Genomic DNA, 59,280 nt, shown 5'->3' with positions numbered 1-59,280 from the left:
GAACAAGACAGAGGTGGTGGCCTAAGACAGTGTGGAGGCAGGGTGTAAGTGGTCCATCAGTGTGACTTCATCTACCATTGCTGGTAACCTGACTGCAATCTCCCTAGTTTTTTTTTCATTTTTCTCCCTCTCTTCCTGTTCTCCTTCATTTTGTTCTTCTCTCTTCTAGTTGCTGTTATCTAGGAAGAGAACCTAAAGCCCATCTAAATCCTTTTTAAATGGCTGTAATATGTCTGCAGAAGGATTTGTACATAGGATATGAAACACCGTTAGGAGAAAAAGCCCCCTAGGACACATGACATATTTGTGTGTTGGTTCCTCAACATGCAAATTCAGAGTTTCCAGTCTCATCGTGTATTTCACTTGGGTTTTACCTATCTGAAAAGTTAACATAGCCTATTCTGTTCCAGTTTTTGGAACAGAATAAGAAATTTTCAAAGTTGGATGGATTTTGACAGCTGTTCAAAACTAGAACTATACCAAGAGTTTCTTCAGTCTGATCTCTGAGGGTTTAACGAGGCTTAGGTTCAGGCAGTCATCTGTGAAGCCTGAAAATTTTGTAATCTAATGCTCAACTGCATTCAAAGAAAGTTGTGTAAGAAGATGAAAATCACTTTCCAGTGGGTTAAAGGAGCAATATAATTGGGAAACTATATAGAAGCCTGATCAGAGCTTAGGGTGATCCCAACATAAGTCAATGTAACCCTGTGTCAATCCAAAGATTTATTCCATCTTTCAGCAGCTGTGAGAAGGAAGCCAGAGCAGCAAAGCAGTAGTACTACCGGTGTGTAGTACTGCAAGGGAGAGGGAAGCAAAGAAAAATAAAAACCCTGAAAGCATGGATGGAAAAGTAAGGATTTGTCTATCAAGAAATCACTCAGAAATCTCTTTATTATTTCTTTCATTCATAGCATCAAGTTCAGGTTTGGAAATCTCTTGATACTTAGAATAAATATTTGAAGGGTAAGGAACACAGAACTATTTAAAAAAGAAGAAAAAAAAAAAAGTAAGGATTGACTTGTGGCAACTCTTCCATTAAAAATGAGTATTTGATTAAACACCTAATTAATGCCAGATACATATGCGACACCTATTTCTGTAGTTCTTCACCTCAGAAGGTCACTGTAGAAACAGTGTAAATGGTGTTTCTGGAGACAGAAATCAAAATTATCTTGAAATTAAACATTTACACTAGAAATTCTCTCATTTACTCACTTTGACTTCTACCAAACAGAGTCAAAGGTAAAATGTACAAAATCCCAAAGAGACAACACTGATAATTAATTTTTCTCCCTTGCTAGCATTTCTCTTTCATTTCTGCCTTTCTCATAGGAATGTGGATCACCCTCAGGGTTGTGAGGGCTGAAGCAGGGCCTGGGGCAGGTGCTGACTTTTGCATCCGAACTTAAATCTGTTGCACATTTTGCAACTTTAGAGAACAGCGTGCCTACCAGCATTACTGAGGAGAGCACTGTAATGATTTCCCTCTAGTGATGAAATACGTCAACTACAGATTATTCTGCACATCTAAAGTGCTGGCACAGTACAAGTAGCTGTTTCTTCCGTCTTTTGAACAGACACTTTGGGAGGGGAAGAAAAGAGAATCAGAAGCTTATTGTTGTCTGGAACACTATGAAGTCAAAGTGAAAATAACAGCACTCTCTACCGTGAAAAAAAAAAAAAAAATCCCAGCAATCACTCAAGCCAACCAATCAATCAAGCAAAAAAACCCAAACCAAACCAAACCAAAAAAAACCAAAAAACAAAAAAAACCCACAACACCAACCAACCAACCAACCAAACAAACAAAAAAACCCAACCCACAAACAAACAAAACCAAAAAACAGAACCCACAAAACAAACAAACAACCCACAAAAACAAACAAACAAACAAAAAAACCCCAACCAAACAAAAAAACCTACCCAAACAAGAAAAACCAACCAAAATAAATCCACACAACAACCATAAAAAAAAAAACAAAAAACCTACTCTTGAAGTAACTCTTTAAAATTAGAAACAAAGTTTTGCACTACATACGCTTCTACATTTAGTTTGGTATTCTGGATAGAAAATGGTTACCTCTTAAACTGGTTATCATAGTGTATTTTTGGATGGAACAAGTAACGCTTTCATCAGTTGTTTTCTTAATGCTTGGAAAGTATCTCGTCTTCTCCAAGCCTGAGACACTACTTTAACGGTTAACATTCTATGACAGGGCTTGAAAATTATAACAGAAATAGGAGTGGATTAATCTAATTCTGCTAAGCCAATGAAGAAATTATATAACTAACATGGGCACAAAATGCCTTAACCAACCTTTTATTATTTTCTAAAGAATTGTCAGTTTTGGCATCTGTGTTATTCCCCCTGAATAATTATGGAAATATTGGCTATTGTCAAATGAATTTGGCAGTGGGAAAAAGGTTTTGGAGATACTAAGCTTGACACTATTTGTAAAAATAACTAGATAGCTACAAAGGATAATAAATGAAAGAGTGCCCTGAAGGGCATCAGAGCACTAGTGGAGTCTGTGGGACACAGAATGCCTGTGAGAGGCTGACATTGAGAGAACCCAGCCACACCTTCACTGGTGTCTCACAGCAGATTAGAGAGCAGGTAATTTACACCTAGCTCGAGGTGCCTCTTACCCAGATTTTCTTGGCCACAAGAAGGTGTGAGCAGAGGGGAACAAGGTGAGAGTTAAAAAACTGTTGAGAAATTTGAGACAGGGATGACTTTTATCACAGTGATAAAAGAAAGGTCGTACAGCTGGGCAGGAGTCACTGAGTACTTCACTGCACAGGGAAGATCAGAGGACCTTTAGGGACTGCAAGACCGACTGTGCTGCAGTAACATCCCAAGGATATGAAGTGGTGGAAGAGCCTGCATGGGTGATTGTGGAACTAAAAAAGCCGAAGAGCTTCAGGTTAGGCCATTTATTTTTATGTGTAGTTTTCCCTGGCCTTGATGCAGCACCTAGACTTGCTGAACTCTTTAGGTCTTTCACTGCCTTATGGCTGCTTAAATTACATTTTCTGTGGTTAAATCACAAACTTTGCTGCCTGAGGATGAGGTGGTGGCATTGAGATCACAAAATTTTACATGAAAAACAGTCAATCAAAAATGAAACATAAGGAAATGGCGCCTCTCTAGTCCTGGTTAATTTGACAAATGCAGAGAACTGAGTGATTACATGATTAGGTACTAAAATTTTTAGAGTTAAGTCATTAATTGGTCATGACTTATTGAAGCTGAAACACTGGATTGGCAACCTGGTTTGCATAAATGGCTTGTATACTGGTTAAAACCACTTTCTTATATGCTATCCTTAGTTTTGCAGGAAAGGCTTGATGCAAAGTGCTAAAGTGAGGTGGGCAGTGGCAAATTTTTTGTTCATCCTGACTTGTACAGTCAATCACCTCTGACAAACCCTGCCCTATACTGTGCCCATAAGATGACCTAAGATATGGGGACAAGAAGGGGCAGAAAGGATAAGATGCTTCCAAATAGTCACTGGGGACATGCAAAACACAGCTTTGGAGGTTGCATTGCCATGATGTGCAGCTTTGCTAAGGGAGGTCCAAGCCCACTTGTGTCCAGCTTCTTGGAGGGGGGTAGCACCCCGCTACCTCCAGCCATCTGGGCTGTGGATGCACCAATGAAATTTGGTGTGTGTGAGACAACCGATCATAGTTTAGGCATCCTGGCATTGATGATCCCCAGTTTTTCGAGATTCAACTGGGCAAAGCCAGCAGCAACTAAGCCTGATCTCAAGGCTGTGAGCAGGAGGTTGGGCTGAGACCTCCTGAATGGTGCTGAGGACCTGTGGCCAAGCACTGGGCTGCTCTGCAAGTACCTCCAGATAACATTGTTTTTGCATCTTTCTCTCTCTTATCCATTCCTTTTTGCTTTCTTGATCACCTTTTTAATTTCCCTCTTACAACCCTTTCCCCACTTCCCCTATCTCCAATCAGATAAACAGCCTGCCCCAAATCACTTTTTCCTCACTGCTCCCAGTTTTGCTTCATCCCACCTCAGCTTTGCTATTGGTGACCTCCTCAGCCCTGGAAGGCATTACCAAAGTGGATCCCCAGGTCTTGGGAGGTACAGTGTGCCCAAAAGTCCCCAGCACAACCTTTAGCTGTTGGGTCTGCCCCTTGCTCACACACCTTCCCCTCAGTCTGCTGTGCAACTCAGTTTCTCCTGCTGTCATCTATCACCACCAGCAATTTCTCCATGTCGTGCTGAAAGAGGTGGCATCAGCTCAGACCAGGGACCAGCTGTCCACCTGCAGCCATTAGAAATCATCTCATTTCTTCCCTCCAGCTTGCTCCTTAAGTCATCTGCCTCTCCCTCTGCCCCCATCTTCTTCCCCACACATTATACTCTTATTATTTAATGTGTTTTTCTTCACAGAATATTCAGCATATGCAGAGAGACAGTGTTAACAAATATTTAAAGAGGTGCAGGAAGGAAGGACATTATAGTTGCCAGGCACTCTGCATATCCTGTGTATTGTGGTCAACACAATTGGAAAAAAACCACCATCCTGTTAAATTTAAATTTCAGTCTCAGTGGTCATGACATATCTATGTGAACATGCAACACCCACAGCAAAAATGTCTCCCAAAACTGGAAGGCTGCAGAATCTGAAAAATAAGCAGCATCACTTGAGCGAGACCTGAAAATTACTAAATATTTGAACAAGTTTCTGTGAGGATTTTTTAACAATTCTTCTTTTGCACAGGACAACAAAATTGTGTCTTCTGTCTCAGTAAATTTGCATCCAGGCTATGTTTGCACTCAGTGCCATGGTTTAATTGAGGGGTTAGGGCATGGGTTGGACTCAATGATACTGAAAGTCTCTTCCAACCTAGTAATTCTGTGATTCTGTGATGCTGTGATTCTGTGAATATATTTGAAAACAATTATGCATACTTTAGAAATGAAAATAAATTATTTCTGTGTTTTAGAGTTGTTAGCATCACAATACTGATGTAAAAAAAAAAAATCTATAATTAGATCTTTTACCTTCCCTCTAATGAGATCACATCTCCAAATGTTAATTTTGGATATATTACCCATACAAAACTTAAGGGCACCTCACGTTTTTCAACAGCACATTAACTCTGTTTCGTCTCAGTTTTACTTGCAGTGACTGGGGATTTTTGTCTTAAAAAATTTCTACTGAAGGCAAGACCCATAAACTAAGGTGCTCACAACAAATTATTTTTCTACTGCAAGTGCACTTGGGATGAGAATTGATGTTATTTGTAATTAGGATGCCAGTCAAAAACCCTCAAGCCACTTCACAGTCTTCAGTATAGTTTAAATGGCTTAATAAAGAGTAGGATACAATTGTTGGTGCTGAAAAAGGGAAACCTTTGCTCCTGTGGGAACTTAATTAATGAAGATTAAAAAAAAATAAAACAAAACAACAAACCCCTTCTAATTTGACAGTTCTCTGGCTGGCTTTGCAGGGCTGACTATGTAGGAACTGTTTGACCTTGTGTACTCACCGGATTCAAAATGCATCTGAGAGACAGGGTAGGTACTAAGCTTCATTCTCACACTTTTTAAAAACCTATCTGTTCAAACTTGCATCTTCAAGTACATATAAACCCTCAATTAAAAAAAAAAAAAGAAAAAAAGAAAAAAAAAAGTATATTTTGGCCAATTTTTTTTTTTTTTTTCCACTGAATGGTACCCAAAATACCTATTTTGTGTCAGTACCTTTCTGTAACTACATCTATGCAGTGCTGCATGATTTCAGTCCCTTTAAGGCAAGAATTGTTCTCCTGTAGACATTTTGACTGAAGGCATCCAGTAGCCTTCCTTAAACCAGGAAAGTCGGATCAGCTCCTAAGTACTTTACAGCTTTACATTTCAGCAGCAAAATGTCAAAGCAGCTTTGCTTGGCACATCGATTAACTCCTGTGTCAGGGAACAACAAGAACAGACCACAAAAGCTTCAGAAAAATACAAGAAGAAAGCTGTTAAATGTGTTCAGTGGATATTTATTTACCTGTGTCAGGGTACTACAAGGCAAGGCATGCACAGCTGTAAAAATCAGCAGCTCCAATAGCTGAGTAGCATGTCACTGCATGTCACAGAATCAGAGATGTTTCAGAAAGGGTGAACACATCTCATGTACTTTGGAGGAGAGACTAAAACACTACCATGCTGAAATGCCCCAAAAGAATTAATCATCAGCTAAGGTTTAGGATCCAAAGTGCTTCTCATCTAAACTAATTCCTGCTAATTAAGCTGAGAAAGGGGGCAGAATCCATGAGGCAAGCACCTAATGCTCTTGTGGCAAAAGAAAGGGGTTATTAATTTTCTGCTAGTACTACACAAAGGAATATGTTTCTGTGCTCCAAACTATCAAATCAATCATGTACAAAAAGAGGCCAGCAATTCTTTTTCTTTGGGATTTATTCTCATCTGAGACTGTCATCCCAGGCCTTGGCAGGAGCTCAGAGTGAACTAGGACAACCCATCACCTCCCAGGGACATGGTTGAGAAAAATGCCATCAAATTTTCTTTCCAGTATGGCAGCAGATACTGCAGCATTTCAGTCACACAAGTGGCCCATTTATAAGCTGCTGATCAATATGAGCTAATGGCAATTCTGGGACAGTGTTTCCTCCAAAACCCAGGGGGAAAATGTCTGTACCTGCAGATTAAAAAATATTTAAAGTAACTAATAAAAATACACGGTTTTTGTAGGAAGAATGAGTTGCCCTTATACTGGTACCCAATTTTCATATACATAAAGCATTTTTGTAAACATTATTTACCATATCAGAAGTTGATATCCTACATGAAACTAAGGCAAGCAGTGAGGCTGCTGACATTTGCAGAAGACAGATTCTGACGTCTGTTCTACATTGTGTATGTCCTAGAGAAGGTACGGAACAGCACCATTGTTGTGCAGTTCCCTTCAGGTTTCTGCAGGAAATCTCTCTTGCAGCCTTGGAAAGTACTTACTTTACAACATTGTTGTGGCCTTTGTTAGGGTTTTATTTTTTCTTTACACTAATTAAATAATTTCCAGTGGCTTGCTACTATATTTTGTGTATAAGAATCCTCCAGTGTTTCTCTGCCCCTGTTTATTAGTTTCTTCACAAAAAAGATGATCCTGTTTTACATAGCTGGAAAATCTCTAACTGCTGTTTATAAACAATCTGCAAATATTTCACTTACAACACACTTCAATTTCATTTATTGCCATATACCATTTGTTTGGTATTGGCAGTGCTGGCTGTGGGTGTGGGATGTGTTAGATTCAGATTACTTTCACAAGTGTAGTCTGTCTCTCTCATGACTTCTCAGGTCCAAAAGCAGTTTGCTATATCAGGGTACAGTGGAAGCTGAAAGGGTGGGTGTGCATGCCGTGGCTTCCCATAACAAACATTCTGTTGTGCAAGTATAGCAAAAGGTCTCTGGGTTTAAAATTCTTGGCAACCTGTGCAGCTAAATACACACTGAGAACAGCTGCTCAGGAGAGACTGAGTAATTGCTGTGGCTGGTGCCTGCAAAGCAGAGGAGAAATGGGGTATGGGGATGGGTATGATAACCTGATATGCTCGTGGGCAAGTCCCACACATTTCCAGATTTTGTTGTGGGGCTACGTATCCCGGTGGGCGCAAAGGTGTGTTGGGTAGTTTTGCATATGTTTCTCTGACACAGATCTGTTGCACTGACCTTGTGCTGTCCTGTGGGCAATTTACCTATAAATATGAGTTTAACAATTGGAGATCTAGGCACTGAGGTCAAAGGCAGAATGAACATGAGCGCAAAAGCCAGCAATGAAACTATGACAGGTTGTAGCAGTGGCAATTTGAATCACAGACATTCAGGTTGTCTGGCCTGATCTAGGACACATTGCAGAGTGTCCTCCCTGCACTGTGCAAAAGTGACAGGTCCCACAGAGGGTCAGCATGGGCTTTTGGGCAGAGCTGGAGCAAAGCCGATGAGCACAATTTCTGTGGGTGCTGATGACTTCTTAAACTGAAGTCACTTCTTTTTTTATACAGAGCTTTTGTCTACACAGTACAAAGTGTTTGTGGGCTGAGGGAGCATGATACCTGGCCTGAGCCACAGTGTGGATCAACATGATCCTAACATGCTGCTTCAAATGTCTCAGCAATTGCACATACCTCCCCAGTGCCATGGTGTACATTAAAGATATATCCTTAAGTTTTCCATGCTGCCACAATAATCCTGGAGGTATATGCTTTCAGCATGTATGTGTCTTGTGGTCTTTCTAACCCCCAGGTGAGTGTACAGAAGTGGGGCTGGCTAGTTTCAGTACCTGCTCACTGCAACTTTCTGCATGAACATGTTTCAGTGAAACACCAATTTGCATTTGCCAAACACTCTGCTCCTGTGCTCTGGTAGCAAAGCTAAGCAACTCTTACAAGTGTTTAATTATAAAGGGGTAGGGTATCCCCAAGTACTACCTTGGAAAATAGACATAATACACCAGCCAAAATTGTAAATAAAATATTGAAATATATGGTATAAAACTAATCAGATGCCTGTTCAGTAATTGGTAGCATAGAGTTTTCACTTATTACAACAGCCAGGCAGAAGCTGAGGTGAAAAAGTTAATCTGAGTGAGCCCTTTAGTAATGAACTCCATTCCAACACTCTTTTTTATAATGCTGTCACCTAATAAGTTTCGATCTCTGTGTATTTATACAATGCCTATCTAGATACACAGAGGGTGAGAGGAAACTGAATTTAATCTTTTTCCTTTGCTCTTCTTTGTGAAAGAAGTAAGAGTATAGAGCTGTACACCCAGACTGGTGGACTCCAAGGATCCTGGAGCCAGGGGCAGTATGAACAGCAGCAGGAGACCAAACACTTCACTTTCCTGCACACTTCCTTTTCCCTCTGCCTTGCAGAGGTATGCAGCATCACAGACAAGGGCAAGTTGACTGCTGGCTGAGTGGTTTCAGTGTGGAAACCAATAGCAGTAAAAGTTGTGGGTGAAAAAAAGAATTGTGTTGGTGAAAATACTTTAGTATTTACTAAAGAGCTTTAGTAAAGTATTTACTAGTTGAAAAGATGGATAATTGTATTTCAGGAAGTTAGCAGGGGACTATACAAGAGCTAAAAGCTACAGTGATTTCCTTTAATAGTCTTAACATTTTCTCCTTGCTGGCTAAGAATCGCATTAAGGACTATTGCATAGCTTGCATATTCGGTATATGGTCACTTCAACAAATATACACTTCCTCTTGAATTTTGTGAGTATACACTAAAATATTTTGCAGCTACACTAGAAAAAAGGTGCATTTTTTGAAACTAATAGGCTACTTCCGCTGTACTGGCCTAATGGAGAAAGATTAAAAGATGTTAACTCTCAGTAGTTACTATGGTTTCTCTTTATGGTTATTGTGCAATGTAACACAATTTCATTATTATGCTTGCAGTACACAACACGTGCTGCCTAGCAGATATAGCTACTGCAAATTCTTCTGTGTTATTCAGGATCAGCGCCTGCAGGCTGACCTGTCAGGATGAATTCCAGGCAAGTCAGCAGTTAAATATCTGGGAACATCCATCCAGTCAGCACTAGCTCAGTTAAGTCAGTAGGACTTTTGCCACGACCTACTGATTCTGTGGTAATACCCATAGGCTCTGAAAGACATTTTGTCAGTTCTGAGAAACCATGAGTCATATCCAACAACTCATTCCTCTGCCTGCTGTAGTCCCTTCATTGCTATGTAAATCTAACAAAAAAATTGTGTTTGATCTGTTTCCTGCTCACACACAAAGGCTTTGAGTTATTTGGCTTCAGTCAGAGTTAATATTATCCTCTTTGGGGCTATGTGAATTTGGTATGAGTCATAGCTGACATATGGCATTGGAAAGAAAATCACTAAATGTCTAGCCAAATTTGCTGGCTATCAGGGAAAGTTTGTAAACTTGTGAACATTGTTTGGAAGTTGTCTTCCCATTTTATAGTATGTCACTGTAGCTACGTAAAAAGTGATGCATGATGTACACAAAAGCACTATGAAATCCTATACCTGCTCTTTGTAAAGAGCAACTGAACAAGTTAGGTTATGAATAGAGAAAAAAAATTCGATATTGTTCAGGAAAAAACCAAAGAAACTGCATTTCCAGCTACCTTTCATCTATTTTTCATTCAGGGTAAAATGCCTGTCATTGCAACACTGCAATGTAGTGGGAAGCACAAAACATTTTTGAAGCAAAGACATATTTCACAGGGCTGATTTTTATGTGGTGATCAATCCCCCTCAAAATGGAGCATCAGCAGGATCTAAGGCAGCAGACATCACTGGGTAGGGTTGATGTGATCCCTTCTGCTGTCATTAAACTCAAACCCTCTTCTGAATGTCATAAATTCTAAAGAAGCAACCAAAGGGAAGAGGTTTTTCCATTTCCAGAGAAGTGAGCTTAGGCTTTCTGTACTCCTGTATGAAGTAATATGCTTTGCTTTACTGTTTTAGGAATTGCCATTTGTTTTGCCAAATTTCCATTGTCCATGTGTCCTCCAAGACACCCATGTTCCATGGCCAACACATGTGACTAGGAACTCTCAGTGGAACCACAACAGTGAAGATTAGACTATTAAATTATACTTTCAATTATAAATAATCCTCATCTTGTCTACCAAGAGTTCTTATGTAAAAAATAAATATTTAAATTATCTAATCTAGTTTTCCTACTTTATTTTCTTGTCCTTGAATTTGATTAGAAATAGGTTATAAAGTTCTCTTTCCCTTTAGTTTATAGGCTTTTATTTGCAGCACTGTTTTTTTTTAAACAGATCCACATAAATCTTCCATTTCCAGAGTCAAGTGATTTATCCAAGATTCTCAGTTTTTGAGCTTGTAGGCTTTGTGACTGTGATGAAAATCAGAGCATATTGACGTGTAATTCAAAGTTTAAAGAGATAAATAAGGAAAATAAAAGGATTAGAAATGTTTTTCAAGAGCCTTAATCCACGATTAGTGAAGAGGCAGTGTTTGGTTGTGATACAACAAAACAATCACATCATAAAAGCTGTGGTTGATAAAGCTCCATTTTCCTAAAAGTGTAATGTTTTTTCAAAGTCTTAAATTCTAGAGTTGTTAGATCTAGAAATGTCCTTTGAAATGTAATATTTATTCCTTATGAAGAATCTTCTTTTTTGGAGTTTTCATTGAAACAACTGAAGACAAGAAGAGTTCTTATATGCATCATGTCTCGAAGAGTCATCAGAGACCCAAGGAAGATAGAAAACATATAGGGACACAAGGATTTTTGGAATAGGTAAGGTTGGACCTAAGAATTCTACTAACACTTTCAAAGTCTCAGGAGAGCAGATAATGACAGATCCATTTACATTTATTTAAAAGATTACTGAGTCTTCTAGAGTAGATAGAAAATAGAAACATTTAGCTTTATATTTTACAGTTCTTCACTAAATTCTGAAGTGCTAATCAGAGGTAATCACTTTAAAAGTAATAATTTTAATTATTAATATTAATATTAATATTAATATTAATATTAATATTAATTAATATTAATAATATTAATAATTTTAATAGCTACCAAAAATGTTATTTACAGAGCCTGAAAATAAGTTGTCACAGGCCACAGAAGTTCAGGTAGTAGCAGAAAGACAAATAATTGTATCACTGAAATAATTAATAAATGTATATTGTTTTATATGATGCTGAGTATTGCCACTGGTTACCCAGACAGGGAAGACTGGCTCTTAGTTCTGCGTGGAAGTAGTAATGGGGCAAGTCAGAGCAGAAGACAGAGAAAACTGGGAAAACCAGTTACCCAGGGTGTGTGTTACTCTATTTCAAATTTCCACTGCAAATGTTTACAGCCTTCAGCATTGGTGGATGAAGAATTCATTAACACATACATACAGCATACAACTGCTGCTGCTCGTGAAGGATAAATGCTGTATATGGCAGGACACATTTCCAGTAAAGTAATTAATTGTGATTTTTGTTGATCGCTCTACTGCAGACTGGCACCAGGAGGAACAAAAAGACAGAACCTGGCAGAATATGATAAAGATTCTATGAAATAAAGTCTCTAAATCTTTACTCTCAAGTAAAATCTCTCTAACACCCATATTTGTACATCTTGATCTAGTTTGAGTGAGGACTTCAGACGTGGTGACCACCAGAGGTTCCTTCCAACCTCAACTGTCATCTCAGAGCCTTTTCCTTCAGTGATGAGGGTCAGGAACTTCTAGCCTCAGTGAAGCCCTTGGAAGAGCTGAGCTGAGGGGTGCTCCCTCCACTGGCACTCAGGAGCTCACCAGGGCTCCACTTTGGTGTGGGGTGCCTATTTTCCAGGTCTCCATCTTTAGTACACTGGCCCCATATCACACATTGACCCTGAGGTTCAAACCCACTTCCAGCACTTCTTGCTCCTCTACTCAGCTGTGCAAGGCTGTGTAGAATCCTCGCTGCCTGCCCTGGGACCAGACATACCACGGGAGCACCAGGGATTTCAGCTGCGCCAAACATTGCCCAGATTTTCTGACCACCACCTGAAGACAAGTGCCCTGTGCTAATCCAGCTGGTGTCTGGTGAAGAGCACGGTGCTTTGGGGGCTTGGAGGCTCCAGCTCTCCTCTCATGTCCCCCGACAGCTCACCACAGTTTGCCCCAGGCATCTCGCCCCAGGAGGCTTGAAAGCTGAGGAATTGCTGATGAGATCCGTGTGGGCTTCTCCCACAGCTCTCTGGGCTTTTCTCTGCTCCTCTTTTCTCAGCACCAGAAAAACTCCAGCACTTTGCATGTCTCTCTCGGCAGGACACGGCTTTGGGCACCATTGATCCAGACCTGCAGGAGCCAGCTGCCAAAAGCAGGCCTGGAGGAGCCCATCAATGCCTCCTCTCCCTGGAAGATGTGGAGGACTCAGCCTATGAGTCCTTCTGCCTCCACGCCTCTGCTCCGCCTGCATCCAGCACTGGGCCAGACAGAGTGCAGGCAGCCGTTCCAGCTGCTCCTGTGCTCGGTGCCAGCAGACAGCCATTATAAAGAGTACACGGTCCCCTCACACGACCATCGCCACAGCACCAGGCCCGGGGGGAGCCCCAGTGCCCAGCCGGAAGCTGCACTGGCAGAGCTGGGCGATTTGCTGGCTCTTGCCCCCAGTAAACATTCAGATGCTTTCCAAGAGTTCGTTGTGGGTTGGTGTTTTTTTTTTTTTTTTTTGTGGTGTGTGGTTGGTGGTTTTTTTTGTTTGTTTTTTTTTTTTTTAATTTATTTTTTGTTTCAACACCGGAGACCCAGGCACTCTAGGCAATGGTTTCCAACGCTGTGTGGCAGCGAGCTGCCCCAGGCTGTGTGTTTTGCAAATGGGGAAGGAGCGTCAGGAGCAGGGAGGTTGCACTTCTCCCCGACACCAGTAGGCACCTACTGGCGGAGAGCACAGTGGATCGGTCTGCCTGAACTCATCTAGCCCCTTGAATTCCTTAAAGGTGTCATCCCCATAGCTGTGGGTGCTCTGGGACCCTCTGCATCCAAAAAGATATAGCATTCCATCGGGTTCTTCACTTCTCTGCTCAGCTCCACTTTGGGGAACGGGCTATTTTGTATCTTATGATATTTTTATGTTGCATCTAATAGCTGTGAACACAGAATGCCATGGAGTTAAAACTGCCACTAAGACAAGAATTAGGTTTATTCAGATATTATAGAAATACTATGGCATTTTAATTCTATCTCTAGAATCACTCTGAAATGAATGTGTATTCCAAAGTGGTCACAGGTCAACCCCTCCTCCTGCCAGCACTCACCATAAGTCAGAGGATGACTATAATGCTTTTTACAGCTTGAAGGAATGACCCAAAACCACATTTAGATTTTGATGTGACAGACCAGGAGAGACAAAGATAATGTCTCCAGCATCTTACTGCAACTGGCTCTCCTCTGATGTCATTTTCTGACACTTGCTTTATAGCTGTTCAGCACTTTTGTTGCCCTCCAATTCACAGAAAAGCTATTCCCTGTTGCTTGCTATAAATGCTGTAGGAAAGGGTGAGATGCTGGAGAAAGACTATTCACAAAGCTCCAGGGGATATCCTGCTGCCCAGCAGGACATCTACATGGATATGACATGGTCACTCTGAGGTGCTTGGGCTTGAGCGTCCCAAGGCATCGGTGGCTGCCCTGTCCTGGTTTCTGGGGAATAAGCACAGGCAAGGGGCTTTGGCTTCGGTCTGTGCAAAGCAGACAAGTGCAATCATCACTTTTTTATCTATTGGAAAAATTTGCCTGGATTTTCATGGGAGTAAAAGTACAGATTTCTGCTGCACAGACTGCAGGCCAGTCCAAATCCCTACTTCAAATCTGAGGTTGCTGGAGCTGGTAGAAGGTCTTGGTACTTTACATCAGGCAGAGGAAAAGCAGTGACACATTTTTTCCTCAGCCTTGGCCCCAGAAATGGGCAAACTATCTTGACTGAAGCTTTTGGAGTGTGGGGGAAAATAAACTGATAACAGATGCTCATTGTGTAAAATTTAATTCCAAGTTGTTAAAGAACTGTAAGCACAACTTTTTCAGCTTTTATAGCTGGCACAATCACTTTGTATTCATCAAACAATAATTGCTAATTCTGTGTGCCTTCTGTTCTCTCTGTGTGCTTTTTGTTCTGTTTCAATTTCTAACAACACACAATGCCATCAAATTTGAAGTGCAGCAGCTGGAGACAGAGAGAGCGTCATTAATGGAACGATTTTCATTCAAATACCATTCTCAGGAGTTAATTGGGAAGTTCACTTACCTGAAAGATAGAAAGCTGCTTGGCAAACAAATGCCTTCATCAGGCCAGTACACTTGAGGTAGACATATCTCACTGCTCACAATAGTTTGACTTCCTCATCTGTCATTTATGAGAAGAGATAGACTACAATGAAGAGAAGCATTAAATCAAAGTGACTGAAGTCCATAACTCCTGCTCATGGGCAGGCCACAGATCCTTCTCCAGGCCCCTCTTTCACAGTACCTCAGAGTCCCCAGGTGTTGCTGTTGTGTGGCCTCTGGCACTGCCAGCAATGCTATGTGTGAAGGAAGATGGGGAGGAAGAAGTACTACCAGCCCAAGGGCGGTGGCCTTCTTGGCTGGCTGTGCTTGCCAGGACTGTGACTTTTGTTGGACCACAGTTGTGAAGGGCTTTTTATCCAGTGCTAACACCTCTGAGATACCTGCTGACTCACTTTCAGAGCTAATGTTCTACAAAGAGAAGCCAGAGCCTACCAAAATCAGCTTCATGAACAGGGGATATAAATATTATGACTGAAAAATGCCATGATTCTAAGACCTGTCCTACACTGTGGCTGGTCTGGATCTGATACTGGGAAATCTCAGAGGGGTTTTAGAGATAATGATTGATGTCCAAGAAGGTCTGGACAGCCTGTGAATTACAGACAACTAAAGCCAGTTTCCCTGCTGAATAGGAGCTAATCTGTTTACACTTGGCAAGTTTGCATAAAAACGAGTAGTTCCTGCAAAGGTAAATATCATATACAGGTGAAAGAATACTCTATATAACACATTTTCTATGCAAACTCCAGGTGCAATCATAGTAAAATTCAAATTTTAACAGAAGCATCAAAAATATGTGCCATATGACCACACAGTTGCATGTGTTCATGCAGTTGCCTATATTGAGTAGTAATGTCTGTGGAAATACTTGTAGAATCCATTAAACGGGACAAAAATTAATATATATTTCTTTAGCATTGCATACTATCATGATATTCTTCTCAGTAATGCATTTGGGCATTACTGCACTGGAAATGCAGCCCAAACAAATTAAAGATGTGAATTGAAAAGTCAAGAATTTAACCGCATTAAAAAGTATTACATGGACACTCCTAGTCAGAATTTCAGTTTCCTTGATTCAATCTTCTTTACTTCTCCTTGGAAATTAAATAAATTAAATTAAGGCCACTTTAGGATCTTTTTTTTTTTTTTTTAATTCTGAATGAGAATATCCAGATAACAGTGTAACGGAATTAAACTAATACACCTTAAAAGACTCATTCACATGCATTTTCTTGAGGTTGCCTCCAGAAACCTTACCTGATTCACATGTGGAGTTCAACGAAGATTTTCAAGGCTGAAGCTCCGTTCTTATAATTTACTTTTCTTTCTGTATTCTTGCCCACAGCCAGCAGATGTTAAATGAGTGTCCATTTCTCAACTCACTGCCTCAATCAAAACTGCCATCATTTGCCACTGAGTTACCGATTTTGGGAAAGTAAGTGTGTGATAGAAGGGTGGATACCTAGCAGGGAAAATGTTGCTTAATATGCAATATCATGTTTTTTTTTCTTCCCTCAAAGACACAAAAAGAGGGGTTGTTTTTTATTCACAGCCCAATTACACTTGAGCAATTGCACAGGCAAAGAAATGAAGGAAGAAAATGCCAGAGGTCTCCCCAACAACAGAATTGTTTTCTACTTGGTAAATAAAGTAGAGAGGGAAGTAAAGGCTTAAATGGGGACGGAGCTTCAGTATCCAATATGGCAGTGAGCAGCTTAGCCCCCTGACTGTCCCGAGAAACATAGGGAGGATGGTGACATGTCACCCAGAGTTTTGTGACCATGTCTTAGGGTGCTCCTCCCGGGACTTCCTCACACAGTGCTGATGGGAAGCACCAAGCCAATCACCAAGCACACAGACCTCTAGATTGTTCTCAGGGATCAGTATGTGAGAATTTTGCAAAACAGGTCATGTCATGGTGGGTATTTGCATCTTCTGGGTCACAAGATAAGGAGCTCAGCCTAGAAGGAGGTTTTGCAAGGGGTGACTGTAAGGTAATTTTGTGATTAAGCTTATTCTTGGGTAGCTGATCCTGCTCATACCCCATGCAAGTGAGGGCAGGCTGGGGAAACACACAGAAAGGGAAAACTGAATAATTAATAATAATAATTTTAAAAAATCTACATGCTTTACATGAATTTTCTTTGAGGTATGGGTTTGTCTTCGACACCACTGCATGTCAGTTACCCACGCATCTGTCACCTTTACAATTTTTCTTACCTACTCCTTGGATTATGGAAGAAAATATTCACATTTTGTACTATGAGGCTACAGACTACCATCGTCAATCCTGTTTGTTTTTCAATGAAACATCAAAACTCTCTCCTTAACAGGTATTTATCATGAAGTGCAGAAAAGAGGTTGAAATTTGTTGCCTATGAATGTCGAGAGAAAGTACCATGTTCATACCAAGTCTCCACAAGCACATTTTTAAACATTAAAATACACTATATTCAGCATAGAATACAGTTTACATTAGAAACTTCAGCTTTCAACTTGGAAACAAAAGCGATGGGCCCTGAAATTGTGGCAGCACAGAGCCACAGCTATAGAGCCATAAATGAAATGCTACAGGGAGCACTAGTCTGTGGGATCTTTTCTGAAAACTGATGGGCTGCAAAAATTGCTGAGGACAGAGAATGCTATCTTGTTAAAAAGGTCTAGTAATTAAAACAGATAGGGGAAAAAAACCACCTTTCTTTGCGCTTTCCTTTTTGTTCTAAGGCTTTCAATCCAAATGTTCGTGCAGTGCAAAGCTGCCATTCTTTGGTGCCCAGGAAGGTGGTGCTAAACTACAAACTATGGAAAAAGCTGCAGGAGCTGCACTCCTTGCAGCCAAAGGACTTACGGATGGTTTTTGCCGTTTCTTAAAATCAATAAAGACTGTAGAAGGAATGCTGTAGGACGTTTAAAAAAAAAAAAAAAAAAAAAAAAAAAGTGGAATATGCTTAGGATACTACTATTTGTTATCTCCTGATGAAGTTCCTAGTTCAGTGTTAGGAAAGTTCAATCCTTTCTGCAGCATCTCTTACTTTTATCATGTGAGAATCAAGATCTGCTTTCAACTTTGTGGCTTTTAGGCTGTTTATATTGTAGAGCGATGTATGTGCTCCCACTCACAGCACACAGTGCTGTGGCTGCTGTTTGCATGATAAGAAAGCTGCATCCAGCTCAGAGAACTATATTCTTCATATGCATAAAGAATTTCATTCTGTTCTCAAGTGATGGGTTTTGTTCTGCATAAAATTCTTTGATTTGCTCTTTTTTAACCTGAGTTTAAAAGTAAGCTTCTGCTTCTGGTCACATTCTTTTTCAAGTCAAAAAATATTTTCACTAAAACCAGAGATTAGCTGCAGTGCAGGCATGTGGGATGTCCGGGAATACCAGGCTTGGGCTACTGGACACTTCCACACTTCATCATAAGTGCTAATATTCTCAGTTTCCTATGAAACTTCGTATACAATAACGGATTTTTTTGAGGAATGGCCTGAGAGAAAAGTTAATAGTGTTTGTTTCCTTTAATCTCGTGACATGTTATCAAGCAATTTCTTTACTCATCACTTTAACAGACAAAAGTGATGAGATATTCTTCCTGGAAAAACGGTTTCAAGTACTGACTTGAAATGAGTTTAGAAATAAAGGATTGCCAAAAATGGATCTTTCTGGGCTATTCAGACTCATTGTTTTGTTCTGAGGGCTCCTGCTCACCTGCCCAGGCTGTCTGCAGCTTCAGTTCCTTACCTGATTCTCACAACATTTGGGACAGGTGATTATTATAGCAGAGAGAAAGACAAAAATAGTCACTCCTGGTCCACAGGAGAGAAGGGTGATAGAATCTATCACAGAATCAGTATTTTCTGAGTGCCATCTTTGTGCTCATTACCCATTTGTATGATGAAAAAAATATTTGTATCATTACTAACATATCCTTATTTCTACTAAGTAAATTATTTCAGTGCAAAAGTGTGATTTGCACATAACCCTGTATGAAGCAGTGGTTCAATGTACAGGCTGTTCCAAAAATACCCGTGTTATTTCTGGTCTCTAAAATCCCAGTGAGATCTGCACGGAGTTGCTGCAAGAAAGCATGGCCTGAAGGACATGTGTGGTATGAAGAGGTCTGAAAAAACAGCCTGCAGTTGGTCTCTTAATAAGAGGCCAACCAGCAAATGGCCTCTCATTCCTTGAGAAGAGATGAATTAAAGACAAGAACCATCCCCGGGGCTCCAAGAGTGGGAAGAATGTATTTTTAGAAAGCCATCAGATATCTGCCATTTGAAAGCTGAAGACTCCCACGAGCAGGACACCAGCTGGCACAGCCGCAGAACCCTTTATAAAAATCATCACAATGACCTCAACAGGGATAGGTACGTGCTGGCTGCTCCTGAACTCTGTAACCACGTGTAAATGGGCACATGGCAGGGTATTTAATGCTCTCACACAGCAAGATTGCTCACCGGTTACAGCATTACCTGGTAATGTTCACAGAAGTGTGCTAAATGTAAAAACATTGATTTCAGCCCATGGAATACATATTGTTTTCTTGATGCTTCCTTTTTTTAGAGCATTAGTTTTCCCTTAATTTTGTGTATGCATTGATATTTATGTTGTGGTGGATAGTTATTTTGGAGACATCCTGCAGGAACACTTTTTTTTAGGAAGAACAGAGCTTGTCCCCTGGGAAAAGGAGGTCCCTATGTCACATCCCTTATGTGAGAAGTAGAGCATGATGGCTGCGGGTAAATGGGGCTGACTGTTACATTGATGGTTGCTTTAGGATTAATATTTCCCACATGAAAAATGCACATTTTTACAAAAGCAAAAAAACCATGTTCACATACTTCTAATTCCATTCCAAATGTTGACAACCACCAGCAAAGCAGGACTGCTTTACTGGCCTTTACCATTATAATGCAGGATGGCTTATCAAGAAGGAACTGCCATCATGATTCACGCAGTACAGAAGAGATTAGAATTGACTGGCTCTAATCAGCACAAGCCGCATCCTTTTGCTTATCTGACTTCTTCCTAATTCACCTTGAAGTATTTGCCACTGAGACATATCTGGAGCTTTTGTACCTGTCAGTCATCGAAGATTTGGATGGGGTGCTGGATATCAGTTAAAAATGAAGTTGTCAATCGGACCCACCACCCAGAATTCAAGATTTGTTTGTTCCATGTGGCTTACGAGGATCACAGTGCTCTCAGGAACATCCCTGGAGACCAGCTCTGCAACATGACTTGGTCAGTAATGGGAGGTGTCTGGTTTGGAATGGCCCTAGCAGCTGGTTTATTTTGATGTTACTTGAAACGCTTTCAAGATGAAGTCAAGAACATAAATATATACATTTATGTGGATACGTATTATTTTGTCTACATAATATGTATTCTATAAAATATATGCTCCACATTATATATTTATAGTGGTTTTATGCATAGGTTTATATATGTATAAGGGCAATGAAGGTGGTGAAGGGTCCAAAAAATATCTTACAATGAGAAGTTGAGGGAGATTAGCTTTCTGCTAAAGTAAATATAGATAAAGAAGAGACATGCAGACACCGAAGTTAAGCACAGTATTTTGAAGGAAAAGAAAAATATATGCAGAGGCTGGCAGGACTCCCCACAAACAAAGGTGCTAAAAGAGAAATACAAGGAAAATAAGTGTGAAAAATACAAAAAAGTTCGCACAGCAGGACATTTTTCATGGATGTTTTCAGGGAAAAATAGTTGCGGCTTATTATGAGGCTTTTATGTTCAAGGTAGTTGATAGAAAGCTGCTTGAGATGTCTCAGTTATTTCTCTCCACCACTGTTATCCCTACACCAGTGTCAGACCCCTGCATGCGGTGGCTTTGCAGCCACACAGAGGGGAGGACATCTGTATCTCACCAATATCACACCAAAAAGCAACTTGGTGGCATTTTGCAAATCTGCACTGCAACACTGGGATTTCTCTCCATTTTATTAAAACACAGACTAATACATGGCCCCAGACAACATACAAGATAGTAATTCACTTCCAGCTCCTCTACAGATGTTGTAGCACTAATGAAGCAAATCACATCTCAGGGAATACAGCCATGATTTAGTACATGTATAACTGTAATAAAATGCTGTTATGGCTGAGATTGTTATGTTTTTAATGGAAAAAAGAAGAATTAGGATTGAAATTGAAAAACAACCTTGTTCCTATAAAACGTAAAAATGTGCTTGCTTAAAAGGTTAATAGAGTTAATTGTGGGGAGTAATACAAGACAGCAACTCATGCTAGAGAAGATAATTGTGATTCTGATAAAGGGGAATTGTAATTAAATAGAGGTTGGATAAACACAATTATCCTGAAAAGGTTTCCCAGCACAGTACTGGGAGGTTTTAAGATGTGGAGGCAGACACCTCTACGTGATCTGGAAGCAGAGCTGCCAGCCCTGCTAGGTGCTCACAGCTGCAGCACACTGCCCACGCTGCTGCTCTGGCCAGCAAAAGGCAATAAATTGAGCTCATTTTGAAGTTTAGTTCACCTGCAACACTAACTGGCAAGTGATCTCCCTGACTTGCTCACAACTCCCAATATTTCTCATTTCTGCTGGTCCCCATTTCCACCCCCATCCTGTTGTGGGGGGAGCAGCTCTGTGTGCTAGCTGAGGTTGATCTGCTGCAGGAAGGCTGTGGGCTGGAGCAGGTGAGGGCATCCCTCCCATACTATGCTTTTTCTAGAAGTAATAGAATTTTTTTACATGGATAATAAAATTAAATGCAGTAGTTTGATATTGAACCCTGAGAGGCAAACAGAGGCTTTTCACACTGATCTATTTTACTAAAATGGGTATTTGTGTTAAATATTTTTTATTTGGTGAGTTATAAATGTTCCACAATAATGTATATCAGATGAAGGGAATCCAAAACAGCATATTCCTCTCAGGACAACTAGAAGAATTCCAAAAAGCTTTTTTGATTTTGTTTCTTTTGTTTCCTTTAAATTGCAAAACATTTTTGCTTTATTTTCAACTTTTAACTATATATCATTAAAAAATACAGTGAATTTGAATACAGGATGTCATTAATTCACATTTTTCTAAAATTCCTATATATTATTTTACATAACACAAACAGAACAAAAAAATCCTGAGAATTTACTAAGAAAAACTATCAAATACTTCTGCTGCTCAATTATTTATAGGACTGTTCGGAATCACTGTATACTATTGTTGCTAGAGGACACAAAAAGAATTATACTCATACAGCCAAGTTCAGCAAAAAGAAGGGAAGTTTATTTACTTGACCTTGCTTATATAGACTCTGGACAATGACCAGGGATTGGAGAATAAGGTTGACACCTCTCCACCTCACTGGCCAGACTAGAAGTCCATCAATTGTCCCTGCTCAGAGAGGAATGCGAAAACAATTACTCTGTTTATGCTACAATCTGTGAGAAGATTCTACTACAAAAATGTAAACAATTCAGAAGGCTAAAACTTAGAGCAACATACCATAACAACATACATTCCCAGATGCCTAAGAAAAAATTCTGCTGGAGTTCTATTATTCCGTATTTGGAGCAAGTGAATGTCTCTTTAGAGACTAATCATTTTCCCCCCTCCCAAAAAAAGAGGGGGAAGATCTTTTTGTTTTCAGATTTTTGGTTTTGCTTTCAAATTTTTATTTTTCTAGCGCCAACTGTATTCCAGATCTTCAAGCAGACTTCACAACCCCACATAAAGAGACCAGTTATGAGCCCTTACTGTCATCTTTAAGCTTGCCCCTTCAAAACTTTTTCCTTTAAATTTTATCCCCAGTCTCTGTGCTTGCCTTATGTACTTCTGTCAGTTTACAAGCTGCAGTGAATCATAAAAAGTGGGCTTGGGCTCAAAATGTGTCCTCAATGTTTTTTGGGCATAATCTGCAACATGCTAGGTTGCTGACAATATACGTACTGGAATAATCCCCTATGTATTAGGGTGGATAGCAACCATTGTGATAATGAATGAGACTGAGAGCAAGTGAATTAAAACTACTTGTGGAAACTCCCAGCACATTTTCTTCGGCTTTTTATCTCTGCAGCTGGCACGTGATACAGTAATTGTCTTACTCACATTCCTGTCTTGTTTGTTTCTTCTCTGATTGTAAAGTGAGTTTGTTGAAGTTTCTTGTATCAGACACCCATTTATTCACAACCATTTCTAAAGTCATGACTCTGTTGCCTAAAACAGTTGTTGAAACTGAATTTCATGCAGGAAATATTTCAGTGACACGGTTATTTTTAAACTCAGTCAAGCACAACACCACCTTTGCTTCCCCATCTAAAACTACATATTCTTTGCAAGAGCTTCTGTTTATTGAAGCTTATTGAAAGAGTTGGGGTTTTGGTGGTGATTTTTTTTTGGTGGTTTTTTTTTTTTTTTTTTTTTTTTTTTTTAATATATATTTTAAAGTTTCCGAGGAGCTCATTTCCTGGAGGGATATTTCTTCTTGTTGCTATACAGCAAGCATACACAGGACCTACAATCAAATACAGGTCACAGAGATGACACAGTAACATTATTCTCATAAAACACCTCTAAGGATGCCTATGACGCATACACAGGTTTTGGCATCCACAAAAATTAATGTAGAGATGGGAAAGTTAAGACCAAGCTGTACACCTACCTAAAACACATTTTGATTAATCTGCCAGACAATGTTTCAGGAAAAAACACCTTTCACTGGTGAGTGACATATTTTCATTTCCTAAAGGAGAGAGGGGTTTCAAGAATATGTATTTTTATTAATGCTCCAACAATCAAACCTGAATTCTGGAAAATGTGTTTAATTTGTATGAAAATGTCATTTCTTTGGCTCTTGACTTGCTAGCAGTGATTTTTTTCTCCAATACTTGAGTAACAATAACATGACACTTTTAATTCAGAAAGTAACTGGCAAATGCTGTAATTTTGTGTTTTCCCAAGAGAAAAATAAGCAAGGGCTTTAACAAGGAAATAGTGAAATTGTTACTGCTTGTGTTTACCGACAGCTGAAGGTGAACCTTTCAGTTATTTTGCTGTCTCCCCAGCCTAACACTCTCCAGTGAGAGGATGCTCATCCAGTGGCAGGATGAGCTCCCTGCCATGGAGAAGGATCCCTGCATGACTTACAGGTAGTGCAATGATCCAGTGAAGGAGGTGCAGCTTCATAAGGAAGACTGAGGCTAACACTCTTCACAATTACAAAAAGGGTGTTCTAAAACATTGTTCAAACTCAGTGAATGCAGCTAGTCCCCTTCAGTGCAAACTACCACCAGGAAAGGAGATACTGCACAAGTGATCAATGTTCACTATTCCAGACATCTTGTTCAAATAATCTTCACCTCACTTTGAATAAAGTGTTTCTATATATGCATTTGCATGAAACAGGATTTGAGAAAATGTTGTAAGCATGGGTGTCAGCCAGGTCCATAAAGAGAATTTCCTCAGGAGGAATATGGAAAGAAGTAATCAGTTCCCATAAGACTTCTGTTAGCAAAATATGTGTAACTTTCTTTTTCTGCAGACAACCTACATTCCTATAAAGCTTTAATACTCCTGAAGTTTCAAGTGGCTTAAATAATTTTACTGGTGATAGGTATCTAGCTAGTACAAAGTTGATAAACCAAGCTATGAAGTTCTTCTTTTTTTTTTCCTTCACCGATGAGATGTTCCTAGAAAAAGGATTCCAAAAAGCTTTCCTCAGGTGAGATTGGAAAGCCTTTGAGCCTTGTATTTGTCATTTGTTCAAATTAAGAATACTAATATATCTACAGTCAGATAAAGTTGGATTTCTTCTCCTACTTTTTTGTCTTCATTTTATCAAGCATATTGTCAGCTTTTTCACAACACAGGAGAAGTGCTGTCCTTCGCAGCTGTGTCCCCCATTCACGAAATATACAGAAGCATCCTGGTAAATCTGCTTAGCTAGCAAGGTGATGCAGGCAGTAAAATAATGTGGAACACTTTATGGACTAAAGATGCCCTGATAAACACCACGTGTGTTTATCATGTGTAGATGCAGATGAGGTGGGAAAGAGAAGTTTAAATAGAATATTGTGGTTTTCAAAACATTTTTAAGGTAATGTCCAACTGAAATCGCCCCTGACACAGCTTGAGGCCATGTCCTCTTGTCCTGTCACTAGCTGTCTGGGAGAAAAGGCCAACCCCCACCTTGCTACAACCATGCAGAGCAGCATGGCAAACACCAGAAAAAGCATATGGTAGTGATGTTCTGTTTACTGGTAATTCATTTACAAGAGACCAGCACTGAAGTCTTTATCTTCAGTTGTTTGTCATGGGTGTGTGCCTCCACCATTCCTACCCTTACATGTCTAGATCTCTTTGGCATCACTAACATTCTTATTTTACCTTCTTACCTACAAAGGTATCCAAAATGAAAACAGTAGAGTTCTGTCTACAGTTAAACTACCTCTTTCTTTATTGCAGTGGTAGTGGGAAATCCAAACCAAGGAAGACAAAAAACTCCCCATCCAAACCTAAAATCTTGGAAAACTCAGGTTTTGAGTGTGCAGAAGTATTATCCAGCATTAAATTGATTATTAGGAGGCATTATTTTCCTATGTCAAGAATATCTGCCATGATAGTTCTGCTATATTTCATTGGTTTGACTTTAAATCCCGTATCTGTTATTATCAAAAGTCCTTGGTGGAGGCCCTGAGAGGCTGTTTCCCTTAACACAGCCCTGAAGCTGTGAGACACAATTGGCAACACCACACAATTCACGTGTAGACTGGCTACAACAACATTATCCAATGTGACATAAGGCAGCAGCTTTGATCGTTGGCTATCTGTTGTCCTCTATGACAATGGTTCTTCTTGGATAGGTCTCAACATCAACAAATATGTAGCGAACCTCGAATCTTCCTGTTTCAAGATTCTGGAAAGAAAAGAAATTCAGAGTGTTTTTTTCTCTTTGGTAGTTTAAATTCACGACTAAGCTTGTCAGGTGTATCAAGCAATTGTACATACCTCTTTGACTTCCACATGGACTGTTCCCTGCTTCCCTGATTCAGTGCCCTCAATATAGAACTTCAAACGCATATGTTTCAGTCCGTCCTTTACGTATTCAATGTGACTAAAAACAGTAACACAAAACAAAAACCCAACCACCCAGCAAAAATACAGATTATATGCTAGTTAAGACTTCAAACAAACTTACTTAGACGAGTTGCTTACTTATGTTGTAAGAAAGAGTATTCCGGTGGTGTCCTTACGCTACCTTGGGTTCCTTCTCTACTGCTCCTCTCATGCTTTACTGTGAGTGCCTAAGGACTAGTGGAGTTAGAAGAGCTAATTAGCTGCTGAGGATTAAGAGATGAGATGCTTAAATGTTCTCACCCCAGTCCTCCCCTCAAAACGGAAAAGCAATCCAGTGCTGAAGTCTATGGAAATTCCTTGTATTTATCCTAAAAAACCAAGCCAAAACACACACAGCATGTTTTTTCAAATTAATTATCAGGTTGGTTAAACCACATCAAAACAAACAATTTACTGTGTGCTTTACTTACTTTGGCAATAATTTTGTTCTGCTGAAATTGCGTACCTTTGGCACTGATATGAGATCTCCAACCTAAATGCTGGTATTTAGACTGGAGTTGGGTAATGCTCAAGTATTAAATAAATAGCACATCACTTTCAAAGTGAACACTTTGGGAAACTAATGATCCCACGAGAGTTCTGGTGCCGGTTTATGTTTCCTACTGAAATTATTAACTGCTGCTTAGCACCAATCTCTTATTTCCATCAGTCATGCCCAGGTACACACTGTGAAATAAACTTCCAACACAGTTTAAAGTGACACGATGGTAGAGAGAACAAATATGAATGAAGAGCCTTACTGTAGTAAATTTACATTCAAGGTGTTCATACACAAAATACCCTGTAGATTTTTGAGATATTTAAGATCATTCTTACACTGCAGATGCAAACTCTACAATGCTACAGTTCTCAGCTCAAAAATTTATTTAAGATACTAGGCATTCAAAATAATGGAAATTAAATGCTAGGAAAGCTAATTCATAGTACATTTACTTATTTACACACAGGTGCTCAAAGTGTTTTTGCACATTGATTTCATTTAGCAGCTTCACTTTAAACATCTTTTCACCAGCAGAAATCACTTCACTCAGATAAAATAAAAAAATCTCAATTTCATGGTTCAACCTGTGTCTGGGCTTACGTGTCTCATCCTATATGAAACCTCATTTAATATATTCCTGCCAAATAACCCAATAAAGGCAAAGCAGGGAGGACCTGTGTTTTGTAAGAAACAGCTCTGTTGCTTCTTTCAAAAGGAAAGTAATAAATAGACACACTCTTGAAAGATTTAGGTAATAGCTGTTCTGTTAAATACAAGTACAGATGCTGCCTCGAGTTCCAAAAAGCATTGCGTATCATCTCAGTATAGTTTCAGACCGTAAACTTCTGTCAAACTACTGCTTCCCCCATGCAAGCCTACTCTTTTCAGACTCATCCTATTTTTTGGAGAGCTCTATGTCTACCATTATGACCATTACTTGTTTTGAGGAATTCAGAATGGGCATTTTATATTGTATGTACACTATACTTAGTGGTATATGGCACACAAGAGGTACTGCAAAAAACTTCTATGTTCAATCAAAGGTGACAGGATATGTCACATATAGCTCATCACTCCAGAACTAACTTGTGACCTAACTTTGCTGTGCAAAACTGATGTCTTTATGGGGCAAACACCAAGGGGTACCTGACATGCTGTCGTCTTCCTCTTCTTGTTGCCTCTCCATAACCTTTGATAGAGTCACCAAAAACAGCAATTATCTACAAGAGCAAAGAGGTTTGAGCTGTCAGAAAGGATCACATACAAACAGGTATTCCAGTATCATCTCATGGCTCTGCTGCGAGCACATCTTTTAACAAAATGCCCCTGGAGAATCTAACATGTCAAGGGCAGAAGTGTTCATGAAAGAAAATAGTTTAAGGAAAATTCCTCTGTATTCCAGTCCTTTTTTTTTTACAGTCCTGTATTAAATGCCTAAAATAAATCCTATTGATATCTTCTACTTGTACAGCTCTTTGAGATGAAGACGTGGAAACTGATATTTTGTGCAAAAAGAAAAAAAGCCCACAAAGTATTTGCTCATGTTTACTCCAAGAGAATACATTTCAAAGTTTAAAATGCAAATGCATTCCCCTTCATATTATCTAAAAAATACTGCTGAATAAGAAATTCAATAATTTTTTTTCACATCTATAAAGTCAGAGTAGAACAACTTAAGTCTTTAACTTACTTTAAATTTGGTTAGAAGGGGAGGTTAAGTTTTACTGTGCAAGTACTGGAAATAAGTTTTAATTCTACAAACTTGTTCTAAAGCAGTCTTTTTATTTTCATTCAAGCAGCAAATTGTCACTTCGTTTCTAAGTTATCCTCAAAGGCATCTGCCTCAACCTTGTTCAAAGGATGTTTTGTCTGAAGTAATGTTTTTTAAAATCTAGTTTCACACTGATTTTTGTTTACACCTAGCTATGACGACTGTGTGATCCCATGACTGTTCTCTGCCTGTTTTCCTGTTAGACAAAGGAATGCTATTTGTGCTTCAAATGAAGAATTGCAATTCTTGGGTATCAGTGCAGTGCTTCACAGAATGTCAGAACCATAGTGATGTGTCACAATAGAGTAAGGGCGCTGAGAAAAGGCAGCAGGTTAGATCTACAGAACTTAGTGGGACCAGTGGCCTCTCTGAGCGCAGAACTCAAGTGCTACAGTTAGCAGGCACTCAGGTAATTCCCTAAGAGTTGCTGTATGGTGACACAAGCACATGCTCTGAAGGGCAGACTGCATTTCCATCAGTTTTTGTGCTGAGGCACACTCACTTGGCTTCTAGCACACAAGCTTACTGCTCACACTGGCTTGTCCCAATGGAGGCTCTGCTCTGGAGCTGACCCACCCCATGCCAGCTAAAAGCACAGGGAGAACTGCTGAAGCACCACATGGGACTTCACGTAACTTGTGAGATTCCTTGTGCAAAGTTTTGACTTGAAGAAAGACAGTAACTACTGAGAAACACAAACTTATGACTGAAGTTCAAAAACCAACCTCAGGGTGAGATCTGCATTTCTCCAAGGCATCTCCATAGATCTTATTTGGACTAGAAGAAGAGAACAGCTCTTTAAAAATCACATAGAACAAACCACCTGTAACAGAAACAACAGCAAATGAAATGAAAACTTATCAAATCAGATGGAATTAATGAAAAGTGTGTTCTGATAAAGAATGTAATTTAAAAAAATAACCTGTAACACCAATTCCAACAAGCACCACAATAAAATAGGTAAAGTCTCTTCCAGCTTCTTTCACTGAAATTAAACAGAAAACAACACATAAGTTGCAACTTTGGATAATAACACTTGTATGCCTTTCTTACATAAATACTCTTCTGTTAGTCTGTAGCTCAAATAACATTTTAGCAGAAATAAAAAAATCCAGTAAGTTTCTATAATGCCTCATTGCTGTAAAAGAGACCATGGAACATCTCTAACATTGCACAGGGCATGTTTACACTATTGTGTTAAGCCTTATTACTTTCTGTTTGCCAGATGTTTTCGAGATCCAAAGTAGCAATTACTGCTACTTTTTAGGTACATGAGAGCTAGATTTTTTAGGAACTAATGATATATTTACACCTGCAGCACTCACACTACCACCTAAACTCACAATCACTGCAATATTTATGCAAAGAAAAGAAGTAAAAATAAAAAAGGTGAAAGCTTAAAAGTCGCACACACTGAAAATAACTGGTTTTAGGAATTAGCAATCAATAGAACAATAAAATGGGGAATATTAGCCCATATACATAAAATACATATTTTATTTATTAACATAATTAACTGCTGTTTGTCTGATTCATTTTTATCTTTTAATTTTGATGTAAAGTACCAGTGTCAGTATACACTGCAAAATAAGTCATACGAAATTCTCTCTTTCAAATATTGGAGTACTTGGAAAGAGACTCCTAACTTTTAGTGATAAAGTATGCATTTCAGTGGAATACAAGTTAAGGAGGAAACATTAATAACTATTTCTTCTGCAGTCTTCTAATCAGTTGAAGGTGGTTTTTATAAGTAATTTCAAAGTACTTAAATTTTCTGAGGCTAATTATGTAGTAATCGCTTTTCACTGAAGTGAATGAGACCAGCTAAAGTGAAGGCAATCCATAAAGAAACTACCACCACATGTAGAGCTTTGACAATTTTGTTGGAGGTGAACTTATAGCAGTAGCCCTACAGACACGCTGAACGTGATAGGTTTTCTTTCTGAAAAGGAAAATGAGAGGCTATTACGTCTTGGGCCTGATAATTACTTAAATCAACATGCTGTTTAGAAGAAGTCACAGAATTTGTTCTGATTGTGCAATGCATACAATGTAACAGAAATGTAACAGCTGCTCCAAACAGTACGATGTGAAAAGACACCGGTTTGGTGTGCTGAGATTTTATTTTTTTCCTAGATACTTGATGTTTAGAACTACAACGCTTTCGCTGCAGAAGGAAACGTCTCCAGCCCTTCTGAGCAGCACACGGCATCCCGTGCCTTACCTTTCTGAGCCGCCGACACCAGCGTTTCCTCGTTCAACGCCCTTTGCACGGACACATCTTTGCTATCACCGCCAGGTTTTGCAGCTTGCAGCCCTCCCGCCTGCGTCCCGAAGCTCTGACGGGCGGCCCTGAGCAGCAGCGGGGGCTGGTGCCGCCACCTCAGGCAGGAGCAGGAGGAGGAGGAGGAGGAGGAGGAGGAGGAGCAGGACCCGGTGCCGGTTCCCAGGAGCGCCCACCCGCGAGTGGCGAGCAGCCAGCGGCCCAGGCAGCCCCGCCCGAGGGCGGCGGGCAGTGCCCGGGGCAGCATCCCGGGCATGGCTCCCGCTGCCCTCACAGGGGCACGGCCGGAGCAGGCGAGCCGAACGGAGAGTTTGTGCCGCTCGCCACCGCTCTCCCGGGAAGCCTCGGGCAACCTCCCGCCCCGAGCGGCCGCTGCCCCAGCTCAGGAGCCCACCGAACCTTTACCTACGGCGGCTGCCGCCGGCCGCTGCCCCGGCGGAAACGTTTGGGACGGAGGAGCAGCGAGCGGCGGCAGCGGGTCCTGGGAGCGGTAGTTTGAGCGGGCTCCCTCTCCCGCCCGCCGCCGGGAGCGGCTCCCAGCGAGGTCACTACAGCGCCCGCCATGCCCAGCGCCGCCACAGCCACAGCCACAGCCCGCCCTCCGCGGGCCGCGACCCTCGGATCGTTCAGGGGCTGCGCAGAGGGGGCTGCTCGCCGCGCCGAACACCCTCTTAAAGCTGTGTTTTCTTGGTCCTGCACACATATATATATGTTAAAGCGATGCAGCTGACGTTCCCACAGATGGAGACGGCTAGAGGGAACTGGATAGGCTAAATCGATGGGCCGAGATCGACGGCATGAGGGTCAACAAGGCCAAGTGTCGGGTCCTGCCCACAAGCGCTGGGGGCAGAGTGTCTGGAAGGCTGCTGGTGGAAAAGGAGCTGGGAATGCCGATCGACAGCAGCTAAACACGAGCCAGCTGTACCCAGCTGGTCAAGGAGGGCAGTGACATCCTGGCCTGTATAAAAACCAGTGTTGAGCAGGATTAGGGTGGTGATTGTTCCTCTGTACTTGGCACTGTTGAGGCCACACCGTGAGTGCTGTGTTTAGTTTTGACGCCCTCGATTTAAGAAGGACATTGAACTGCTGGAGTGTGTCCAGAGAGGTGCACTGGAGCTGGTGAAGGGTCTGGAGCATAAGTCTGAGGGAGCAGGGGGTGTTTAGCCTGGAGAAAAGGAGACTCAAAGGGACTTTATCACTCAGTACAAATGGCTGAAAGGCAGGTTGTCTGACTCCCAGGTGGGAGTCAGCCTCTTCTCCGACGAGAGGAAATGGCCTCGAGTTGTACCAGAGGAGTTAGGTTGGATAGTAGGAAGCATTTCTTCACAGAAAAAAGTAATTAGACATTGGAATGGGCTGCTCAGGGAAATGGTGGAACCACCGTTTCAGAAGGTGTTTAAGGAAAGACTAGAATTGGCACTTAGTGCTGTGGTCTAATTGACACGGTGGTGTTTGGTCATAGGTTGTAAAGTAATCCCAGAGGTATTTCACAGCCTAATTAATTCTGGGATTCTGAGACCCGAGGCCACAGTGCCCGAGAGCTCCGAGCTCCTGTGGGGCGGGAGAGCCGCCAGGACGCTCGCGGCAGCGCCGCTGCCGTTCCCGGGGACGTTAACGCTTCCCGAGCGCCCCACACGGGCGTGCCCCGGCCCCTCCTTCCCCGAGCCAGCGCTCCCGGGCACCGCCTCCCTCGGGCTGGCGCCGTCCCACCCCGCTCCGGGGCGGCACACGGGCGGTGGCGGCGCTCGTTCATTCCCTGCCTTTCCCGCCGGCGGTGCGAGGCCGCCGCTCTCCCGCGTCGGAGCGGCCATGGCGACGGGCCGTGGCAGGTAACCGTGGGCGCGCCGAGCGGGGCTCTGCCGGCCCGGGGCTGCCTGCTCGGCCTTCTTCGCCTTTTCCGGGGACGGTGGTTTAGTTGTTTTCCCTCAGCTCCCGTTGCTCCTCTGGGGCACTTATTTTACGTGTTCACGGCTCTGGTTTCCAGCTCTCGACTCTTCACGGCGAGGGCTGTGACCGTGGTGCTCTCCTCTCCCTGCCCCTGGCCCAGTGGACACCTTGCAGTGGGAAAACGCTGGTGTTGCCAGGTGCACAGAGGCCTGGGGTTAGCACTTCTTTTTCTGCCTGGGAAGGGGAGCCTAAACTTCGATATGCCTTCAGCTTGGAGGAGGTGCTACAATGAGTATCCACAAAGTTAGTTTAGTGGCTGCTTTATGTGTGTTCAGGGTGGTTAGGCCTTTGTGATGAATAGGAGGGTTTCACTGTGGAAGGTGTGATTACCTTAATTCTTACGGTACAGGTTCAGCTTTCAAAATTTTAAAGCATCAGTCTTAGAGGCAAAGTTGAGAAAGCAGATTTTTCTGCTAACGCGTTTGTACAACATTGGGTTTCATAGCAGTTTAATTCCCCCTGCTGGTTCTTATTGCTTCCTTTTTTTTTTTTTTTTTTTTTTTTTTAACCTGCAAATGGATTGGGGTAATATCCACCTTTGAGAAATTAAATTGCAATTGTTAGCTGAGGGAAAACAACTCAACTAGCCCATGTCAAAACATTATTGTACTTTTTCTTTATCCCCAGATATGCTTAAAGAGGTGGAGGAGACAGGTTTTTTTCATTACATAAAACTTTGTGTACATTATTTGAAATGTTACTCAAAAGACAATTGTTTGCTGACCATCAGAAAAACAAGGCACACTGCAAGTATTATAGGGTGTGAAAGTGAAAATACTGGTACAAAACTGAGCCCCACAGGTTGAAAGCTAATGGAAAAGCAATTAAGTTGTGCCTCTTAAGCAAGATCATCTCAGTTGTTCTAGAAGTCGCTAAAGAGGGGGTGTAACAGCTGTCATTGACTTTCATCTTGGGTTTATCTGCCCAAGCTGTGTCAATGCAATGTAAAAGCATGTTGTTAATCTTTATTTAAAATCTTAGCACCCACAGTACTTGAAAAGTAATTTATGGATTGGGTTTGCTGTTTGTTTCTTCACACCTTGAGAATATTTTTGTTTTGGAAAATGCAAAAGTTCAGGGTTTTTTTGTTTTTTTTTTTTTTTTAATTGAAGCTTACGAAAACAATAGCTATTACATTAAAGTTTTCAAGGCATCTGTGGGCAAAATGTTTCTTTCCTCAGATATTTCTCCCTGGGGTGAAGAAGGGGGATAGGTGGTTACAATGGGCAAAGAAGGGCTGAATACAGGCTGTGCAGATTATACTTGTCCAAGGTAGTGTGTTTTAAAATCCAGCTTCTTACCTGAATTATTTCTGTGCCTGGAGTCTGTGAAGTTGTGTCCCTGTAGAGTATGCCCAAACTCTCTGCTTTCAGCATGGATTCCGGGCAGAATAGCCTGGGTTGTGCTGCCCTGAACATACAGAATTGATAACTCTGCTGCTGTTGAGCACAACTTGTGTCTCTAAATCCCTTTAACAGCACTTTGTTGGTGCCTCATCGTCTAAGTGTTCTTGATAACGATACATGAGTAAAACCCTTGTTTGATCTCCAGGTCGTATTTATTATGACTACTTTTTTGTAGTTGTTGATTTAGTTGGTCTATCAGTGGTTAGCACCGGGCTGAAATGTGCATGTCTTTTTGTTAAGCTTAAAACAATTCTCAGTAAAATGTCTTCGATTTTGTTTTGTTTTATATAGCACAGTTGACAATGTAGACCAGAGCTGTTAATTTCTTTTGATTTTATCTTCCTTTGCGCATAAATCAATCTCAAATCAAGAACTTATTAAATGTATATGGTACCCATATACTTCAAAAATAACTATTTCTTCCCCCATATGGATTGGTTGCCTAGAGACTCAGAGTTGGTTTGACCAGGTGTTGGAAATTTGCTGGCAATTTAAAACATCAATAATGCAGTGAATGGGGAGCTCTGCCTGCTAGGTGACATCAGTGGGTATGAAGTGTAAAGATTTTGTTTAAGATTGAAACTCTCTCTCCATATTTCTCTGTGGATTAATGATAGGATTTGTTTGCAATTACAGTTCACAAAGTCCTTCCTGTCAGAAAACTTGGGAGAAAGTGTGAGCAGTTGGATTGTGAGAATTTGTGTTAGAAATATGCAAAGTTCCTTTCTTTTCTATCCAAGCTGTGATATGGAAATGTTGCCAAAGTAGGTTCCTTCACAGTGGTGTGCAAGAGACCAATCCAGACGCAGTTGAGGTATTTGATGTATTTACAGTTCTGCACAGAAGGGGGTGCTGGGTGGCAAATGCACAAATCCAGCACACCAACTATCAAAACTTTATACTATTTTATACATTTTAGCAGAGGGACGAATTAGTTTTCATTGGCTACAAGTTACATAATTGCCTTTTTAATTAATTTGTTATCTTCTCTTGCTTCTCATGCTAATTAGTTTGCATGCTCAGATTTCCTCTTTTTTGAGTCAGCGAGTTTCTTCAGTCAGTGATGGCAATCTCACATTTCTGGAAGCTGGAGCTGATTTCAGTGCAATTGCTGAGCTGGCTTTAGTAGTTTCTTCCTTATCTTGGGAGTTGTTCCAGGTATCCCTCTGGCCTGTAAATGGTGTCCACTATCAGTGGCCATCCTTCTTCCCAAGCTTTCTTAACCTCTCCCTGGGTCTGAAATCTTTGAAGCATGTCAAGCCCTAACCTTAACAAAGCAATTCTACCAGAAAGTAATTTTTTATGTCTAACACCTGGACATCCCTTAGAGTTTGTTAGCTGCTCTCTGTTTCCTGGATTAAATCTCCTTTCTTGCTGTTTATGCTTGAAAGTATACAAACTCAACAGTTGAACCTCAACAGTTTCTGAGGAAGTTTCAAGGTATTGTTTTTATCTGGTATCTTTTAATAGCTTAGCAAAGTTGGGTGGCTCAAAAATGTCTCTGGAGTAATGTTGTGAAACAGAAGAATATCAGTGATTTTGACTTGCTGCAGGGGCCTCAGTGGAGCTTGGTTGTAGTGGCTACAGTGGTGCAGCTGTCTAAGGGTAATAAAACTACTGTATTCAAACTGATTTGGGGGAGCAACACTATTCCCTTTGCCTGCTGTGAGAGATCAATCACAGGGTTGACAGCTGTGAGTTTAAATCTGAAACTTCCTGGTGCCAGGTATTTTAACTTGGGTGTAATTGTCCAAATCATGATTGCCATGTGGTGTATTCCCTGCATCCTGCCTTGGTTGAAATGCTGTGTCTAGGTGTGCACAATGTGTTTATTTCTTCATTTTGTGAGTATGTGACTCCTAACAGCTTTTCCTTCTTAAAAGTAGGTTAAGGACCTTTGCTACCAGGCCTGGGGAATGTTCTGAAACTGTAAATGCTGGAATTAAAAGTCTGTATTTGACACCTCCTGTAAAAGCAAAACCAAATGTGCACTTTGAGAGGTGAGTATGTCTTTATGTTAGGAGTAAGAGTGGAAGTCCCCCTATAAGCTGTCCTTTGACTGCTTGCAGTAATTACATTGATATCTTGGAGATTTCTATGTTAAATATTCCGAGTTGAAAAGATTTGCTTTCGTGGCCTACTTTGAGATCCTGTGTTCACCTTCTAATGTTTTCTGGCATGGTTCTCCTTGGTGTTTTTTTCTAAGTTCATAAGGATTATGTAGGTTTTCCAAGCTGTTTGAAGCCTTCAGCAGCTCCTTTGGAAGTCATGGGCAGTGTTGTTCCTTGAGAATAAAAATTGTTATTTCATTACTTCAATGAAAGCCAGATCGGAATTAAACTTTGTATGTTTCTTTCAGTTATTGGTTGTCAGCAAGTGTATCTTAGTGCATGGAGAGGCTGAGAATGGTGGATTGGGATGAGGGGGGAGGAATTAGTGGCTGCTGCGTATTTACTGCAAGGTAAATGTTTCTCTTCCTGTTTGACAGTGAAAGGGCACTTTTAATATAATTGTGAGTTGTTTTCCTTTTGAAAATTAGTTGCATTTTTACAAAAAAAAATTCTAAGAATACATTACCTGAAAAAGTAATTAGTTTTCTTTGGTTTATACATTTGATAGCTTCCTGTGTAGGGATTTCTCTGTTTTGCATTGGATGGCCAGTTCAGTACTTCTGTGCTGTCGCACTGGTGTAATGGTGTGAGAAAAAGAAAAAAAATCAGCTTCCTTCAAAGGAGAAAGAATATAGTTGTAAAAACCACAGTTGAAAGTTCTGGATCACGTACATTATTTTAGCTGATTTGCAGCTTTTTAAGGTATCACTTCTAAATTGTCTCTGGAATGAGTGCACTAACTGCTTTGAACTTACAGTTTATGAGTTATTTCACATAGTAACAGTGCAAGTTTTGACATGTCGCTTCTATGTCAATGCAACTAAGAATCTGAGTTTAATACAAACGTTGAGGTATTGGCATTATCATGCCTTTAAAGCTCTCTGTCTCTGAAATAGTGTTATAAATCAACAAGTGTTGCAAATAACCCAGTAGTAAAAGGACAAGAGGCACAGCTGGGGTGTTGACTTTCAGAGCAGCTTTTCTTTTCAGCAGTGATTTTGATGTGACCATACTCAATGCTCAAGAAAATTAGAGTATAAAATGCATGCATCTTAATCTCTGCAGTTATGAGCTACTGCTTGAACGGTATGAAGTTCCTGTCTGTTAATGCAAAAATCACGTTGGCTCACCTCCAGGGTACGTTCTGCTTGTCATGCTTAGACTAGCACCTGCATTTCTGGCAGCCTTCCAAATGCAGAGATGTCGCTAGGGGACATGAAAAGAATGAATACTCACACATCCAACTCCAGAGCAAAAGAAGGGAAGTTTATTTAGATTACCTCATTTATATAGATTCTGGACTATGACCAGATTGGAGAGTCTCCAATTGGGATTGGAGAACAAGGTTACCACCTCTCCATCCCACTGGCCAGGCTAGTAGTCAATCAATTGTCCCTCATCAGAGAGGAATGTGATAAACAACTCTTTGTTTATGTTACAAGTGTGAGAAGACTGGACTACAGGAATGTAAACATCAGAAGGCTGAAAAAATATGGCTACACAGAGACATTGGCATTTTCGAGATATCACTTGGCTCTTTGAAGTTCTCATCTTTCTGTTGACACCAATGAAAACTGCACAAGACCCCTGAGCACATACAGTTTGAAGATTATGAGGAGGTAGAGCATGATCTTGCTGTTAGACTAGGACATTTCTGTCCTGATGCATTCTGAGACCAGGCACCACAGTTAAAAGGGAGAGTGACTATATCTGCAGTTTTGCAAATGCTGGTGGTTATGGAATAAATGTTAAAATCATGGTACGAGCAGTAAGAAACTGGAGCTAAATGAGGCAGTTTCATGTCAAACATAGTTGAAAGTTAACAAAGTTTAATGAAGATGCAAACCCGTAACTTTTCATGTAATTGTGCTGTGCCACTTGAATAAGTTGTGATGAATTATTTTAGGCAAATGCCACATACCAGAGAGTGAAGTTAGAACCCTAACTCCACAGTTAAACTCCTCAGGTGATTTTTGATTCATCTGTTTACAACCTGCTGGTTTCCACCTCTTCTGTTTTTGTCTGGTTTGAAATTAAAATTCTCTGCCATTGTAATTTCTGGAGTTTGCAGGCATGTCTGACAGTGTTCTTCTTTCTCTTTTTTTCTAGCATGCCATCAGAAATGCTGCTGAAGATATTTTCCTATTTGGATGCTGTGTCCCTATTGTCTCTTGGTTGTGTGAATAAGCGCTTCTATGAGCTGGCCAATGACAAGTAAGGAAGAGGGAAGGTCTCAGTTGTGCCGCAGTTGTATTTACCTGAATTATGAGTCTTTCTAATTTAGTTTCCCTGATACCAGAGCACTGATGCATGAACCTATGGGCAGTTACTCTGCTGAAATTGCCCTGCATAGCCCATAGTACGTGTTGCATGGGATTCGAGCTGTGCAGGGCCTGTTGTTTATTGGGAGTTATGAGGCAAAAACTAAATGCCGTACTTTGAAATGGTGCTGTTAGCACTTTTTTTCTTTTTTTAAATTTGCATATATGTGCTTGTATTCGCATGGATCTGCACAAACATTATTGTTCGGGTGATGCTTAACGGTGTGTCGCCAGTAGCTTTGTAGAATTGTCATAGCTTTCACAATTTTGAAGACCTACTTACGTAATTCTTTCATCAGATTTTTGCAGAGGGATTGATTTAATCAAATGATCCACTAGTTGTTTTTTTCTGTTGCCCTGTTTGTAAAATTTTGGTAATTTCTAAATGAGAACAAAATAGACAGAGATAAATGCCAACACATTTTTTTAAAAGGATTGCTTATACAGGGTTCATAAATTGCTCCTGCCAATACCGTGATAATTTTGTGAAAGGGTACAGAGGGGAGACTCCTGTTGGTATGTGATAACTAGGATCTGAGCATTCTTCTCTTTCTAGCATTCTACTGATTAGCGTTGTTTGAATGAAAAAAATGTCTTCCTCTATAGGAAGTTGCTGTACCCGGTATGAATCTATTTCTCCTTATTTACTGAAACTTGTATGGTGCATTAATTGGTTTACCTTGGCATTGATACTTTTAGAACTGATGAATTCGAAGGGAAGATCTGTAATCTAGATTTAGGTTTTGAGGCTGTTACCAGCCTAAGGGTAGATAAAAATTGCATAGCTGACACAAATTACCAACCTTGGTATGTATTTTCCACTTCAGGATGGTAAGGCAGGATAAAATCACTGTGGCTGTCCAGAGGAAGATGATTCACTTGTCTCCATCTCGACAATGTCTGTTTCCATTTTCTAATCTCAACAGAGATTAGTGTATGTGCATAAATGGAACTTGGGAAAGAGTTAAGAGTTTCCCTTATCTGGGAGCCTGATTGATTCAGTGGGACCAGGTCATTTCTTCCTGATGGATTTTCATGGACCTTGTCAAGGTCCTGAATCTTGCAGTAAATGAACAGAGGTTTTAATTGAAGTTCCTGCATATTTCTGTGACAAATCTGACCTTGGTTTTTAGACTGAGTGTCTTTTTTAGGATTATTTCTGCTGTCCTGGATGTACAGGGTGCTGTCCTTTGATGCAACGGGACCATCAGTCTTTCATTGTGATATGTCTGTGCTGCCTAATGCAGTGATTTGTCTTTGGGCTGTTCATATAATGCGTGCACTTGAACAGTTCTCGGCACTGATGTCTCCAGTATAACTGTTGAAGACGAGGAAATGTTTATGACCCACCCCACCCCTTTTTGCACCCTCCTTGCCCCAGCATGGGATATTCCAACCTTCCTATCATGCAGTCTGGAAGTTCACAGATGTGGTCTGCCTGTGAAAGCCTGAGGATTCTCTCACCAGCAGAAGGTGCTCGCGTGAGAGGAAGTGAGAGCACAGGGGAAAGTCTTTTTGCCACTGTGGTCAAGTGATGGCTGATGATGTGTCTGATTGTGGCATTTGAGTTAGCAGTGAAAGGTTTGTTTGGGTTGTTGTAGTAATGTCCAGTAAGAACCTTGAGGTGAATATTAACAATTTGAGGCAAGAAGGGCATTTGTTCTGCTCTGAAAGAGACAAACTTGTGCTTCCCTGTTGAATGCCTTCTTGATTTATCTGTCCTGAATTCTTCAGAAGTTGAGGATGAAGGGGAACGATGCCTTCCTAAACACTTGTGATACCAAGTCCTCCTTCATCTTCTTCTCTGTCTCCCTGCCCTAGCTGATTTTTTGAGTTTCTTGAACTAATTTCTTTGCTTGCATGACACTGTTTTGGGAAAGGAAGATACAATATGTTACTGAAAGTGAAGATGAGGATGGTAGGTATTTGTCATTAGTCTATCTTCAGTCAACTAAATTGCCTGAGTCTGCAGGAAATGCCTACTACTAAGCCCTGTCTTTTCAGCATCATTCAGTAAGACACAGTGTGTTTCTCTCCATCAAAGGATGTCTTTTTTGTGAAGGGGTTTCTAGTTAACAGGAGAGTTTTAGGAGGTTATTTTACTGGACTTTTTAGGCTGATGAAGACCAATTGAGTGATACACAGCTCAAATTCCCGTGATGATGGATGTTCTGTTAAGGAGATCTCTCCTTTTTTTCATCACTGGACAATTCTAAACTGCTTTGGAGTCAAAACGAATTTTCCCCTCCAACAGAAATGTTTTATACTCTGTGGTAACTTGGCTACCTTTTATGGTTTTAAAATAGAAGTATCTTAAAACTTTGTTTCAGTTACGGGATTGTTCTTTGTTACCCTGACCACTGTGCTTTTGGTGAAAGGAAGAATGGAAACTCATGTCGACTGTGAATCCACCTTTACCAGTCACAGTGGCTTATTGGTTTGTGTGTTTTAGACACTTTTGTCTTAAAAAATGACAGTGGGGAATTCTGTATATATTTTCAGAGCAGCAGGCTGGAAGGTTTTTGCAAAATGCCTGAGTGTGTTTGCATCAGTAACCAGAGCATCAGCATGTGGGGACTTATTCTCAGCAGCTAATGAATTGAGAATGGTTTTGATGGGTAGGAGGCAGCGTGGGATGGGTCTAGTCCTTGAATGCCTTAAGGAGAGGGGAAGATGCCGTACAATACTTGCTAGTGGAAGTTTGCCTGAGGATAAGTGAGAACTGGTAAAGGTAATCTTGCTGATAAATGGTAGAAAATGTCTCTTAAGGGTTTGTTGCCCTTGCTATTAATTTTCTTTAGTTCACTTATTTACACTGTGTGTCTGGCACTTCAAAATCAGAAAACTTACTGGCAACCTGTATTCACAGATGATTGTTTGAATTCTTGTAGGTTCCTGTACTCAATGTTCTGTGAATTGTCCTAGAGATACTGGGGTGTGGGGGGCTGAAATGTGACCTCATTGTTTTCCTGGCATGAAAGAGATGAAGTCATCATTAAAGTCAGATGTTTCCTTGACTTCAGAAAGTCATGTCTTCTCTGGGCTTTTCCAAAGAGAGTGCAGAAGGGATTGAAATTACATTGATACCACCAAACAAATTGTCTTCCTCCAGCTCACTTTGGAGCTGAGAAACTTCAAGTGTACAGATTATCTTTGGAGAATAGGAGGTATTAAATCAGCTGGTGGAAAAGTTGGTTTTCTATGAGGGACGCATCATTGTTTTGGGGTGGAATTTTCAAAATTTTCTGCCTAACCTTTATCAGTTTTCACTTACTTTGCTGACTGTGACTATGCTGTCACAGAGCTTAATCCTGGATCCTGTATTTTTGGGAAGACAGACAAGACTGGTTTTTTGCTAACACTGTGCTCAGCGGTAGCTGAGATGTGCATATAAAAATGAAGTGACTATTCTTGAAATTTATTCCTCTTTATTCTGTTTATATTTTCAGTGGAATTTGGCTGAAGCTCTATTCCAGTTCTTTGCACTCAAAGTGGAAAATGAAGCCTAAACAAACAGAAACTGTTTCTTTGGGCTGTGCTGCTCTACATGATAAAAAGCCTGGGTACTGGAAGAAAGAATACATCTTCAAACAAACATGTGCCTTCAAAACTAGAGTAATGCGGCTCGTTAAATTTCTAGATCCTTATACAGGTCTTCCGTGTAAAAACAAAGAAGCTATGAAGTAAGCAATGCCTTGTCACAAAGATTTACTTGAGAACAGTGTACAAAAATTAATGGCTTGGGGGAGTATAGAATTAGAGCTAAAAATGTATGTCATAATGGAAAGATATGATGATGATCCATACATGACTGAAACTGAGGAACATAAGTTGCAATTAGTAGAAATTTTAAAATTCTGTTGAAAGCATAGTTTAAGTTTTATCACTTTGGGAACTGATTTTTAAACACCCCTCTCAACTCCTAAATAACAGAGTCTCTGGCTTGAGTTGGATAATTGTTCTAAAGGACAAAAATGGAAAAGAACATGTAGTAGAGAAGCCAAACCTATCATTTAAGGACACATCTGTTTCCATACTTTGGTATGGTACAGACTGGCCGTGCTTGGACGTCCTGTCAACCCTAAAACTGTTTGGAGTTACACCATTGCTTCCTGACCAAAGCAGACCTCCCAACAAGAATGGGTGAGTTGTAACTTAGGATTTTTGAGGATATTTTGGGTGTAAGTGGTTGATAGTGTGTCTGTAGGACCTATCTGACATTTGTTTGACTCTATTAAGTTAACTCTTCATTATAAAGCCTCCCTGTAGTATTTCTTTCTATGTTCTTCTCTAATTTGGTAGAGCTTTTTAGGAAGAAATAATATAATCTAGCAAGCTATGACATTAATTCATAGGTTAATTGGCATGCGATTATGCAGACTGATAGGTCTTGTCTTGGAAAGCTGAATCTAAGGCATAGAGCATGAAAGAAACATGTAAATCTAGGAGACTTTATTGTAAGAAATTTAGCTTGGAAAAGCTCATCAGTATTTATGTGGCTACAGTCAGGTACTCTATGTTGTTAAGATTTATTTTCTGTCTGGTAGGTGTGTATGTGAATTTAGGGAACTTGTTTATGTGTGCAATCTTCAGTACATGCATATAAAGTCACAGTCCACAGTATGTCCTTTGTTTTTTAATTTAGATATGAACAATTTTTTTTCATTATATTCTAAAAATATATTTAAATGAGAAGTGTCTATTTGAGGTATTTTGGTTGCTGCCAAGGAGTTTGCACACATCTGGGCCTGTGTGTGTAGTAGGTGCAGCGTCAGCTACGTGCTTCTTACACAAAGTCCCTAGCCATAGAGCTCTAAAAAGAGAGAATTGTTCACCTACAAAACACCTCGTTCCTCAGCCAGAAGCAAAGTATTTACTTAAAAAAGAAATAAATTAAGAGAAGCTTTTTGTATAAAGTTAGCTGAACAAGTCTTGCAGTCGAATTATGTGGGGAATGTAGTTGTTTTACCAAGATGATGATTCATACGTAGAAAATAAAAAAGCTTGCAGGCAGTCGATGTAGTTACTTCACAGAGTAACAAGTTTTTAGAAATTGTGACCATAGATGAAGGCAGTAGTCTGACCAGTTTCAGTATGTCACTGTTAAGACTATAACAGGCCTGATTGTCTTAAAGATGGAAAGGGTTGATGTTGATTAGGAAGAAATTTTTTACTGTGAGGGTGGTGCGACACTGGAACAGGTTTTCTGGGAAGGTTGTGGATGCCCCATCCCAAACAGTGTTCAGTGTGTAGCTGTAGGTGATACTACAGTGATACTGTGTGGAAATCTAGGAACTGTTTTGAATATAATAAGAGTCTGAGTCTGAAAAGGATTTTGGAAAGACTTCTTTATTCTCAATAGGTAACGCAAACTCTACTGTCTGCTCTTTTGTTAAATGCATTACTTAATAAGAGTGTCCACAAACTTATATTTGATTGTTTTGGATCTAAATGGGTTTAATTATAGGTAAAATATAGAAAAAAATTCTAATAAAGGAAAAGCTTCCTGTAACACAAACTTTTAATTTATTATATGTACAGTTTGATCCTTTCCTTTGAATTTTTCCTTCACAGTGATAAATGTTCAGTGATTCCATCTAGTATCAATAAAGTATCAAAAACAAGTTGTAAAGTAATTCTGTATTTTGAAAAAATTGGACAAGCACATAAGTTCTTTTTTTAGTAGTGTCTTAGAAGATCATATAGTGGTTTTTGTTTCTTTTTTTGTTAGCAGTTGAGATCCTGCTAGTACACTGTAGCTGTTCAAATATATGGTTTATGACTGCATGCCAAATGCTTTCAAAACCATTTTTATCATGTGCTGCTGGTCAGACTGGTCAAAAATTAGGCTGAACTATTACATGAATAAGTAGACATAGCCTTTTTGTTACATTCTTTTTTTGTTTTTGTATTTTTTTGTTACATTCTTTTGTTACATACATTTTGTTACATTGTTTGTTACATTCTTTTGTTACATACATTTTGTATGTTCTTTTCAAAGCCCTCGTCGATTTTCCTTGATTGCTGAATACCATCTTGCTAACTTGATTGAAAGTAGTGTAGCAGTTGGTGCAGATGAGCTTGTCCAGCTCTTCAGTCTGAGTCCAGGACTGTTAGTAGGAATTTGGAAGGTAAGATAACATTTTGTTTCAGTATTTTATTATGATTTGAAGGGAAAAAAAAAAAAAATTGGCTTGTAGTTTAGGTTTGGGGAGGGCTTTTTTTTTTTAATTTTCCATTTTTTCCCCTTTGGATTTTGAAAGATCTTGTCTAAACTAGTAACCACAAAATACATGTAGGGACAGTAAGTGGATGATTTATTGTATCCTAAAGAATTGTTGCAGGAGTATATATACTTTAAAAAAAAAATCCACTTCTAAATAAAAGATCAGTTATGTATCATTCTGTATTAGGTACTGTGTTCAATTTTATTTATTTTTTAATCTTCACATGCCCAAGTGTGATATCCTAGAGTAATTTTAAGTAGAATGGTTTGAGAAGAGAAATGCTTCTTCCTCTGATTCATGCCATTACCTGTCCACATCACTCAAAGTGATGAGTTCCCACTTAGCAACTTATCTTTAATCTATGTCACCAGGTAGCTGTATCCTGCTCTAGCAGTAGGAATGCTGTAAATCGTGCCCTTTTGGGGGTATTAAATTCTTGGTATTAAGAATCTAAGTTAAACTGTTAGCCTCTGTAGGACAGGTGTAGATATGAATGTCTTCAGAACATCTGAAGTAGACTTCTACACAAAAGGAATCTGCATCTTTGCCCGGAATGCACGGACCTCTGTGTCTCCCTGTAGCTATGTAGGGCTGGATGCTATGGAACCCTATCTCAGGTGTTCTGCTCTTGATCTGAGTTGAGAGGTTGCAGCCCTTTTTTTCTCCCCTCAGCCATGCTATTGACATAGACTTAGGTTATTTGGCACTGGCAAGGAGCTTTCCTCCGGGAGGCTGTGAGCAATTCCTCAAAGCTGTGTCTAACTTTCAGCTGCAAACATGCTGCCTCAAATGTGCACAGTCACCAGAGGCGATGTTTAAAACCCGCAGAAGGATTCTTTCTTTCACTCTTACTTAAAGGTAAGAGACTTAACCTTGAGACTGCCTGACTGGCACAAACGCATTACGGGTTTTTTCAGTCTTTGAAAAGCTCTGCTAAATGAACAGCCATTTCTCTCGTATCTTCAGAAGGTTCTGTAGATTGGTGTCCCTGTGTTGTTCGCTCTGTGGTCTTGCTTATGCAATGGCCCCACCTGTGCTTGGAAAGAGGATTCTTTCAGCACCTGGAAATGGTTCAATCATAACCAAGTTTCATGTTGTTGTTAAGAATCGAGTACCTCACTCTAGTATATTTTCCCTGCTTGCTTTTCTTAACATTAGTTCTTATTCTCTGTGTAGGCAGAGTAATACGAGGTAGTTAAGTGTCAGTGGGTGTAATAATTGTAAATGCCACACATCTTTTTGCACAAAGCTACCTAACAGAAACCAAGGGCAGGTTACGTGGGCCTCCTGGTATTTGGATAGAGAAAGACTGAGAAATTATGTGATTGATAGATCTCCCTAGTTAAATCTTTTATAGCTGTAATTTTGCATGATGAAAATACAGGAGTAGTTAAAAAGGCAGAAGTTTGAATAGAGGATGTCATTCTCTGGTAACCCAGAGAGATGAAAACAGTAGTTGCCCACATTTCAGGAGCATAATAGACTTTTGGCAGTGCATAATTTTTCTATTGACTCATGTGTTTGTGACCTTGTGTTTGTAAATGCAGGATTTAAAAAATGAATTAAAAAAAACCCCTGATATCCCAGCATTCTGTGTTCTTGAAGTAAATACATACCTCTGTCTCTAGTTTTCACACTGATGTTTTCTTTGACTATGTAGGCATCTATAGAAGGTTATGCTTTTAATGTTTTCCCAGGAGTAAATAATCTGGTGAAGACATGATTTTTACCTTGAAATTCACAATTTCTATTGAATAATTTTGTATTCCTCACTGATGTTAGCCTTCTTTGGAAATAGTTCCTTACATACGAAAATAAACTTAATGGTTCAGTAGTTGAGAGTAAGTGCCACTTGATTCTGTTTAGATGTCTTTTTAAAAGAGGCTAGTAGAAGCTAGGGACAATTCATAGATTGCTCTCATAATTTTTGCCTTGGCATAGGTAGTTTCCCTCTCTTTCCCTGTAATACAGAAATGCTGTAATCTTTTATATATATTCTGTACTCTTGTGAAATGACAGTAAAGATTTTAGGAGTCCAAGTGTTAAAGCAAGCCATTACTGACATTATTACCGTAATTGGCAGAGTAATAAGCAGCAGCATTTATCTATGAATTTTAATGCTCAGAAAGACCTTGTGAAAAAAAGAATTTCCAGATGAAAATGCATGTACTTTAACTTTTCAGGAGGAAAATGAAATTGCTTTTGTTATGGTGAATCTTCATTATAATCAACTTCTTGAGAGAAGCATTTTGGGTTCTGCTACTGTGTAAGTTTGGTTTTCCTTTGTAGGTAATAAAGATAACCTTTGGACTAAAGCTTTGAGTTTTACAATTAAAATTGACTGCTGGTAAGAGGTTTATATTTAGGCAGTGATTAACTGTTCTTGTTTAATATAAACAACAGTTACAGTTACTAAATGCAAAAATGTAGAGGCATTTTCATACTAAAATACTGCCATTGTTATGGTATTGAGGAGATAATTTAGTTTAAAAGTGTACTAGTACTTGCTGTATTGAGAAAGTTAGAAATACACTGCCCGTACTTTCTCCCTTTTCACAAGCAGTCTTTTTATTTCCTCTTCCTATCTGAAACAGAGATAGAAAAGAGAGACATTTCAGGAAATAGAGCAGTAATCTTTGGCTGTGTAAGAGGGGAGAAAATTTCTGGTAAACTGGTGAGGTGCTTGCATTTATCTTTTAGTCCTATTGAGAAAGTAGCTGGGTTTCCTGTGAAGTGTTTGTATAGGTGTATATTGCAGTGTATAACATAATACCTGTTTATACATTGTAAACTGTTTAAAAATACAAATTTTTTTAGCTTTAGAAAAGTATTTGGGGAATTTATTTCCCACTCAGCTTTCTGGTCAGATACTGTTGTACCTACCGGTAGTCTTAAATGCCCATTATAACTTAGTGTGGCTCTTCTGACACAGAATGTAAGATTTAACACCATCTTCCTTAGTACCAAATTGGATCCTATGTAGAAGTTGCTCAGTTGCCTCTGGCACTGGTCTCTTCAGGTCATTTGTGTGCAGTAATTACTTAGTAAGGCACAGATAAAATTATTTCAATATTTGCTGTTTCAGTGAAATTTTGCTATTTCAGGGGTTTTAGATTTGTAGCTAAGCTGATGCTTTTTTTTCTTTTTTTGAAGACAAGTCCATGTTTTGAATTTTAATAGATGTACCTTTTAAAGTTGACCGCCATGTTTTCTGCCTTTGGCTAGGCTGAGCAGCTGATCAGCAGGATGAGACACTGTATTAGCTTAAAAGAAGCACAATGAACTAGAGATGTTTGATTTCAAAACTGTCTTAAGATGACAGTCTTAGTGTAGGGCTATATGTTACATCGCTATTAAGTCGTCTTCTCCGCTTCCTAAATTCTTTTTTTTTTTTTTTTTAAGTCAATATACTCCTCCACCTAATAAACCTTTACTGGATGATATTGACTCAGAATATGGACTTCATGACTACAGCCTGCATCTTGATTTGCATGGCAGAAGCTGCACGTACCTGTGTGGATCATTCAAGTGCCTCTTCTGCAGAAAACGTAAAGTTGATGAACAATAATGTTTGCTTTAAAAATTATCCCTGCTGTTACATCTTTCCTTCTTCTATCCAGTTTCTCTGTTTTAAGGGGTGAATCTGAAAAGGGATTTTAAGAGTAAGCTTTCTGTTAGTTGTGTGGTTTCTTTATATAGGTGCTTTGTGTAGCATCCTAAGCCTGCTCTCAAAGAAGTCTGCCTGTTGTTACATTGTTACAGTATCAGGCCTGGTTCAAAAATTCTGCAGGTTTTCAGGGTCTTTTATTTTAGTTCCCTGCTGCATTAATGATGCAGTGGCACAGGTCTTGGTGCAGGTTGATGTTTCTTTCACTTGTATTTTATAAAGGAGAGACAGTTTGTCCTCATATATTTTGGAAGCTTGTTTCTGTAGAATTCTCCTCGAATACAGTTTGGCTGCGCAGACAGATTGAATATGTAGATAGATTTGTAGAAGTTACTGTGAACTTTAAGATTTATAGTTTTTACTTCAGTGAGCTTAAGGTTGCCTGTTCTGGCATCTGTTTGTTTCGTGGTAAACAATTTCAGTCATTGTTTTTAACTGCTGCTTCATTCTGTTTTCAGCACTTCTTTCCATGAGACATGATTGACCATCCCTGTTGTTCTCATACATCCCAAATTCATAATTGTACTGTGGTTTTGAAAAATACATGATGATGAAAGAGACATGGGTGATCTCTCTTTTGACACAACTTCAGCATAACTTCCTCTACCTTTTTAACCTGCCTTTTTAACCTTCCACAGCTGTCTTTCTGTAAGCAGAGACAGGTTAAAATTAAACACTGTCATTAATTTAATTTAGAATTAAGTACTGTAAATTAATTATTGCTCCCAGTAATTTTGTTTTTAATACCGTCACTCCTAAGCAGTGTGCAGTTTCAGAAAATACTGGGTTTTTTCCGGTCAGTAGAGGGCACTGTTGTCAGGCTTGAGTGCTTTTACAGGGCTACAGAACTTCCCCGTGATTTGCTGTGGTTTTTCTCATATGTATTTGGTGATTCCAAGAGCTGTCATTTAGACGGCAGCGTTGGGCAGTGTGGAGTGTGGTAGTCCTTGAACCTGATATATACATGTTTTTACATTCCAGAAAAGCACCAAGCTTGAATTAAAGGAATAATTCTAAGGCTAAAACTTCAGGGAAAGTCTATGCATGTAGCAAGAAATCTTACCTGAGGTGTTGTCTAGTACAAGAACCCTCTTTATATTCTCAAAAAAAAATCTTCTCAAAATTGGCAAGAGGGTAAGGGTTTTGGGATAGTGTTGGCTTTTCTGGTTTAGCTGAATATCACATTTTGTTTTCTAAAATGAAAATGTTATGCTCCTAGGAATACAGTTGCACAAGTAAAAGTATTATATGGCATATTTCCTTTCTTGATATCACCTTCTTGCTGCTTAGAAGCTACTTCCACAAAAGATTAAGCTGATATCTATGGAAATTTTAGCAAATGTCCATGAGCTACAGTTGTGGTGTCATCTCACTTTGCAAGTTACAGAATCTGTTTTATGCTCACAAGTGTTTTCTGAATTGCTTTGGTTTTGTGACCTTCAGCAGTGTGACAGCCACCAGTTTCTGGTCTCGCAGGACACGAGACAGCTGAAGCCATGATTCTGCAGACAATAAGCTCATTTGTCAACTAGTCCCTTCCATGTGCTTGCACAGTGATTCCTTTTGGAAAATGCTTGACTTCCTCCTAAAATGGTGTAGTGAGGTAGCATATAGCTGACTGCTGTCACATTTTCGTCGTAATTTGTTGTTCATTTTTCTCATTCTGGTGAATATAGTGCTGCTGAATGTGGCCAGGTTTGCCCAAACTGTTGTGTTTGATGGTTTGTGTTTTGTTTTTAGGCTCCATTCTAATAATACTCTTTATTCCATCCTCTGGGAGGACTGTGAAGCATGGAAGTCTGAAACATACTGAGAAGTCTTGCTATTTCTAAAAATTCGCTACTCAGTCCAGTTTTATTTTAAATTATAGATGTGACATGCCCGTGGATGTTTCCACAACTTGAGGCACAGATCAGTTGTCAGCCATTATACTGTTGCTTTACTTACTTATTGATTTTCATTAGGAAGCTCTAGGCACTCCTAGGCTACCAGAGAATGCCCATTTGTATTTTGCAGAATAATGATTTATTTGTTCAATATTAATTTTTGTCTGTTTTGTTTTTTTAGTGTCTGTTAGTATTGGGCTTCATTTTGCTACTCTGTTTTCAATTGTTTTTACAGAATTCTTGATATTAAATATAAAAAAGTTATGCCACACTTCATTGAACCAAGCAGATGGAGTTTATATGGCTTCAGATTTTTCTCCTGTTATTAATACTTACACTGCAGTAACTGGCTGTTTTGCCACTGTTTTGGTTGGGTTTTAGCATTTTATTTTATTCTCCCTTTCATGTGAACAGAATTGGTAATATGGTCTCATTGACAGATACTGTAGGATGAATATGCTAAATACTTTGTAACTGAATTGAAAATATTTAGAAAATTTTCCTTGTTTTCAGGAAGGAATGACAGGCTTTTCTCCCAGAAGACTCCCAGAAGCCATGAATACAATTCTTAATAAATATTTTTGAAATGTATTTACCTAGGTTTTAAACTTTTTAAGCACAGCTTTGTAGCCACATGGTAATTTAATCTTTGGCTTTTCAATGTCATTTCTTGTTGATGTAAACTAATGTGTTGTGCTTGCAAAATGTAAGGGTTGATTTTTGTGTATTTAGAGAACTTTTAATATTGGTTTGGAAAATTTCATATCAGGCATTTGAAATGTTTTACTTGACCTTGAAGATTGATTTGCAAATTAAATAATCATTTCAGTTTGCTAAGGCTGGTTGTTGGTACCAGAATTAGTGTTAAGCACAGCTTTTCTTCTGAAAATACCAATCAAATTACAACTTGCAACAAAGGCTAGGTTAGCAAAAGAAGTTTCCTTGGATTTTAGCTAAAATAAGTGCTTTGGAACTATTGGTCTATTTGTTTCTTTCCCCTGAAGTTTGCACATGATATATGTTCTTTATTACCTTTATTTGGAAATATTTGTTCCCTATAACTTACTCTGCTGCTTTGCTGCTATGTGTGTCTTGCATAAACCAAGGACTAGAGATATTATGAGGGGACAATGAAACAAAGTCTGGATTAGGCTGATGAAAGCCCTGTCCAATTTGCTTCCTCTGTGTTTCTCTTCATATGTTTAACATAGGTTATTCTGCCCTTTAATTTCATTTTCTCATCTGACTGGGGCGAGGAAGGGGAGATTTCAATACTTAGCCTTCAGTTTCTTGCTTGTTTCTAGGCAGACTTTTCCTTCCTCCTGAATGTGAGGACTGCAATGGAGCTTTTATATATTAAAAATAAATAAATAAAAATAATAATTATACATACACATATATATAAACTGGATTAACCCATGAATAATTAGCCTTCAGATTCCTAATCTGTTGCCTGTTTCCATTCTGGCTAAAGTTAAGATGTAACTGCAACACATCTTAGCCAGGTGAACTATCTAGCAATGATGTATTAATGCCATGCAAGAGTAGTGATGTCCTGGCCTTCATTAGTTTATTAGGGGAATGCTTTTTTCAATCAGTTTTTATTCCATTCAAACTTCATTTGATTTGAATGAGTAAGAGAAATAACCACTTGCACTCAGATTGGAATTGTGGATAACTAAATAGTCCTTTCGGAAAAAAAAATCTTGTTGACTGATGTTTTCAAATGTCTTGTTCAAAAGCTCAGCTTTAAGTGCAGACTTTCAGTGGTTAGTCAGTGAACTATTTAAATACAATATTTTTTACCTTGAATGGAATTTTGTCATTGAATTGGATTTACTGAGGTTCTGGAACTGAACCATTTGGGCAGGTATCAACTTAATGGCCTTTTTCTACTTTGAGTTGGGTCCTGGAAATGAATTCTGCTTACATTTTCCTCACTGATTTCTTTTGTACTTCACTGCAAGGACAGTGGGTATCACAGTCTGAAGGACTGCATTTTCCTTCAACCATACAAAGTATTTCCTACAACATATTTCCTGGGCATGGTCTTGTTTCTTCTCACTGTAGTCATACTCCTATTCCAGACAGTGTCTGTACTGAAAAACCTGCAGCTGCTGTTCTCTGTCATGTGCTGGGCTGCTTCCTCCCCAGAGTAAGTATTCTCTGGACACTCCACTGGTGAGTGGCACCTTTCCAGCAGTGGTTTGTGGCTTGGCTCTACAGTACCAATTCAGATAAGTTTCCTCTGTTAAAGTGTGGGCTTGCTTTCTCCATCACCGCCTCTAATGATCTGCTTCAAGCAGCCACCAAGCAGAGGTTTTGCTGCCACTGCATGCTGGATGCAGCCATTTAACTCACAGCCAGCCTTTCTGATATTGCTTCTTCTGTCTGTAGCCTCATGCTGCTACTTGGGCTTGATTGAAGGAGAATCACAGGCAAAACACTTCTTTTTTCACTCTGTCACTTGCATCTTAAACCTCTGCAAGCCCCTTCACTTGTTACTTTACCATCCAGGACCTGCTACTGCATCCTGACAAGCATTATGTTCCTGGGAATTCCTTCTGAGGTCTCTAGTGCTTTTGGTTTGCTCTTTTGAGAAAGTATCTCTTGTTCAGGGAAACTTGTCTAAGGGATGTCCTACCGAGAAATCTGCTTGTGTCATGTGATGCTTTTCTTTTCACTTTTCTTTGTAGTCAGGTCGTGTTCACTGTGATGTTCCCAAAGTTATAATTAGACTGTTGTACTCCCTGGTTAACTCTGATAGTGAAGGAGAAAAGAGAAAAAAAAAAAAAAGAGTCCATCTCTTCTGAGAGGAGGGGAAGAGATACCAAAGAAATATGGTTATATGTAGTAATAAAAAAAAAAATCACAAATCGTAGTAATTCTGAAAAAACAACAACAACAACAACCAATAAAAACTAACCAACAAAAAAAAACACACAAAAAAAACACCAAGAAAGAAAAAAAACCCAGGGGCCTTGGAAAAGTTTATAAAAAATTTTAAAATCCATAATTTAAAAACTTGATTCAAATGAAATAATATCGCATGTCAATTTAAATGATGCAATAACCTTTCTATGGAAGAATAGTTATCTGTGTACCCTTTGTATTGGGTTATTTGAGTTTCCAATTAGAGCTGAGAGATCTAAATAACTTGAAAGAAAAAAAAAAAGGTTGTGGGAAGTATCTCATAATTTTATTTTGAGTGTTAGTGTTGAGCTTGACTTCTGGGTATGGAATGGGTAGTGATGGAAGCATGAAATTGAAATATTGAATGTGAAATTTACTCCTTGCATCCTTGTGTAAGTTCTTCACATGGCATTCCTGGTTTTGTACTAAAAAATGCAAAAGAATTTTTAGCTGCTGTTTCTGCTGTGGATCACAGAATCAAAGCTCTGAACTGCAACTTAATTCCTCTATAATGTGCTTGATATTTAGCTGTTGGTGTATGGCAGGGTTTCTTATTGGGGAGTGGGAAGAAAAAGACATGAAAGAAAGATAAGAAGACATTTATGGTGCACTTGGGCTGAATATGATTTATACTGCAGTAATGTTGTGTATTTATATTTTCAGGTGACATTGAAAATGGATACCTGAGGCTCAGAGTTGTAAACTTGAAGGATAATAGGAAGCACTTGCCTATTATTGGGACACTTGGCATATGCTGGGAAACAGATGTGTTTAAAGGCAATGTAAAGGTCAGAAATATTTTTTGTTGCTGGAAATGCTTACCTCAAAACAGACTTATGTTTGTGCATCCTAAATATGCTAATTTTTAAACAGTCTTTTGATTTGTAGAAGGTGTCTGTTATTAGACAAAAACCTCTATTCCAACATTCCAAAAAATATGTGAATTTTGAGGAAAAATGTTTTCTCCTTTCTCTTATGGTGTCTTGATTGCATGATAGACCCATTCATTATGTGTGTGTTATCACTCCAGTGCTTTCCACTCAGCAAAGATGCTGTGACTGACCAGCCCTGCTTGGAAATGCTGGACAAAAAAGAAAGTACTGCAGATGTACTTTTTGTGAGGTGTTTTTTGTTTTGTGGTTTTTGGTTTGGGTTGGTTGGTTGAGGTTTTTTGTGAGCAATAAGCCTTGAACCCCTGGGGAAATACTCTGCAGTTCTATGCTGTGTATGCAGTAAAAGTTAGGATCTGCTGGGGAATGTTAAAATGCCAGTGGACACAGGCAGAAACTACAGAGCACATCCACACAGTCAGCACCTAGCTCCAGTCAGGTACATCAGTCAGCTGGATTAACTCTTTATTTTTTTTAGAGGAATGCTCATGCATTCTATTTGATAAAATTCCTAAAAGAGTTATTTCAAACAAAGTTTCAGAGTAGTTCTGTAGCTTTTGCAATAGTGGTGAAGGCACATATTTTTAAATGTACTTTATCAGCATGAATGTTTCAGAAGCTGTGAAAATCCTGATGAATGTAATTTAAACACTACTGAAAAATCATCTAGTTCAACACTTGATTTCAATTTTGGCACTTCCTTTGAAAAAAACCTCAAAACTAATAAAACTGTTATTTCTGCCAATCCTGTATAAATGTGGAATGAAATATTGTTTGATGAGACTTTTTTACGAAGGCATGTAGTGACAAAACAAGGGACAATGTTTTTAAACTGAAAGAGGGTAGATTTAAATTTGACATTGGGAAAAAAAGGCGCAAAAAAATTCTCTCTCCCGTGCTGAGTGTGGTGAGGCAGGGGAGTTGGAATTAGATGACTTATAAGAGTCCTCTCTAATCCAAATCATTCTATAATTCTATAGGATTAACGGATTGGCAGGATTTTTTTTGTTAAAATAATCCTGAGTAGTACATAAGAATTTAGGAAGTTATCTGTCAGGAAACAGAGAGCTACAGCTGTAGTCTTTAGTTTTTCTGTTTTAATCTCCCTCCTTTGTGCTTACAGCATAAATGATATTGAGTATTTGTTTCTAGGACAAAATAAAGAGTACAATATTTCTTTAAAAAACCCTCATTTTGGGGTGACATGGAACATGTCAGCATACAGCTGAGGGTTGAATTGAGTGTGGTCTTTACTGTAAGTCTCTAAAATTCTTAAAACATATGAAGGCCAAATATCAGTCACAGAAGTAGGACATTACACTACTTCGAATGTATTTGAACTTTGTTTAATACTCTTAAGGAAAACCAAAAACCCCAAAAGCTTTCTTGGCAGTTCTGGGTTTTTTAAATAAAAAAAAAAATTAATTGCTGAAGTAGAGATAGTTGGAAATTGTCATGGCTTAGGAATGGTATTCTCCAGTTTAACGTTCTCCACTGTAACGCACTCTACTGGCTTTCTTTCCCCTTCCTTTCCCCTGTATTGGGCTGGAGAGGAGAACTGGAGGCACAAAAGGTAAAGATCAAGGTTGAGATAAGAACAGTTTACTGGAAACAGCTATGAGATAAGAAAATGGAGAGAGGCAGCAACAAAATTAATAACAAAATGTACAAGAGAGGCGAGTGATTCACATGTAAATGCATGTGAAAGGGGAGCAGCAACCTGACCATGCCGAAATAGCCCACTGAGAAGAAAACCTCTCTTTGCTCCTGGAAATGAGGTGAGGTGGTACAGAACAACCTCCTTGTGTTAGCCACGCTCCCTCCTGGCTGCTGAAAAAAATTAACCTGATCCTGACCAGAACCAGGAAAGAAATGCATGGAAACCCCACCATCCCACCACCCAACACCATCCCACTTTACTTTTCATAATTGGCCTTTTATATGCAACTTGACAGATCAGGAAATTGTAATTCTTCCTTGTTTCCAGTGATTCTGTAGCTCATATAAGTTTATGACACCATCATTAGGTTTGGTTTGAATTTTGTATTTTCAGCATAGTCTACAGTAAAAAGCTTAGGGAAACTGTGTCTATCATATTGCCTCATGTTTGTGCCATCTGCCCTTGTGTTGTTTGATTGAAGTAAAGTAATAGTGAAAGCAATGTTAGAGCAACAGAAGCACAACTATGTAGTACAGAGAAATAAAGCATTCCAAATGAATTTTGTTTGGCATGGAATATGTGGAGTTGTTTGTTCATGCTTTTGGACCACAGATACAACATAATTAAGATAATTTGATTCATTTAGTGATTCAGAACTCAAGATAATAAGGAACAGCTGATGCTAACAATGACACACAACTCCAATGCTTCTAAGGGATATGCGAAGCTATCAGTTGGCAAAGACCAAATAATTGGCATTAACATTTTAAAATCGTCTAGTTGTGTAATCTTGTAAAGAAATATTTTCAAGAATTTGTCAGAGGAGGAATAACATCAGGATTATTACTATTACCTTTTTGGGAACTGAAGTTGTGACCCTTTCAAAAAGTACTGTATACAGCTGGCTTGGAAGGGTAACTTTGTGTGTGTCACGGGTAACCGTGAGTGGTTCCTGAGTATCTTAGCAATCATTGCTGTACTCACACAGGTTTAGCAGCTGACATTAAACTTAGGTTGCTTTCTCATATTGAAGAGACTATCATTATTTGAATGGTAAAGTAAGTAATAATTGAGAAAAACAGATGTTAAGGGCTTAAAAATGTTCAAGAAAAAATGTCTGATTTGGTTGGGCAGTGGTAGCTTCTGTAGCGCAGCGTTTGATGTCTGTAGGTTGCAATTTTGATTTCCCTAGGAAACCTCTAAGTAAGTATTTGTTGCAGTAGGTCAGTGAACCACTATCAATTTTATTTTGAGGTTTTAGCCTTCGTACAAAACTCTCTGAACCCTTTGTATTTCTTCTAACATCAGGGAAAGATCTACTTACTGGGCCATGGGGAAATAATCTCTTCTGCTTGTGTTTGTAGGACTGCTTTGTGATGGATCTGACTCTCTTGGATGAAACTGGAAAGCCCTTCTGGTGTTTTAGTGCTCCGATCCACATGGAATTGTCTACCAAGTTGTCCGGCCTTTATGACTACATGGGTCATATCTATACTGCAGACTATGCAGATTCAGAGGGTAAAGTCTGTATTGAGTTTGTATGGTTGGAAGAAACCAAGGAATATATTATAGTCAGTTTGGTGCTTTATGTGAGCACCAAAAAGGTAAATAGCTGGTATGGAACAAACTACTGACTTAATTAGGTCACTAATTTCCTTGCTTTAAAAACCAAACAAACCACCCTCCCACAACAAAAAAATGTTCAAACTGTTGATTCTTAAGACTGACAACAAGCAAGACTGCAAGTTTTCCAGTAACAAGTGCAATTGCCTTGTTTTTTTAATAGGCAATTGAGGGATCAAAGAGACATGTTGATATAAGTGAGAGGTTTTCTTAGTAGAACATTAGTCTGTTGCTCACTGGCTATATTGAAACTATTTTTAGGAATATTTTTCTTTATAGACACTTGTTACTAGGGTTAAGGAATCGCTTCTTTTGATAGCCATACTGTGAAGATGCCTTAGCTTACATAAGCTGCACTGGTGTTGAGAACATTGACTTTTATGCGTAGTAATAAAACAGCACGTATGCTGTTTGCTCCAGGTTTGTTGGAGTGTTATTGGTAAATTACAGATTTTGTTAAATGCCTTTTCCAGAAAAACTTCACTTACATATATTTTAGTAGAAGACTGAAAGGGCAGATGGCAAGTCAGATCTGAAAAATATGTCAGTCAAGGCATTTGTTAAGAAAGTCATGTGTAAAACTTATTTATGACATTTCTTTAAATTCTTATTTGTTCTGTTTTCCCATGTTCTAACCTTGTCTGATTTGAGCCTTAGATACTTGCCTCACATATTGGCCTATGAGTTAAGTGTCCCAATTATCAGCCAACCGAGGTGATGTTTGTTCTTGTGAATGTATGTAACATTCAGTTGTTTTAGAAACAATGTATATCTGATACTATTTAGCTAACAATATTAACCCAATTAAAAATTTAATATATATGCCTGTCTTTCCAGTTCCTTGGAGTAACTTTAGGATCAAATTTTCTACTTCCTGTAAAAAAAAAAAAAATAAAAAATTACATTATATTGAGAGTCCAGTGTCATTACCTATGAAGGACAATTATATTGTTCACTGCTCTGACTTTATTATGGTAGTGATTTCCTTAAAAATAAATTCTCTTTTTATTTGTCTACATACATTAATTGGTTTGTGCAAACAATGTTCATATGTAAGCACTTATCCTCCTTTGTACAGAGGTAGATAGATACTACAGCCAGAGAGTTGTTTCTTAATTTAACTTTCAAAGATAATAAGCTGAAGCTGATACAGTTCTTGTTCACCTTGTTAACCTTACCTAAAGGAGTGGAAATGTTTCTGCATTTGGTCAATAGCCAGAATAACAAGAATGATCAGCTGCATTTTGTCTTCTTTTGCTGACTGCTGATGAGGACAGGGATTCCTTGAAATCATATAAAGGCTTTAACACATGGACTGGGTGTGATGAATGCTGGAATGACAGACACTGAAAGTTATCTGCGCAGACAAGTGGCCAGTCTAGATGTTTGTTTTTACCCAAATTTAGTCTTTTAAGATACCAGCTTTAGCAAGAAAATGGAAGCTCAGTCCCAAAGTTTTTTTAGTCATTGGCCTTACTGCTAAACTTGTAAACAAAAATGTAGAATTATTCTGGCTACATTGTTCCTTTGAAATGTGCAAGTATGTTTTCTTCCCTGCTGTGAAGTTATCAAAGTCAATGGGCACCCAGCAGCCATCAAATGATGAAAGGTCTGTCACTGTTCATTCTAGCTGAATTTTTATTGTATTTCCAATGTTTCTGGGTTTATTTTTTTTAATAAACGTAAAGTAGTTCCTTTAATAAGCAATTTCAGTTTCAAAAGTATTTGATTATTTTATACAATTGAATGTTTTATAGAAAATTTTGGCATCACTGTTGGAAGTGAAACAAGGGAATATGCTGTCCCTACCCCTGACAGGCTGATCTAGTAGCCTGAAAATTTACTAACTGAATTGATTAGGATGAGAGTAAGTCTTTAGCAGCACTGTTAGCTTAAAAGGTGATACAAAGCAGACCAGTTTCCTCAGGTTATTGCTGGATTACTTCTGCTGTTCATAATTGACATGTGTATTCAGCAAACTCAAGAAAACTGTTCCAATTCTTAAAAAAATGGACCTAACTGTTGCAGAGCTGTTCTCCTGTATTTTCATTGGCTATAATTGTGTCCTTTCTGAAGACATGAAGGATGTGTCCTGAAACAGGCCTCAGATGGACCTAAACTTGATTTGGTATTTATGCCACTCCTTTGATTT

General features: G+C 39.3%; 2 protein-coding genes across 6 annotated transcripts; one reads left to right on the top strand and one right to left on the bottom strand.

Moving 5' to 3' along the window:
• Nucleotides 1-25,238: 25,238 nt before the first annotated feature.
• TIMM21 (translocase of inner mitochondrial membrane 21) lies at nt 25,239-30,914 on the bottom strand. Its single transcript, XM_040082089.2, has 6 exons — nt 30,418-30,914; nt 29,116-29,178; nt 28,919-29,016; nt 27,569-27,642; nt 25,813-25,918; nt 25,239-25,720 (listed from the first exon to the last, which is right to left on the bottom strand). The coding sequence occupies exons 1-6, from the start codon at nt 30,731-30,733 to the stop codon at nt 25,628-25,630; spliced, it is 750 nt and encodes a 249-aa protein (XP_039938023.1). The 5' UTR covers nt 30,734-30,914; the 3' UTR covers nt 25,239-25,627.
• A 347-nt stretch (nt 30,915-31,261) lies between these two features.
• On the top strand, nt 31,262-58,017 carry FBXO15 (F-box protein 15). Of its 5 annotated transcripts, XM_040086534.2 has the most exons (11): nt 31,431-31,510; nt 35,717-35,830; nt 36,190-36,291; nt 38,051-38,155; nt 41,712-41,945; nt 42,196-42,405; nt 44,264-44,393; nt 46,673-46,755; nt 47,892-48,037; nt 53,619-53,743; nt 56,870-58,017. In XM_040086534.2, exons 3-11 carry the CDS (start codon nt 36,221-36,223, stop codon nt 57,137-57,139), a joined length of 1,374 nt encoding a protein of 457 aa, XP_039942468.1. In that variant the 5' UTR covers nt 31,431-31,510; nt 35,717-35,830; nt 36,190-36,220; the 3' UTR covers nt 57,140-58,017. The 5 variants fall into 5 exon arrangements, with proteins under 5 accessions (XP_058279656.1, XP_039942468.1, XP_039942477.1 ...); XM_058423673.1 differs by lacking the exons at nt 31,431-31,510; nt 36,190-36,291 and adding an exon at nt 31,262-31,280; XM_040086543.2 differs by lacking the exon at nt 36,190-36,291 and having other exon boundaries at nt 31,438-31,510.
• The last annotated feature ends 1,263 nt before the right edge of the window (nt 58,018-59,280 follow it).

This window comes from Hirundo rustica, chromosome 1, assembly GCF_015227805.2.
Source record: "Hirundo rustica isolate bHirRus1 chromosome 1, bHirRus1.pri.v3, whole genome shotgun sequence".
NCBI lineage: Eukaryota > Metazoa > Chordata > Aves > Passeriformes > Hirundinidae > Hirundo > Hirundo rustica.
Note: the sequence above shows the minus strand (reverse complement) of the source record. Positions and strands in the feature narration are given on the sequence as shown.

Bases quoted from the DNA above. Each gene is read 5' to 3' on its own strand.
- TIMM21 (XM_040082089.2), bottom strand. From the start codon at position 30,733: ATGCCCGGGATGCTGCCCCGGGCACTGCCCGCCGCCCTCGGGCGGGGC. The intron at 27,643-28,918 runs GTTGGTTTTTGA...TTGCTCTTGTAG, and splicing joins AATGCAGATCTCACCCTGAG to ATAATTGCTGTTTTTGGTGA. The intron at 25,919-27,568 runs GTACCCCTTGGT...TACTGTTTTTAG, and splicing joins GGAAGACGACAGCATGTCAG to TCACATTGAATACGTAAAGG.
- FBXO15 (XM_040086518.2), top strand. From the start codon at position 32,287: ATGGCGACGGGCCGTGGCAG. The intron at 42,406-44,263 runs GTGAGTTGTAAC...TTCTTTTCAAAG, and splicing joins AGACCTCCCAACAAGAATGG to CCCTCGTCGATTTTCCTTGA. The intron at 48,038-53,618 runs GTAAAGTTGATG...TTATATTTTCAG, and splicing joins GTGCCTCTTCTGCAGAAAAC to GTGACATTGAAAATGGATAC.